The sequence below is a fragment of the Pseudophryne corroboree genome, chromosome 1 (genome assembly GCF_028390025.1).
Source record: "Pseudophryne corroboree isolate aPseCor3 chromosome 1, aPseCor3.hap2, whole genome shotgun sequence".
NCBI classification, from domain to species: Eukaryota; Metazoa; Chordata; class Amphibia; order Anura; family Myobatrachidae; genus Pseudophryne; species Pseudophryne corroboree.
Genome location: NC_086444.1, coordinates 932,646,545 through 932,718,633, shown reverse-complemented (window position 1 = coordinate 932,718,633; position 72,089 = coordinate 932,646,545).

Genomic DNA, 72,089 nt, shown 5'->3' with positions numbered 1-72,089 from the left:
CACTGTGTCCTGGTTACATAAAAAACTCTTATTGAAATATAAGTCACAGGTTTAACAAGTTATCCCCATTCCCCACCCAGAGACCATTTTGAGCAATGTCAGTTGAATGACCCAGTGCAGAAACCAGGGTGGGGCACCACTGCCTGAGGGCCCTGCCCCTTACCTTAGGTAAGCAGTGCTGACCTTGTGCGTGCCAGCTGATAGAGAAGTCCTGCCACTGATGATCATAGCCACATACTGCCTCTAAATAACAGATAGCTGTAATTTTTTTCTTCTTCTCTGCTGCCTGTGAATTAAAGGCAGTTCACAAACTGTAACTGGCACTTTCAGAGTCTACCTGACCGAGTGCCAAACTGAGGAAAGCACAAGGGTCAGTGGGCCCCTGTCACAGACAGAACAGAGGTCGATGTATTCCTGCCTCCATTAATCTACATACCCCCTGTTCTCCGCACCATGCAGGACATTGTGCTTGTACCCCTGTCACCTATTGTCTCTCCCTATCACCCTCTCCCTGTCACCCACAGCCTTCCACTGCCACCCTCTGCCTCTCCCTGCCTTCCTCTACCACCATCTGCCTTATGCTATCACCCTCTGCCTCTCCCTGTCACCTACTGCGGTGTGGTATATTGATAACTTGGATTAGGGTGGAGGAGGAGGGCCAAATTATATTTTTGCAACTGGGCCCATCACTCACACGTTCCACCCCAGCATCACAGATTTAGCGAAAAACACAAAGAGTATACTAGGGATGCTAGGTTTGCGATAGGAACTGGTTTTACACACATACAAAGTGATAGGTTAAGCACAATGGCCCTCATTCCGAGTTGTTCGCTCGCTAGCTGCTTTTAGCAGCATTGCACACGCTAAGCCGCCGCCCTCTGGGAGTGTATCTTAGCTTAGCAGAATTGCGAATAGAAATTTCTTAGCAATTTCTGAGTAGCTCCAGACTTACTCAGCCATTGCGATCAGTTCAGTCAGTTTCGTTCCTGGTTTGACGTCACAAACACACCCAGCGTTCGCCCAGACACTCCCCCGTTTCTTCAGACACTCCCGCGTTTTTCCCAGAAACGCCAGCGTTTTTTTGCACACGCCCAGAAAACAGCCAGTTTCCGCCCAGAAACACCCACTTCCTGTCAATCACACTACGATCACCAGAACGATGAAAAATCCTCGTTATGCCGTGAGTAAAATACCTAGCTTTTGTGTAAAATAACTAAGTGCATGCGCTCTGCGAACCTTGCGCATGCGCAGTAAGCGACTAATCGCAATATAGCGAAAATCGGCAACGAGCGAACAACTCAGAATGACCCCCAAGGGAACATGATATGAGGAAAGCTGTGGCTGTTCATTTCTTTAGCACAGATTCAGATTCAATCTCACACAGATGTACTAATGTTGCATATCCTAGTGGTCTGTGTGTGCAAGAAATATTACTTTCACATTTGCAGTGGTTTTATTTCGGTGAATATGACATATAATTTGAGCAAAACGACACAGCATGCGAGTTGCCCATGACCTGGCTATTTGGTGCAATTGAAGTCACAGTATAAAAGGACACATCTGTAAGTGCACCTGATTGGTGACAAAACTGCCCTATTGAAAGTGTTGGCTGATGCTCATTGTCCCCCACTTATGAGTAACTGAAAAATCAAGGTGAGGAATCTCTGCTACACAGGCGTATCTATAATATGTGCAGTGCACACGGGTCCCTGATTTCAGAGGGGGCCCCCACCACACACGCTTTTTGAATACTTATACGTCCGGAGCCTCGTGCCGATGTCAGCAGCGCTGTGGAAACACCGTGAAAATGGCACAGCAGCCATTTTGACAATGTTCTGCGCATGAGCAGTAGAGAAATCATTGGGAAAACAGTCACAGCACCATTTTCACGGTGATCTGCACATGCGCAGTAGAGTCTGAGCGCTCTAGTGCTCAGACTGTCCAGCACTGCCAGGAGAGGGGAGGGGGCCCGAACGGAGGAAGCAGCTCACAGGCCTCCTCCTCTCTTAAAGCGCCCCTGTTCTTCTACCACTTGCTAGAGTCAGTATTGCTGCCTTAAATGTACTATATAAACTCAATAAAACGCCTTTAAAAATATAGTTGTGGAAAATGAACTCTTGTATTTACAAGTGGGCATATAATGAGGCGCTTTCCTGACCCTTGCCTCATTCGTCAAGGAACACGCAATTCAGCCAGATCCAGAAATCATTAGAATGCAGCACCATTCATGAACCCAAATAACAGCAAAAGACGGAAAAAGATATTACCCAAATGAGATCTCAGAATATTTGTGAACTTGTTCTCTTAGGTTATTCTTTAATTATATGAATTTGGCAGTTGCAAAGTTACTTTAAGCAGAGATTATTAGTGTGTTTATCTCAGTACATATCTCTTATCAGCAGGGATCCCTGATCTGGTAGTCAATATTTACTCAGTTGATGTTTATTGAGTATCATATAATCTGCTAACTGTGGTGTCCTCTGTCCCATCTATTTTACAGACATAAACACTGAGAGAGTTTCTGTAGGTATGTATCCCTCAGAATAAGTCTGCTGACAGTGGCAAGAGCTATACTATTAGGAGTACCTTGCTGATCTATTACTGTGATAATAAATCCTCATCTTTTATTTTAAATATCTTATATGCAGCTTTCTGTGGCACTCGGTTCCACGTTTAGAACACAGACAAACTGACCCCAAATAACCAAGCTTATAGCTCAAAAATAATAGTATGGTATTATAACTGGCATCTATACTGCAATTAAACATTTTTGCAGCTTTGTAAATTAAAAATAGCTACTCTTTGGCACCAGTGGAAAGCTCTGAGCTTGTATACTGCTTCTCTAACACTGACAAGGAAACAGTTAGTTTTTCCGGCTGGCGGGATCCCAGCGGTCAGGATACCAACACCGGAATCCCAACAGCCAAGGGAATCCAAGTGGTTGGAATCCCGACTGGGAGCCGGAATCCCCACTCGTATGTGTGTGTGTGTGTGGGGTGGGGGGGTAAATGAACGCCACCCAACGTGGGGGATAAATTAGTGCATCGGGATCCCATAATGAAACCCACTGACTGCATTACTAAGGAGTGTACTTGTGGGTCCTGACCATTGCCCCCTTTTTATGATTATCTTAAGTATAAGCAACTATAAAGTATATGCCTGCAACGGGATGCAGTTAAAATACCGACTGTCGGGACTCGCTGCCGGATTCCGACAGACAGGATGCCAATGTTGTAGTGACAGCCGGCATTCCCGTCTGCCGGTAATCATATTTATTCCCCTGCAACTTATACAAAAATATACTGCAGTACTTGGTAATTTTGCATATCTTATGAATTTGGTTACCCATAGATGTACTGTATAGTACAGTTCAACCTATTCTACAGTCAGCTAACAAAATATTGTGATATTTTATACATGTATCGACCTGCTAGCAGGAAAAGTGCTCTGCTTGTGTTTGATGTGGCAAGTCACAATATTACCTCTGCTATGCCTAAATGAATGTAGAAATGTATATAATGAACACTGTGCCTGTTTGATTTGATTCTCTCTTGAGGTTTTATCTGAAGCAGAAAATCTGCATGAGCTTTTCAAAGATCTATTTCATAAATCAACATCAGTGTTTGAGTTTCTGCTTGGTGAATCTGAAAACAAATCTAAAGTGACAAAAGTATGAAGAACAGCATAAATGTGAAAATAAATCTGCTAGGTGGAAGCCAGCCGTGTTTTGGGATTAGCCTACGGAGAAAACGAAAAAATAAATAGATCAAACATTGCAGAGCCTAAAAATAAAATTGCATTTTAATGTATTGAACATCATCTTACCAAAATGGCCCTGTATGAGTGAAAGTTTTTGTATGATAAGGTATATATGGCCCACAAGATACTTTAGGTTGCTGTGATCTCTATTATTTCAGTGACGCTTTTCAAAAATGAAATCGAACACTGGTCAGAATTTCAAATAAATCAACTTTATATATACAGTATAACAAGCATGAATACCTTCAAGCACATTACTATTTCAGCGTATGATGTTATAAACAACAGAACCGCAATAAACATTTACAATATGTCTGCCATGCCACACACTTGAGGCATGTAACAGCTGATAGATGTAAATACGGAAGTTAAGGACCCCAGCTCTTGAATATATTTTTGCAGTGTATCTGAGACAATTGTCTGAGATTTCTTTGGTATAATAATTGCACAACCACATCCTATGACATACAGCATATGTGCTACCTAGAAGGAACGTGCGGTGAGGTAAATGACTAAGGAGGCACTGGCTCGCACCAGAGTCAGATTTACACATGCTATACAGTATATGAGCCAAAGGGTACATGTGGGCATTATACACAGGTGCAGCAGTATAAACTGATCAGAGATGTGCGGAAAAGGTAGCGGAGGGGCACTGCCTCACCTGCCATAGGCTTTTTCACCAGAGTTTTGAATATAAAAATGGTTGAATAATACAAAGAAGATATTTCTAATACTGTATATTCTTTCTATTTTGCATATACTTTATATGGTCAAAACTCTGGCACAAACGTTAGTATGTTAGGAAAGGCTCTGCCTCACATGCCTCACCCCACCGCACATCACTGCTACCTAGGGATGTGTAACTACACAGCTGTGGGGCCGCATATTCAATAACCATGGCACAGAGATTAATATGTATGGAGGTAGGATAGATATGTTGAGATATACTCGGGGCTATATATATAGCTCATCAACAAAGTGCAAACCTGTATTGTACTTTTGTGCCAATATAGATTTAAGTTGTGCCGGCTTCTGTGTCTGTTTCCTGCTATGCCAGTTTTATCTCCTGCTCACCAGCAAACCATGCATGCCTGTTGAGCTTTGATCCAGAGGGGATATTGTTAAGCCTTTACAGTTTTGCAAGTCCCTAATAGGCAACAGAGGTGGGACGGTGCGGGATGGGGGGAGGGGGTGTGTGTTTCTATCAGGGCTATCTTCCATTATAAGACACAACACTTTTCCTGGTGGAGTAGTCTGGATGTGCCGCTTTTACCCTGGCGGCGTTATCACTCCTCTGGGGGTCTGCAGCATGGGCCACATTACTCTGCCAGTACAAGTGGTGTGTGTTATGGGGGGTTAAATTGCGTTATGCTTCCGTACCCATTTAAAGAGGTAAATAGTAGAGCACCTGAGTAATCTCTCCCTTATTAACCATTTGGTAAATTGAGAAAAGTTGATAAAAGCCCTTTCCAGTGAAAACACCAGAGAAAGAGCTTTTTTCAACTTAATAAAAAGACATCGTGGCTCTTTACGTGTCTGGCCAGGGGTCTGCATCATGTCTTGTCACCTCCCGGCTCCATTTTCTCCCAGTAATTGATGACTGATGTCACTGGGAGGCGGAGCTTAGGCCAGGGGCTTAAGTGCTGAGACGAGGCTTATGTCTGACACTGCTAGCAAACAGGCTGGCTTCTAGGTACTGCAACCCATTGAAGCCAGATTTGGCTGCTGTAATAGTAGGGGAGTGGCTTCTATCTGCGGTCTATCTATGCGGTCTATTTGCTGTCACAGTGCAGACTAGTAGTCCCAGGGGTATAAGACTTGCAGTCCCTGCAAGTGGCAGATTTTACTGGGGGTAAAATACTGTATTCCCTAGGAAAATGCTGCCACATCCACCTTTATAGTGAATGATGTTGCAGCATATTGGTAGTCGTTATCTATGATTTAATAGTTCTCCCATTGATGTTACAGGGATCTGATCCCTTATTCCTTTAGTCAACAAACATTGCTAATGTTTGCAAATGTGGAAGAAATGTTTTCTCTATATACTCCTTCGAACACCAGGGAGGATAAATGTTTGTCTACTACAGTATAATATATAATATACTTGATGCATTGTTTTAAATGCCTGCACATTAAACATTTATGAAAAAATTGTTTTTGCATTATAAAAAAAAAAGGTTTAGGTCCCACTCCTCCACAGTCAGGATCTGTTTCTGTTGAGCAAGTGTGAAAGTGTATTCAGCATGTGGCAAATATACACCACAACATAAAAAGCATACCTTCAATAATTAATGAAATCACAAAGCATTTATGTCGATTCTGGTTACCCAATGCTACCCAGTAATATTTGTGCACTGTTGTGGTTACAACCTTAACAGGGTTATAAATCATCACCATCTATTCAATAACCCATACCCATTTTAGCGACAACAACCTTAATAGACTTGTGTACCAACACCATGCATTCCAAACAATGAGAACATTTCCAAAAGCTGCAGCTGAGACTGTGGATGTGAGATCTGGATGGATAATATTCTGTTTTTTTCAATTAGCTGATATTACTAGTTAACTGTCACTGCTTAATGATAGTATAGCACAAAGAAGTAATATGCTGAATATAAATTGAATTACTAAACACTATTAAATATTATTTCTATAAAGCAAATTTAAAAATTATAATTATTATGCACAAACCCAACATGAGTCAGAATTGCAGATTTATATCTTAAAACTGAGCACAACTATGTATCTAAGGTAAGGTCAAAGGGCATCTTGACAGCTATTGGTGGAATTTTATAGGCGTACAGTGTACAACCCAATCACAGGCATGTACAGTTATGCAAATCATGTATGCAAACATGACATTTGTATATGAATGTAGTTGCACAGCACATTAATGTGCCTGAGAAAAGAGGTGCAAAGTAGCTTATTAGAAAATATGGTACTACATTGTTGACATTTATACAGTTGTTTTGCTAATATTAATAGAGTTGAAGAGAACGTTAGTTTATTTAAAGTACAAAGAAATGTTCCAATGAATATGAGTTTGTCAGTGTCACTGTACAGTACAGGTACTATTTCTTTCAAATTGCTGCAATGAAATAAACATCTGACCTGTGACTTTCCACAGTGAAAAAAGGGCCACTGTGTTTGTTAATGTTAGGTAGACTTTTATTTTCCTGGCATGGTAAGAAGCCTTGCTGTGTCCCAATTATAGTGTCTAGGAAGCATTGTGGTTCTTCTGGCTCACTTATTAAATGTGATATCCTAGAATACAGAGGAAGGTTACTTTTCTTCTTTCTGCCACCATGGCTCAATCACACAGGCCATGATAGTACAGATGAAAATGAACCTCCCCTACAAAGAACAGCAGGTTGCTGAACAGACGTGTTTATTCTCAGCAATTTCAGGCTTTTATGTGCAACGAGTATTGATGCAACCATTTCTTTCTCTATGTCTAGATAGATGGTGCCCCTTATAATTGGTTTAAGAGTTGTACGTTGCACCATATAACACACCCTACCTTAGTATACTGTCTTTGAAATGATAACTCCTGAAATGCATGTTTGCAGTTATCATTGTATATTGTATAGTCATCTATTTATTGCCACCAATGTGACCAATACTGACCTAAGCAACAACTTAAAATTTCAATGAACATACACTACCATCAAATTATACTGAGGCCTTATATAGTCCATCATATCAGATCTACATTACCACTTTCACATGAACCCTTACTTCTCCACTCCATAAATACACCAACACACACAATAGTTTGTGGGTGGTTTAACACAAGGGGGTCTATTTACTAAGATTCGTTTTTTTGCTAAATTGGTCGGAGTTCTGTACAGAGCTACAGAATATGTGCGTCCTATATAAATAATGTTATAATTATATGTTAATAAATAAGGATGTTACTTTAAATCTTGTGTCAATTTGTAACTTTAGTTGACTGCCTGTACATTTCTTTAAAAGAAAAAATTGCCGTGTGATGGAGAGGGGCAGCACATACAACCAGATAACCTATTGATGTGTATATTCCATTAAAAAAAAACTGAACCAGATAAAAAAGTTTGTTTAATTAGGTAGGGTAAGAGACGACTGAACTTCGGTATTTAACACTGAAGCAGTGCCTAGAGTACCTGGGGGATGGGGGGTTATGTACAGTGGGATGATATGAAGTCTTCCCTGGCACCCCAAGAGGAACTATAAATAACTCTGAGGAAAGGAGTTGACTGTTGGTCTGGAGTAACTGAAGAAAGTAATGTAGCTAGTCAGCCGCTCTGTAGAGAGTTGGCACTCGTGTGAGGACAGGTAAGGAATCAGTGGCAACCCCCACGGGCTTGAGAGGAGATTCAGGAGATGAGCGGAGTTTAGTGCTGCTTACCGACAGAGGAACTGCATACTGTGGAGTAGATGTAAAAAGCGTTGATATGGGGGAAAAGTAGTATCAGCACATGTTAAGCTGATGCGCTGTCCTCTCTAGCAGGGGTCACCAGAGAAGGGAGTTTTACACCCCCTGCTTTATCAAACAAGGTGTTCTTACTGTACATCTCGTCGATGTTCCTTCCTACTACACCTACGTAATGAGGCGAGCAGGCAGAGCTATTGTGGCACCTACTGTACCTGCAATAATGGTATCAGCAACCCTTCAGCAGGACCATAACTAGGTGTGTGCGGAGAGGGCACTGCACAGAGCACTGCAGGGTAGAGGGCGCTGTTGGCAGCACTTGTCAATTATCTATTTTTTTACTTTCACTTGCAGCTTCCCCCCTTTTTGAAGCCCAGCATCTCCTGACCGGTCCTGTCTCCTAAAATGACCCCTTCTGTCTCTAATACCTATATGGCATTCATGAACTCAACTTGAGATTTATTTTTTATTCAGTCACACTGTCCTTTAGTACATTTCAAGATACTGACATACCTGGGATTCGAACCGATTGCCTGTGGCATTGCAGTCAGACAATCTATTTATTGAGCTATCTGCCCTTGCATAGAAAGGTAGATAATTCTAAGCTAGAGAATTCTAACTTTTTGAAGTTTATCTTGTACTTTGTGAAAAAATGATCAGCATTGCAGCTGAGCAGATCTATGTAGTGTGTGGCTGCAAGGGATTGGATGTGTGGCTGCACACTACATAGATCTGCTCAATTGCAATGCCGATTATTTATTTTACAAATTACTAGTAGCTTCATATAGTGTTCATATTTTTTATGCAGGATCAAATAGCTCAATGACTATGGTGTTTGATTAGAATTCAACAGGTTATAGGTTTGAATCCTGGGTATGGCTGTATATTGAAATGTGTTATTTAATACAGGGTATTGTAACTAAATAACAATAAGCTCTCAAGTTAAGTGCATGAATGTGGTATAAAGAGGATTTGTGTCCAAATCTATTTTCTTGCAGTGTTCTATAAATGTGCGTGTTTATATATAAAATGTTCCCCACAAGGCACGCACCTTATGTCCCTATTAGAAAAATGAGGGGGGTGCGCCAATTCTCTCTCTCTGGCAAAGAGCACCAAAAAGTCTAGTTACGGCTCTGCCCTTCAGTAAACCAACATTCACTTATGAGAGTTAGATTTTTGTCACCAACTCCACTTGATAAATAAGCATCTGCAGTAAGTCAGCCCAAAAGGAAATCCTGAAATACAGGTAAGCCTCGCAATAGTGTCTCAGTTCTTTCAAGACAAATTACTTTAACCACAGACTAGTGATACATTTTATTAACCCTTTGGACACCAGGATTAACCACTATATTGTGTGAACCAGAAAGTCTCCAATAGTCTAACAAGCAACAATATATTCTATTTTCACCAATGGTTATTGTGGTTGCAAAGACTTAAGGTGGGTACACATTAATAGATATATCTGCAGATCAATTGATCTGCAGATATATCTATGGACGGATCGGGCAGTGTGTTCAGCATACACACTGCCCGATCCGTCGGGGACTGACGTCATGAACTGGGCGGGCGTGTACACACGCCCGCCCAGTTCAGCTGTCAATCACCGCCGGCCGCCGCAGCATGTGTACGGGCGGTCGGCCGACCGCCCCGTACACACACAGCGACGTGCCAATATATCGGTAGATATATTGACCGTCGGCTGTGCTGCGCGACCGACGTGATACGTCTGTGAACACACTGGCCGACGGTCCCGCGATATATCGGCCGTTCAAGAGAATGGCCGATATATCGACCAGTGTGTACGGGCCTTTAGATTGGCTGAAAGGTCATTGTTATAGATATATACTCAAGGATGGACTGAGGGTCGAAATCGGCCTTTGGTGTGATTAAATGACAGGGGCGTGCACGCCATGAAAGGGGGTGCACAGACACTACCAAAAAGGCACTACTAGCTGGGAACCGTATTAGGATAATCTAGGATGTTTGTAGGGAAAGGCTAAGGGGAGGTAAGGTAGGCTATGTGATAAAGGGTCTAATTCAGCATGGATCGTTAATATGAGAAATTGCAGTTGTATGCGAGTAGAAAGGCGCCACCCTGACAGAAAGAAAAAACGCAGATTGCTATACACTCGCAGATGCATACATGAATCCTGGAACAATGAAGAGTCTTTGCCATCGGAGCACATGTGAGTAGGTCTGAGGCTGCTACTAATATGTGATGGGCTGGAAGTGGTCTGTGCTGACGTCAGAGACCCACCCCAAAAATACCTGGGCACGCTTGTGTTTTTCTGACACGCCCAGAAAGTCAAACAGAGGCTGCATTGCATTTATGATATGTATGCATTTTCTGTCACTATTACCCCATGCATGTGCACAATGCGAACGCTACGCATACACAGTCTTTCGATAATCGCTTCATTTGCGAATTCTCTAATTAGCGTTCCATGCTGAATTAGACCCTAAATACGGGGGTACTTCTTTATTCTGGACATAGTTTTGTTAGAATGCAGTTAAAATGCTGGCTGTCGGGATCCCGTTATTCAGGAGACAAATGCCTTAATCCTGTCAGAGAAATCCCGGCGGATGAAATCCCAGCAGTTGCCATGTATCCCCACTCGGTTGGTGGGTCAACAGTCCACACCACCAACCAAGTGGGAATAGAACGTACAATCAAACCTGCAAGCGAAGCGAGCCACCGGGCTTTAAGCATGGCATTTTAGCCTTGTTTGCACACAGGTAGGTAGCATTAACATACTGTTTGTTGAACTACGACATGTATTCAATTTTTTCCATATGAAAAAAGAAAACAAAACAAAACAAAAGTGATCATAATAACCAGGTAGAAATAAATGCATAATGCATACTTACCATTTAAAGAAAAAACTAATATTATTCAGTTTAAATATGATAAACCAATTCAAAGCACGATTCTCCTGTATGAGTATATGAGATACACTATATTACAAGTACATATAAGGGGTTATCCAGAGTTGGTTGCAGATTATTTTAGCAAAATCCGCAACCACTAAAATCACATGTTGGGGGCCACACAGCATATGGTATGGCCGCCCAGCAAGTGTGGCACCAATCGCGATGGCGCCACCATGTTACCGAACGCAGGAAACACAGGTGACATCATCAGCCATTGCATAATGACGGCACAAGTCTGGTAAGTGCCCATTTGTGCGATCGCAGCAGCTACGATCAGGTCTGAATAAGGCCCATAGTTAGGTTAAAAGATTTTGTTATCCGCAACAATATGAATTATTAATGTGAAATATAGTTCAAGTAAAAAGATTACTCTTTCCTGATAATGTAAACTAATAGGGGTCGGCACCGCACTGGATTTGAGATCGCAAGGAGTTGTATATATACCCTTGCGAGTGGACCAACAGTGTGGTGCTTGATGTAAAAGTTGGTGGTGCTCCCAGAGTCAGTGGTATAAATTATAGTGTAGAAAGAAAAAAGAAAGACTCTATGTTGGGGCACACTTGATGGATATAAAATATGTTAAAACTTAACTTTTATTATGGTTAATCATAAAAGAAGAATGGACACAGACTTGCATACAAAAAACAGTCACCTTAGGTGGAGTTGAATGGTATTAGTATAAGGGGTTGACATGCCCCATGTTGACACCAAGCAAATTGCTAAGTGTACATAACCAATTTCAATACGCCTCTGGTGAAAAATATTAAAATCAAAGATATGTATAATATCTTAGTATATCAGGAGTGTAATATCGTTATGGAGGAAAATGATTTTCAATAATGGTAGATATACTCCTTGATAATGGCTCCCTTTGTATTTGTAATGGTTGTGCTATTGAAGCTTCTTTCTCTGGTAGGTGGTCTTGATAATCAACAAACAGCAGAAGTGGTGGAGAAAACATTGGCCTTACCTCTATACCTATTCTACTAATTAGAACTACAATTTTTGCAAGACCGCCTACCAGAGAAAGAAGCTTCAATAGCATAACCTGGCTCTACAGTGCTTAAAAGTACATCTTTTTACCTTTTTTGTATTTTCTGGATATCTTTGGCTGTTTCTCCTGATGTTCAAGTAAGACTGTCCAATGTTTTTCATTTTAATTACACTGCCTGTACAACAGGTATGGAAAAGAGTTTAGCTGACGAGCTACACACACTGACATTGAGTGGAAGATTAAGCAACTGCAAAGTTCTTGGCCCAGTCCTGCCGAACTTAGGGGATGGATAGGGACCTAAACCCTCCACAGACTCCAGCTGAATTACATTATTCCTATTATGCCACACAATCACCTGTTACAATCATGTCTACACTGTCCTTACTCTACATCAAGCCTGGCCAACCTATGGCTCTCCAGCTGTTGAGAAAGTCCCAGCATGCCTTGACACAGTTTTGCAGTTAGGGAATGCTAAAACTGTGGCAGTGCATGCTGAGATGTGTAGTTTTGCAACAGCTGGAGAGCCACTGGTTGGCCAGGCCTGCTCTATTGTACATCCACTTCATGGTGACAGCCAATATTCTGCAAGCTGTGGATATATAGATAGGAAGTCAAGTCACTGAGTGCTGGTGATATTGCTTGCTTCACAGAAAACCTGCTTGTACCGCATTCTTGGATTGATTTCTATTTGCTGACGCAGATTACATTGACCTTGCCTGAATGTCTGCTCTCCAGACCTCGGCATGTTTCGTCGATTACCCTAAGCTGCTGCCATTCTTGAATTTGGACTGTTGTTAGTAACTCTGCCGCCTGCCCCAACTACTAGCCTGGCCACAGATTTTGCCTCAGACTGACCATGATCTGCCTAGTTAAATCTATTACCATTTGCACTCATATTCATGTCCTGCTCATTCCAACTAACCATGGGCCTAATTGAGATCTGATTGCAGCTGCAAATTTGTTAGCAAATGAGCAAAACCATGTGCACTGCAGGGGGGGCAGATATAACAAGTGCAGAGAGAGTTAGATTTGGGTGGGGTGTGTTCAAACTGAAATCTAAATTGCAGGGTAAAAATAAAGCAGCCAGTGTTTACCCTGCACAGAAACAATATAACCCACCCATATCTAACTCATTCTGGACATGTTATATCTGCCCCCCCCCCCCGCATTGCACATGGTTATGCCCATTAGCTAACAAATGTGCTGCTGCGATCGGATCTCAATTAGGCCTCATGTTTGGTACTTCCCTGAGAACTTTCACTCTGTAGGGTGTCAGCAGTGAAGACCAAAACTCATTGTGATGTTCCCTGGGGAGAACCTGAGCCCTGTTAGACTCTGTGCCCTTGGGTTAAGTAGTGTTAAACCAGACTAGTCACTTCAAAAGCTCACAAGCCAGTGAGTTCCATAACATTATTCCTCCTAACATGCATGTGGTAGGAGTCAATAATGTGTCACTAACATTGACTAGTAATAACTTTCCCTTGCCTTTTCATTGACAAAGACATACAATACATATAAGCATCTAATAGTCGTTGTATGTAACCCAAACATCTCAAATATTTCTTTTTTTATCTAAATAAATTTTATTAGAGAAGGTTTTCAATACAGAGCATACATAACAGATTAAAGACAAACAAAGCCAATATAGTAGTAGTACGTCTGTAAACTGTGACACAGGGTAACAATACTAGAAAGCATAAAAAGCAGGAACAAAAGGAGAATAGAGGACAGGAGGAAGAGAGAAGATAAAGGAAGAAAGAAACATAAAATAGGGGAGATGCTGGCTGTCAATATTCCAGGGAAAATGTAGAGAGCTTACGCATATATATAACCTGTACTAAACAGTGGGCAGATACTTAGAAAAACAGAAAAGGCTCATGTATATGATCTATCCTATGATATTCAGTACTACCAGGGCTATGTCAAAAGGGCTCGACCTCAGCGTTACAAAGGCTCATAAAAACGGAAAAGTAAAACAGTCACACAATAAAAGACAGAGCATTTCGGGGAGTAATAAAGGAGGAATAATAATCAGACAAAGGCAACCATTTGAGCAAAGGGTATTGAGGAGCTAAGGAATATTTAACACTCATAGTTTCCATTTCAAAACTGCGCTGGATTGACGCTATTATTTTGGACAAATGCAGTGGATCTGTTCTTTTCCAATATTGAGCAATGGCGGCTCTAGTGGCAATGAGAATATGTCCTATAACATAAGAGTGTTCAGAGGGTACAGAGGGGGGGTGGAAATAATGCAAAAAAACAATCTCAGGACGAGGAGGGAGGAGCACCTTTGTAACCTTTTCAATCAGTCCAAAAACGTCCGTCCAAAGCGGCCTAATAATCGGGCATGTCCAGAATATATGTATTACGGTACCATCGAACCCACAATGTCTCCAACAGAATTTAGAGGAATCAGGCCAGATCCTATGGAGTTTATCTGGTGTGTGATAAAGGCCATGGATCAGCTTAAACATCATTTCAGTATGATTAATGCACCGAGACATTTTAAAAATATTCATAAAAATGTTGTTCCATTCATGATCTGCCAGAGGGATATTAAATTCCGTCTCCCAACGTACTTGAATATGTAGTTTCACATCATTGTGCGGAGAAAGGAGAGTAACATACCACTGAGATATACCGCCTTTGTGGTTTATGGTGGAAAACTTAGCCAAGATATATGGAGGGGGAGTAGGGGAGGAGAAAGGATCAGGTATGTTCGTCATTATCCAATGTCGAATGCGTAGATATTTATGAAAGTCCTTTGACGGTATCGAGTGTTGGGATTCTAACTGTTGAAAAGTTTTAAGACCCGAATTATCGTATAAGTCCTTGATCAGTCGAATGCCAAGCTCCCGCCAGTTCCGCAAATAGAGATTTGGGAGCAATTTAGAAACCGCTAAAAGGGATAAATGTGAGGAGGGTAAAGGGCAGTCACACAAATTAGTGACCAATCTGTCCCAGACTTTAAGAGAATTAGTTACACTCCTCATAATTTTAGCAGAAGGGGGTCTATGTGTAGGTTTGACCCAAATTAAATCTGGGAGAGGAAAGTCAGAGCATACATGCCTTTCAATATCTACCCAGGGTTTTACAGAATCTGTCCGAAGCCAGTCCTTCAACTGATCAAGGAGACACGCATGTTGATAAAGTTCAAGATTAGGGAAAGTAAGACCGCTGCTATCTTTGGATCTAAACAAGCGAGTTCTAGCTATCCTGGGTTTTTTACCCTTCCAAATATAAATAGACATAACAGAGTAACATTTGTTAAGTAGAGCAAGCGGGACTAAATAAGGTATGGCTCTGAACTAAAAAAGAATTTTTGGCAGGAGCATCATTTTAATCGAGGAAAGTCATCCTAACCAAGAAATTTCATAATTCGTCCACTGTTTAGTGAGGGCTTTGAACTGGTCTAAGAGAAGGAGGTAGTTACAATCAACCACGGAATGAGATCTGGAGGGGATCCTGATCCCAAGATATTGAAGGAAAAGTCTTGCCAGGCATAATTATATATAGGTTGTAGGGATTGAAGTGGGATTGAATCAATATCGAAGGCTAGCTCCTCTGTTTTAGTTGTGTTTAGTTTGTAGTAGGAGACTTTAGAGTAAGCCTGAAGAATATCGTGAATAGCTGGGAGAGAGGACTCAGGTTTAGTTATAAACAACAAGATGTCATCTGCAAACAGGCAAATCTTATGTTGTATAGGACCTATATGAACCCCACTAACAAGGGTAGAAGACCTCATTTTGTCTGCCAGAGGTTCTATTGCTAGGATAAAAATTAGTGGCGACAGTGGACATCCCTGGCGAGTGCCGTTGGTGATAGGGAAAAGATCGGATAGAAACCCATTACTAAAAACATGCGCTGAGGGTTGTGTGTATAGATGCAGAATATTTTGTAAGAATTGTCCCAAGAACCCAAACCTGGCAAGAACTTCGGACATGTATATCCAATGAATCCTGTCGAAAGATTTCTCCGCATCAAGAGGGAGCAGTAGTAGGGGCTCTCGAAGTGTGGAGTGAGCTTCTAGAAGAGAGAATACTCTCCTAGTATTATCAGGGGCTTGGCGACCGATAGTGAAACCCACCTGATCTTGATGTATCAAAGTGGGGATCAACGGATTCAGTCTATTTGCAAGCAGTTTGGCATACAGCTTAATATCTGTGTTTAAAAGTGCTATGGGTCTATCATTTGCGCAGATAGACGGGTTCTTGCCAGGCTTGAGAATCGTGATCACATGTGCCTCCAACATTTCTCCAGGGAAAGGGTTAGAGGAGGCATCATTGTACAAATTAAGAAGAAGTGGGTAAAGTGAATCTTGGAAGGTAATATAAAAAAGATTAATAAACCCATCTGGGCCAGGGGCTTTGTTCTTTTAGAGGGCTTTCAAAGAGGCATGGATTTCATTCTCAGTCCAGGGTGTGCAAAGTGTGGAGGCGTCATCCGAGGAAATGGTAGGTAAATTAATGGAATCCAGGAAAGATCGTATAAGTTGTAAGGAAGGTTGAGGGGTGAGAGGGTCATGTTTAAGGTTATATAGTTTCCTATAGTATGAAGCAAATTGGTTTGCAATATCTTTAGGGTTCAAGGTCAGTGATCCATCCGGGTTAGTCAAATTTTTAATTCTATTTTTTTTTTTTTATAATAATTTTTATTCATGGGATCACAAAAACAAACCGATACCAACAGACAGTGGTTACAGCATATTACGTTGCAAATACAGTATAATAGTTGGTAATTATAAAGATAACCAAAAAAAAACAGTGATCCATTTTTGACCCAGAGAGCGGGTAGTATAAAACAGAAAAGGTGGCAGTCAGTAGCGCAGCTAACCGACTAACGTTGAAAAGTAAAAATAGAAAGAATTTGAGAAGAAAGAAAGACAGAGAAGAAGAGAGAAAAAGAGAGAAGTAAACAAAATAGGATAGAGTAGAGTCCCCGGGAGGGTCCCATCAAATATATTACGGGGCATCACAAGTTAAAAGGTGAAGGGGCGTGCTGGAAGGCCAGCCATGGGCTCCATATTTTATCGAATGACTTAGAGGAGCGGTTTATGATGCTAATCATGTAGTCCATGCGGTAAACGTACCAGATACGGGCAATTATAGACTGCATGGAAGGCGGGATAGGGTTTTTCCAATCTGCAGCTAGTTGACATGTCGTTGCAGAGACTATATGACGCAGCAGTTTATTTTGAAATTTTGTTAGCGTTGGCAGGCTTAAGGGGAGGAGAATGTATTTAGGGTCGGAAGGAATAGGAATCTGCAATAAGCTAGAGATAAAGTTAATCACTTCCCTCCACATATGCACTATTTTAGGACATGACCACCATATGTGTAGGAAAGAGCCCTCTGCGCCACATCCTCTCCAACACCTATCCGACGTGTCTGGGTATATTTTGCTCAGACGAGATGGTACATAATACCATCTGTATAGTAATTTATAAACATTCTATTTGATTCTAACGCAGATGGAACTAGACGCCGCGTTATCCCAGGCTTCAGACCATTCCTCGTCAGCTAAAGCCGAGCCTAGGTCTGTTTCCCATGCTCTCTCATGAGGACCACGCTGAGAGGGAGTGTCTCCAGTGAGAGTAGTATATAAGAGGGAAATAAGGCCCTTGGTTGAGTGACGTCTGAAACACATAGTCTCAAACGTGGTCAGGGGTCTGCTAGAGAGGACGCGGCCCAGTGAGGAATGAAAGTGTCTGAGTTGTAAAAACTGATAAAAATATCTAGAGGGAATATCAATGTTTTCTTGAATCTGAGTAAATTGAGGAAAACTAGTATCCCTGGTGATATCATTCAGATATAAGATACCTCTATCCTGCCAAGGAGCAAACAATGATCTATTTATACCAGGAGGGAATGCAGGGTTGTGTAATATTGGAATGATAGGGGATGGGGCTGGGGCCAAGCCATATTTCCTATTGGCAAAGTCCCAAACCATTAGTGAACGGTAAACTATGGGATGGGATGCCACATTTCTAGGGTGGGAGGGTTTTGAAAGCCAGAGAAGAGAAGAGAGAGTAGAGAGACCTAGTTCGGCGGCTTCTATAGATACCCAGACTCTGCGAGATTCGGGGTTGCACCATTGTACACAGTGCGAGAGCTGTGTGGCTAAATAGTATCTTCTAAAGTCTGGGATGCCTAGGCCACCACTATATGTGGAGCGCTGTAAAAGTTTCAATCGTACTCGGGGACGCTTATTAGTCCATATGAATTGTGACGTGTGAAATTGTAAGAATTTAAAAACAGATGGAGGAATAAATATCGGAAGGGTCTGGAATAGGTATAGTATCTGAGGGAGCACGTTCATTTTCACCGAGTTTACCCTACCTATCCAGGAGATAAAGAGGCTAGACCAAGAAGACAAGTCTGACTTAATTCGATCTAAAAGCCTAGGGAAATTAGCTTGGTAAAGTTGATGATGGCTTTGCGTTAGAAAAATACCTAAGTATTTAATCTTTTGCATGTGCCATTGAAATGGAAAGGTATTCTCTAAAGAGAGCTTAGTCGGTCCGGGGATATAAAAATTCAATACTTCAGTTTTACCTGTATTAAGTTTATAACCTGAATGTTGAGAGTAGAGGTCTATCTCAGAAAGTAGCGGCTGTATCGACTGAGATGGAGATCCCAAAGATATTAGGACATCGTCAGCGTATAGCGCAATTTTATGTGCAGAAGGGCCTACCCGCACTCCAGCTATATCTGTATTAGCTCGGATCCTTGCTGCCAGCGGTTCCATGACCAAGGCAAATAGCAATGGGGAGAGCGGGCATCCCTGTCTGGTGCCGTTAGTGATACCGAACGTGGAAGAGGTGAGGCGATTAACAGAAACCGTGGCAGTAGGGGATCTGTAAAGCGCCGAAACACCTTCTAGGAATTTGCCAGAAAAGCCCATCCTCCGGAACACTGAAAAAGCGAAGGGCCAGGAAATTCTGTCAAAAGCCTTCTCGGCATCCAGTGCTAGCAACAACGAGGGTAGCTTTTGTTTATGGATAGAGTAAATCAAATCTATGGCTCTCCTGGTATTATCGGAGGCCTGGCGGCCAGAGATAAAGCCCACTTGGTCCGGATGTATTAATTGTGTGAGTAGTGGAGCCAAGCGGTTGGCTAAGATTTTAGCGTAAATCTTAAGATCCACGTTCAGCAATGAGATCGGTCGATAGTTAGAACATTGCGTTGGATCCCTTTCCGGCTTCGGAATCACAATAATGTCGGCTTGCACAGTCGCTGGCGCAAATGAAGCTCCCTCTAAAACACTATTAAAGAGCAAGGTAAGGAGCCAATTCCGTATGGAATGTTTTATAATACTGAGCGGTAAAGCCATCTGGGCCAGGTGCAGCCGAAGACTGCATAGATTTGATAGCGGCAACCGTTTCTTCCAGCGAGATATCCGCATTAAGAAGAGAAATCTGCTGCTCTGTCAGACATGGTAAGGGGGTATCAGATAAGTATGAACATGCTCCCCCTGGACCATCGGAGGGAAGAGGGGGGGCAGGGAGATTATATAGGGAGCTATAATAGTTCAGTAATTCCTCCACCATCAATTTAGAATCATAAGTAAGTGCGTTTAACATAGTAGAGTGTAGTTTTTCTATCGTTCCCATAGCTCGCTTACCTCTTAACTTATTGGCTAAGAGACTATCTATTTTATCTGCTTTGTCGTAAAATTTTTGGCGGAGCTTCTGTAGTATAGCTGCCGCTCTTTGCGATAAAAGGGTATTTAACTGACCCTTGAGGGTATTTATCTGGGAGAGTAGGGAGTCGCATGGCGCAGTTTTATGTTGAGTTAAAAGTGCAGAAATTTGAGATTCCAATGAGGAAATTTCCTGTGCTGCTTTCTTACGTATGGCTGAGGCCTTGGACATAAAATGACCGCGAATAGTGGCTTTATGTGCCTCCCAAACTAGACTAGGAGAGACTTCTGGGGAGGCATTTTCCTCAAAAAAAAAATCAGGTTCAGTTTAGAGTCTGAGAGAGTGGAGGGGTGCGAAAGAAGGGTATCATCAAGACGCCATTTACGGGTCTTATTTGGAGTTCTATAGAAATTTACCAGGATATAAACCCCCGCATGGTCCGTCCATGAACAGGGAGTGATGCCTGTGTCAGAAATCAACGTAGAGAGTGAGTGAAACACATGTATCATATCTATTCGAGACTAATGTTGATGAGGCGCAGAAAAGTGGGTATAATCTCTAGCATTGGAGTGCTTAAGACGCCAGGTGTCTCGTAAATCAAGCTGTGTGAGGGAGGATATTAATGTGAGGGCGGCTTCAGTCGGAGATGCTTCCTTCTTATTTTTAGGAGGAGTAGATTTATCTAAGGAAGGATCAATCACAGTATTAAAGTACCCGCCTAAGATAATATGGCCCTGCGCTACTCTAGTGAGACGCAAAAAGAATGTGTGTTAAAATTTCAGTGCGGAGTGTACCAATCACTATGAGGTATCGGCTGTCAGGATCAGCTATGGTCGTAGTATGTACGAATGGAATGTTATGGTGGATCAGTATAGCTACCCCCCTTTTCTTACAGTCAGCAGAGGCAAAAAAGGTTTGGGGGAATTGCTTACCATGAAGTTGAGAGTGTGTACCGGTGAAATGGGTCTCTTGAAGGAAAACTATATCCGCCTTCTCTCTCCGACAGGCGGATAACATCACTGTACGTTTCTTGGGAGAATTAAGCCCATTAACATTTACAGAAAACAATTTAAGTGCCATGTGATACCAAGGAATAAAAGAGGAACAATGAAAACCCGTCCCGGGGAAGAAGGAAAGGGAAAGAAGAAAACAGCAAGAAACAAGAATCAGAGATGTAGAAAAGGAGAAAGTGATAGAGAACCTATACGGGAGAAAACCCTGAATTATAAGGTACCAATCAAGGACCGCTACACAAATGTGAAACATTATATTTTGAAGTAACAAATAAAGGGAGCACGGGGGTAGTGGGAACAGCAAACCAATGGAGAAGAAACTGGTCCCTCTGGACCGCAACAGTTGAGTCGGCTGGAGCCGAAAATTCAATTACATAACCCAGTATATGAAAAACAAAAAAACAAAAGCGTACTGTGTCATAACCGAAAAAAGAAAAAAAAAGGGGGGGGGGACAGGGGGAGAAAGGGTAAACAAGATAAGCTCAGCGCAGTAGTACAAAACTAAGCGGAACATTTAACAAACGTTAATGCTTGGTGAACAATATGAGAACCTATGACATGCACTTTAAGAGAGGTGAGGTGATAGTAAGAGTCTCCTCCTATCAGGAGACACAGCCCTGAAGTGTTGGGGACTATTCAATTATAGCTAAACACAAAAAAACAACAGCAACAACAACAAAAAACGCCCAAATCAAGGAGGGTCGTTGGTGTCATTGCGATGACGAGTTACCCTCGTCCATTCAGGTGGTGGGATCTGGGAGCGTCGCGGCCCAGAAGAAGAGGCAGTCCCACCATCAGAGGGCGGTATAGGGAGGTCAGGTAAGACGTGTTGGAAAAAGTCTTTCAGAAAGGACGGTAGAGCAGAGCCAAGGACTGATTCCGCCACATTGCGGATGCGCAGATTGTTACGTCGGGAGCGATTCTCTTGATCTTCTTGACGTTCTTTGAGGTCCTCCAGCTCATCATGGAGTCTGGAAAGTTCCAAATCAAGACGTTGTTGAGAGCGTCAAAGGTCGTCCGACTTAGTTTTAAGAGCGTCTGTACGATTACCAAGGGCCGTGAGATCAGACTTGAACTCAGCAATAGCCGTGGAGAGTTCTTGCTTAAAGGCGGATTGTACCCCTTCAAGTAAACTGGTCATGACTGCTTGGATCTGTGGGTCAATACCAGTCTCCGAAGAACAGGGAGAGGAAGGAGAGTCCGTGAGCAATGCAGGAGTCCAAAAAAATTAGTAGGGGCCTGCATGTTTTTCTTGTTTCTTTGTGCCATTATAGAAGAATGAAGAGGGTAGGCGGGATATCACAAATGTAAAAAGAGACACAGATGCTGTTTGTTGGATGTACGTTAAGTAGAAAAGGGAAAAGTATACATTAAAAAAACTATCACGGTCCAGGTAGGACAAATGGTATTGCTAGGCCAGCATCCTAGATAATGCAGAGGGGGAGATGAGGTCCAGTGACCCTATCGTAACCTCCCCAAGGCTGTTAACATATAACCAGCGGCAACTGAAGCAAATGACGGCAGCATGTCTCCAGGGGTGGGGAGAGCAAGGACCGAGCAGCCTCGGAGGAGGGACAAGGATAGGTGGCCCCACTATTGTACCTGGTCATCCGTGAGTGTCCCCAGGAGCCGGCTGCCGTAGTGCGGCACCGGAACCCGTCTCTAGTCAGTTCTGCCGGCAAGCAGTGTGTGGCGCCGGGAGCCGGCGTTTATAATTCGGCTCCAGAGGCTTCCCTTCCCCAGGACGGCCAGCAGGTAGCGTGTGGCGGCAGGGGCCGGTGGCCGCAACGCGGCTCCAGGGAGAGCAGGGACTATACAGCGCAGGTATGGTGCACAAAGCAATCACTCCCCCCCGAAAGTGCAGCACAGAATTTACCCCCAGCCCTGCCGCCAGGACCCCGTGGAGTGCTTCTGCAAGGTGACCCCCACACTCCGAGAGCAGACAGGGGAAGCTCTTCTAAAATGGCCGCCGGGCGTCCCACGGCTCCGTCCGGCCACCGAGGGCCTCAGTAACTCTGGGTATAGGAGATAGGCAGGGGCAGCAGGAGGTGTCCCCCCGCAAGCGGGTGGTAGCCGCGGCAATATCAGGCGCCGCCAGTGGGGTCCGGAGTCCGGAGCCGCGTCAGCAACAGTACCCGGCAGTGCAGATCGCAGGAGGAGACGCCGGCAGACGGCAGGAGCAGAGCATGGGGACAGTCTCTGTGAGCCCTGTGGCAGAGGTGAGCTGTGGAGAGGGGATCGTGCGGCGGGTCAGGAGCAGGAAAAGCGCCCGGCAGCACCAGGGGTATCACCGGCGGGGTGGGGGGGGAGAAATGGAGTCCCCGGCTTCAGTAGAAGGGACAGGCCGCAACCCGCAGAGGGGTAGGAGACCCCTCCCGGCTCCACGAACCCGAGTCCCGCAGCAAGGAAGGTGTCCAGGCGCTGAGGAGACACACAGGGGACCAGTGTAGCAGGATAAAGCCCCAGTATAGATGTTTTTTAGGGCTTTACAGCAGGAGCTCTCACAAATGCTGTCTCACCTCAATGGCTGCCAAGCCACGCCCCCCCAAATTTTTAATTCTATTGATAAGATTTTTCCCTCTAAGTTTCCGCGCCAATAGTTTACCAGCTCTATTGCCTAACGTGTAATATTTTTGTTTAAGTTGGAGACCGCTCTTTGGACGTGTGAAAGGTACAGACTATTCAGTTTCCATCTAATAGTCGTTGTATGTAACCCAAACATCTCAAATATTTCTTTTTTTATCTAAATAAATTTTATTAGAGAAGGTTTTCAATACAGAGCATACATAACAGATTAAAGACAAACAAAGCCAATATAGTAGTAGTACGTCTGTAAACTGTGACACAGGGTAACAATACTAGAAAGCATAAAAAGCAGGAACAAAAGGAGAATAGAGGACAGGAGGAAGAGAGAAGATAAAGGAAGAAAGAAACATAAAATAGGGGAGATGCTGGCTGTCAATATTCCAGGGAAAATGTAGAGAGCTTACGCATATATATAACCTGTACTAAACAGTGGGCAGATACTTAGAAAAACAGAAAAGGCTCATGTATATGATCTATCCTATGATATTCAGTACTACCAGGGCTATGTCAAAAGGGCTCGACCTCAGCGTTACAAAGGCTCATAAAAACGGAAAAGTAAAACAGTCACACAATAAAAGACAGAGCATTTCGGGGAGTAATAAAGGAGGAATAATAATCAGACAAAGGCAACCATTTGAGCAAAGGGTATTGAGGAGCTAAGGAATATTTAACACTCATAGTTTCCATTTCAAAACTGCGCTGGATTGACGCTATTATTTTGGACAAATGCAGTGGATCTGTTCTTTTCCAATATTGAGCAATGGCGGCTCTAGTGGCAATGAGAATATGTCCTATAACATAAGAGTGTTCAGAGGGTACAGAGGGGGGGTGGAAATAATGCAAAAAAACAATCTCAGGACGAGGAGGGAGGAGCACCTTTGTAACCTTTTCAATCAGTCCAAAAACGTCCGTCCAAAGCGGCCTAATAATCGGGCATGTCCAGAATATATGTATTACGGTACCATCAAACCCACAATGTCTCCAACAGAATTTAGAGGAATCAGGCCAGATCCTATGGAGTTTATCTGGTGTGTGATAAAGGCCATGGATCAGCTTAAACATCATTTCAGTATGATTAATGCACCGAGACATTTTAAAAATATTCATAAAAATGTTGTTCCATTCATGATCTGCCAGAGGGATATTAAATTCCGTCTCCCAACGTACTTGAATATGTAGTTTCACATCATTGTGCGGAGAAAGGAGAGTAACATACCACTGAGATATACCGCCTTTGTGGTTTATGGTGGAAAACTTAGCCAAGATATATGGAGGGGGAGTAGGGGAGGAGAAAGGATCAGGTATGTTCGTCATTATCCAATGTCGAATGCGTAGATATTTATGAAAGTCCTTTGACGGTATCGAGTGTTGGGATTCTAACTGTTGAAAAGTTTTAAGACCCGAATTATCGTATAAGTCCTTGATCAGTCGAATGCCAAGCTCCCGCCAGTTCCGCAAATAGAGATTTGGGAGCAATTTAGAAACCGCTAAAAGGGATAAATGTGAGGAGGGTAAAGGGCAGTCACACAAATTAGTGACCAATCTGTCCCAGACTTTAAGAGAATTAGTTACACTCCTCATAATTTTAGCAGAAGGGGGTCTATGTGTAGGTTTGACCCAAATTAAATCTGGGAGAGGAAAGTCAGAGCATACATGCCTTTCAATATCTACCCAGGGTTTTACAGAATCTGTCCGAAGCCAGTCCTTCAACTGATCAAGGAGACACGCATGTTGATAAAGTTCAAGATTAGGGAAAGTAAGACCGCTGCTATCTTTGGATCTAAACAAGCGAGTTCTAGCTATCCTGGGTTTTTTACCCTTCCAAATATAAATAGACATAACAGAGTAACATTTGTTAAGTAGAGCAAGCGGGACTAAATAAGGTATGGCTCTGAACTAAAAAAGAATTTTTGGCAGGAGCATCATTTTAATCGAGGAAAGTCATCCTAACCAAGAAATTTCATAATTCGTCCACTGTTTAGTGAGGGCTTTGAACTGGTCTAAGAGAAGGAGGTAGTTACAATCAACCGCGGAATGAGATCTGGAGGGGATCCTGATCCCAAGATATTGAAGGAAAAGTCTTGCCAGGCATAATTATATATAGGTTGTAGGGATTGAAGTGGGATTGAATCAATATCGAAGGCTAGCTCCTCTGTTTTAGTTGTGTTTAGTTTGTAGTAGGAGACTTTAGAGTAAGCCTGAAGAATATCGTGAATAGCTGGGAGAGAGGACTCAGGTTTAGTTATAAACAACAAGATGTCATCTGCAAACAGGCAAATCTTATGTTGTATAGGACCTATATGAACCCCACTAACAAGGGTAGAAGACCTCATTTTGTCTGCCAGAGGTTCTATTGCTAGGATAAAAATTAGTGGCGACAGTGGACATCCCTGGCGAGTGCCGTTGGTGATAGGGAAAAGATCGGATAGAAACCCATTACTAAAAACATGCGCTGAGGGTTGTGTGTATAGATGCAGAATATTTTGTAAGAATTGTCCCAAGAACCCAAACCTGGCAAGAACTTCGGACATGTATATCCAATGAATCCTGTCGAAAGATTTCTCCGCATCAAGAGGGAGCAGTAGTAGGGGCTCTCGAAGTGTGGAGTGAGCTTCTAGAAGAGAGAATACTCTCCTAGTATTATCAGGGGCTTGGCGACCGATAGTGAAACCCACCTGATCTTGATGTATCAAAGTGGGGATCAACGGATTCAGTCTATTTGCAAGCAGTTTGGCATACAGCTTAATATCTGTGTTTAAAAGTGCTATGGGTCTATCATTTGCGCAGATAGACGGGTTCTTGCCAGGCTTGAGAATCGTGATCACATGTGCCTCCAACATTTCTCCAGGGAAAGGGTTAGAGGAGGCATCATTGTACAAATTAAGAAGAAGTGGGTAAAGTGAATCTTGGAAGGTAATATAAAAAAGATTAATAAACCCATCTGGGCCAGGGGCTTTGTTCTTTTAGAGGGCTTTCAAAGAGGCATGGATTTCATTCTCAGTCCAGGGTGTGCAAAGTGTGGAGGCGTCATCCGAGGAAATGGTAGGTAAATTAATGGAATCCAGGAAAGATCGTATAAGTTGTAAGGAAGGTTGAGGGGTGAGAGGGTCATGTTTAAGGTTATATAGTTTCCTATAGTATGAAGCAAATTGGTTTGCAATATCTTTAGGGTTCAAGGTCAGTGATCCATCCGGGTTAGTCAAATTTTTAATTCTATTTTTTTTTTTTTATAATAATTTGTATTCATGGGATCACAAAAACAAACCGATACCAACAGACAGTGGTTACAGCATATTACGTTGCAAATACAGTATAATAGTTGGTAATTATAAAGATAACCAAAAAAAAACAGTGATCCATTTTTGACCCAGAGAGCGGGTAGTATAAAACAGAAAAGGTGGCAGTCAGTAGCGCAGCTAACCGACTAACGTTGAAAAGTAAAAATAGAAAGAATTTGAGAAGAAAGAAAGACAGAGAAGAAGAGAGAAAAAGAGAGAAGTAAACAAAATAGGATAGAGTAGAGTCCCCGGGAGGGTCCCATCAAATATATTACGGGGCATCACAAGTTAAAAGGTGAAGGGGCGTGCTGGAAGGCCAGCCATGGGCTCCATATTTTATCGAATGACTTAGAGGAGCGGTTTATGATGCTAGTCATGTAGTCCATGCGGTAAACGTACCAGATACGGGCAATTATAGACTGCATGGAAGGCGGGATAGGGTTTTTCCAATCTGCAGCTAGTTGACATGTCGTTGCAGAGACTATATGACGCAGCAGTTTATTTTGAAATTTTGTTAGCGTTGGCAGGCTTAAGGGGAGGAGAATGTATTTAGGGTCGGAAGGAATAGGAATCTGCAATAAGCTAGAGATAAAGTTAATCACTTCCCTCCACATATGCACTATTTTAGGACATGACCACCATATGTGTAGGAAAGAGCCCTCTGCGCCACATCCTCTCCAACACCTATCCGACGTGTCTGGGTATATTTTGCTCAGACGAGATGGTACATAATACCATCTGTATAGTAATTTATAAACATTCTATTTGATTCTAACGCAGATGGAACTAGACGCCGCGTTATCCCAGGCTTCAGACCATTCCTCGTCAGCTAAAGCCGAGCCTAGGTCTGTTTCCCATGCTCTCTCATGAGGACCACGCTGAGAGGGAGTGTCTCCAGTGAGAGTAGTATATAAGAGGGAAATAAGGCCCTTGGTTGAGTGACGTCTGAAACACATAGTCTCAAACGTGGTCAGGGGTCTGCTAGAGAGGACGCGGCCCAGTGAGGAATGAAAGTGTCTGAGTTGTAAAAACTGATAAAAATATCTGGAGGGAATATCAATGTTTTCTTGAATCTGAGTAAATTGAGGAAAACTAGTATCCCTGGTGATATCATTCAGATATAAGATACCTCTATCCTGCCAAGGAGCAAACAATGATCTATTTATACCAGGAGGGAATGCAGGGTTGTGTAATATTGGAATGATAGGGGATGGGGCTGGGGCCAAGCCATATTTCCTATTGGTAAAGTCCCAAACCATTAGTGAACGGTAAACTATGGGATGGGATGCCACATTTCTAGGGTGGGAGGGTTTTGAAAGCCAGAGAAGAGAAGAGAGAGTAGAGAGACCTAGTTCGGCGGCTTCTATAGATACCCAGACTCTGCGAGATTCGGGGTTGCACCATTGTACACAGTGCGAGAGCTGTGTGGCTAGATAGTATCTTCTAAAGTCTGGGATGCCTAGGCCACCACTATATGTGGAGCGCTGTAAAAGTTTCAATCGTACTCGGGGACGCTTATTAGTCCATATGAATTGTGACGTGTGAAATTGTAAGAATTTAAAAACAGATGGAGGAATAAATATCGGAAGGGTCTGGAATAGGTATAGTATCTGAGGGAGCACGTTCATTTTCACCGAGTTTACCCTACCTATCCAGGAGATAAAGAGGCTAGACCAAGAAGACAAGTCTGACTTAATTCGATCTAAAAGCCTAGGGAAATTAGCTTGGTAAAGTTGATGATGGCTTTGCGTTAGAAAAATACCTAAGTATTTAATCTTTTGCATGTGCCATTGAAATGGAAAGGTATTCTCTAAAGAGAGCTTAGTCGGTCCGGGGATATAAAAATTCAATACTTCAGTTTTACCTGTATTAAGTTTATAACCTGAATGTTGAGAGTAGAGGTCTATCTCAGAAAGTAGCGGCTGTATCGACTGAGATGGAGATCCCAAAGATATTAGAACATCGTCAGCGTATAGCGCAATTTTATGTGCAGAAGGGCCTACCCGCACTCCAGCTATATCTGTATTAGCTCGGATCCTTGCTGCCAGCGGTTCCATGACCAAGGCAAATAGCAATGGGGAGAGCGGGCATCCCTGTCTGGTGCCGTTAGTGATACCGAACGTGGAAGAGGTGAGGCGATTAACAGAAACCGTGGCAGTAGGGGATCTGTAAAGCGCCGAAACACCTTCTAGGAATTTGCCAGAAAAGCCCATCCTCCGGAACACTGAAAAAGCGAAGGGCCAGGAAATTCTGTCAAAAGCCTTCTCGGCATCCAGTGCTAGCAACAACGAGGGTAGCTTTTGTTTATGGATAGAGTAAATCAAATCTATGGCTCTCCTGGTATTATCGGAGGCCTGGCGGCCAGAGATAAAGCCTACTTGGTCCGGATGTATTAATTGTGTGAGTAGGGGAGCCAAGCGGTTGGCTAAGATTTTAGCGTAAATCTTAAGATCCACGTTCAGCAATGAGATCGGTCGATAGTTAGAACATTGCGTTGGATCCCTTTCCGGCTTCGGAATCACAATAATGTCGGCTTGCACAGTCGCTGGCGCAAATGAAGCTCCCTCTAAAACACTATTAAAGAGCAAGGTAAGGAGCCAATTCCGTATGGAATGTTTTATAATACTGAGCGGTAAAGCCATCTGGGCCAGGTGCAGCCGAAGACTGCATAGATTTGATAGCGGCAACCGTTTCTTCCAGCGAGATATCCGCATTAAGAAGAGAAATCTGCTGCTCTGTCAGACATGGTAAGGGGGTATCAGATAAGTATGAACATGCTCCCCCTGGACCATCGGAGGGAAGAGGGGGGGCAGGGAGATTATATAGGGAGCTATAATAGTTCAGTAATTCCTCCACCATCAATTTAGAATCATAAGTAAGTACGTTTAACATAGTAGAGTGTAGTTTTTCTATTGTTCCCATAGCTCGCTTACCTCTTAACTTATTGGCTAAGAGACTATCTATTTTATCTGCTTTGTCGTAAAATTTTTGGCGGAGCTTCTGTAGTATAGCTGCCGCTCTTTGCGATAAAAGGGTATTTAACTGACCCTTGAGGGTATTTATCTGGGAGAGTAGGGAGTCGCATGGCGCAGTTTTATGTTGAGTTAAAAGTGCAGAAATTTGAGATTCCAATGAGGAAATTTCCTGTGCTGCTTTCTTACGTATGGCTGAGGCCTTGGACATAAAATGACCGCGAATAGTGGCTTTATGTGCCTCCCAAACTAGACTAGGAGAGACTTCTGGGGAGGCATTTTCCTCAAAAAAAAAATCAGGTTCAGTTTAGAGTCTGAGAGAGTGGAGGGGTGCGAAAGAAGGGTATCATCAAGACGCCATTTACGGGTCTTATTTGGAGTTCTATAGAAATTTACCAGGATATAAACCCCCGCATGGTCCGTCCATGAACAGGGAGTGATGCCTGTGTCAGAAATCAACGTAGAGAGTGAGTGAAACACATGTATCATATCTATTCGAGACTAATGTTGATGAGGCGCAGAAAAGTGGGTATAATCTCTAGCATTGGAGTGCTTAAGACGCCAGGTGTCTCGTAAATCAAGCTGTGTGAGGGAGGATATTAATGTGAGGGCGGCTTCAGTCGGAGATGCTTCCTTCTTATTTTTAGGAGGAGTAGATTTATCTAAGGAAGGATCAATCACAGTATTAAAGTACCCGCCTAAGATAATATGGCCCTGCGCTACTCTAGTGAGACGCAAAAAGAATGTGTGTTAAAATTTCAGTGCGGAGTGTACCAATCACTATGAGGTATCGGCTGTCAGGATCAGCTATGGTCGTAGTATGTACGAATGGAATGTTATGGTGGATCAGTATAGCTACCCCCCTTTTCTTACAGTCAGCAGAGGCAAAAAAGGTTTGGGGGAATTGCTTACCATGAAGTTGAGAGTGTGTACCGGTGAAATGGGTCTCTTGAAGGAAAACTATATCCGCCTTCTCTCTCCGACAGGCGGATAACATCACTGTACGTTTCTTGGGAGAATTAAGCCCATTAACATTTACAGAAAACAATTTAAGTGCCATGTGATACCAAGGAATAAAAGAGGAACAATGAAAACCCGTCCCGGGGAAGAAGGAAAGGGAAAGAAGAAAACAGCAAGAAACAAGAATCAGAGATGTAGAAAAGGAGAAAGTGATAGAGAACCTATACGGGAGAAAACCCTGAATTATAAGGTACCAATCAAGGACCGCTACACAAATGTGAAACATTATATTTTGAAGTAACAAATAAAGGGAGCACGGGGGTAGTGGGAACAGCAAACCAATGGAGAAGAAACTGGTCCCTCTGGACCGCAACAGTTGAGTCGGCTGGAGCCGAAAATTCAATTACATAACCCAGTATATGAAAAACAAAAAAACAAAAGCGTACTGTGTCATAACCGAAAAAAGAAAAAAAAAGGGGGGGGGGGACAGGGGGAGAAAGGGTAAACAAGATAAGCTCAGCGCAGTAGTACAAAACTAAGCGGAACATTTAACAAACGTTAATGCTTGGTGAACAATATGAGAACCTATGACATGCACTTTAAGAGAGGTGAGGTGATAGTAAGAGTCTCCTCCTATCAGGAGACACAGCCCTGAAGTGTTGGGGACTATTCAATTATAGCTAAACACAAAAAAACAACAGCAACAACAACAAAAAACGCCAAAATCAAGGAGGGTCGTTGGTGTCATTGCGATGACGAGTTACCCTCGTCCATTCAGGTGGTGGGATCTGGGAGCGTCGCGGCCCAGAAGAAGAGGCAGTCCCACCATCAGAGGGCGGTATAGGGAGGTCAGGTAAGACGTGTTGGAAAAAGTCTTTCAGAAAGGACGGTAGAGCAGAGCCAAGGACTGATTCCGCCACATTGCGGATGCGCAGATTGTTACGTCGGGAGCGATTCTCTTGATCTTCTTGACGTTCTTTGAGGTCCTCCAGCTCATCATGGAGTCTGGAAAGTTCCAAATCAAGACGTTGTTGAGAGCGTCAAAGGTCGTCCGTCTTAGTTTTAAGAGCATCTGTACGATTACCAAGGGCCGTGAGATCAGACTTGAACTCAGCAATAGCCGTGGAGAGTTCTTGCTTAAAGGCGGATTGTACCCCTTCAAGTAAACTGGTCATGACTGCTTGGATCTGTGGGTCAATACCAGTCTCCGAAGAACAGGGAGAGGAAGGAGAGTCCGTGAGCAATGCAGGAGTCCAAAAAAATTAGTAGGGGCCTGCATGTTTTTCTTGTTTCTTTGTGCCATTATAGAAGAATGAAGAGGGTAGGCGGGATATCACAAATGTAAAAAGAGACACAGATGCTGTTTGTTGGATGTACGTTAAGTAGAAAAGGGAAAAGTATACATTAAAAAAACTATCACGGTCCAGGTAGGACAAATGGTATTGCTAGGCCAGCATCCTAGATAATGCAGAGGGGGAGATGAGGTCCAGTGACCCTATCGTAACCTCCCCGAGGCTGTTAACATATAACCAGCGGCAACTGAAGCAAATGACGGCAGCATGTCTCCAGGGGTGGGGAGAGCAAGGACCGAGCAGCCTCGGAGGAGGGACAAGGGTAGGTGGCCCCACTATTGTACCTGGTCATCCGTGAGTGTCCCCAGGAGCCGGCTGCCGTAGTGCGGCACCGGAACCCGTCTCTAGTCAGTTCTGCCGGCAAGCAGTGTGTGGCGCCGGGAGCCGGCGTTTATAATTCGGCTCCAGAGGCTTCCCTTCCCCAGGACGGCCAGCAGGTAGCGTGTGGCGGCAGGGGCCGGTGGCCGCAACGCGGCTCCAGGGAGAGCAGGGACTATACAGCGCAGGTATGGTGCACAAAGCAATCACTCCCCCCCGAAAGTGCAGCACAGAATTTACCCCCAGCCCTGCCGCCAGGACCCCGTGGAGTGCTTCTGCAAGGTGACCCCCACACTCCGGGAGCAGACAGGGGAAGCTCTTCTAAAATGGCCGCCGGGCGTCCCACGGCTCCGTCCGGCCACCGAGGGCCTCAGTAACTCTGGGTATAGGAGATAGGCAGGGGCAGCAGGAGGTGTCCCCCCGCAAGCGGGTGGTAGCCGCGGCAATATCAGGCGCCGCCAGTGGGGTCCGGAGTCCGGAGCCGCGTCAGCAACAGTACCCGGCAGTGCAGATCGCAGGAGGAGACGCCGGCAGACGGCAGGAGCAGAGCATGGGGACAGTCTCTGTGAGCCCTGTGGCAGAGGTGAGCTGTGGAGAGGGGATCGTGCGGCGGGTCAGGAGCAGGGAAAGCGCCTGGCAGCACCAGGGGTATCACCGGCGGGGTGGGGGGGGAGAAATGGAGTCCCCGGCTTCAGTAGAAGGGACAGGCCGCAACCCGCAGAGGGGCAGGAGACCCCTCCCGGCTCCACGAACCCGAGTCCCGCAGCAAGGAAGGTGTCCAGGCGCTGAGGAGACACACAGGGGACCAGTGTAGCAGGATAAAGCCCCAGTATAGATGTTTTTTAGGGCTTTACAGCAGGAGCTCTCACAAATGCTGTCTCACCTCAATGGCTGCCAAGCCACGCCCCCCCCAAATTTTTAATTCTATTGATAAGATTTTTCCCTCTAAGTTTCCGCGCCAATAGTTTACCAGCTCTATTGCCTAACGTGTAATATTTTTTGTTTAAGTTGGAGACCGCTCTTTGGACGTGTGAAAGGTACAGACTATTCAGTTTCCTCTTCGCTTCAGTCAGGGACGTAAGAATGAGATTGTCTCTAGGGGACTGTTTATGTTTAGTTTCTAAAGTTGTCACCGCCAACTCATAGGCCAATTGGACCTTCCGATCACGGCGCGCTATATGAGCCGAAGCATGGATAGCTGCTCCTCTCAGGACTGCCTTAAGGGAACACCAATGATTGGAAATAGAAGTATCAGCAGGGCTATTGGTGTCCAGATAAGACGACAAGGCCTCTCGTAATATAGAGACTCCGTCCTCATCTTTCAAAATGTAATCCCGCAACCTCCAAGGGCAAGGAGGGGAGGTAGACGGTTTGTATGACCAGGACCAAATTAAAGGTGCATGGTCGGACTACGAGATCGGCAATATTTAACGGTGGGGATCGATTGCAAAGTCCATTTATCAGTCAGGAGCAAATCGATCCTATAATAGGATCTGTGCACTGCCGAATAAAACATGTAGTCTCTGGCACCAATGTTCCTGACTCTCCACGCGTCATATAAATTGAATTCAGTCAGTAAGTGTGAGAAGGAGGAGGCTAGAGATTTGGCCGCGTTGGCAGACTGTTTATCAAGTTTCGAAGATTTATCTAAATGAGGGTCAGGAGCTAAGTTAAAGTCACCCATAAGAAAAGTCGCACCTTTCCTAACACTATATAACTTTTGGAAAAAGGATTTTAGGAACCGGGGTTGATTGGAATTAGGGGCATAAAGGAAAACCAAAGTAACATACCTAGTTCGCAACTTCCCTACTAGAATCAGATATCTGCCATTGCCGTCCACCCACTTACCCTCCAATTGAAAAGAGCACGATTTTTTAAATAGAATAGCAACTCCATTTCTTTTAAACGGTCCACAAGAGACATAATGAACTGGGTAATTGGTATTGGAGAATTGTGGGGGAGAGTGTAACGGAAAGTGGGATTCCTGTATAGCCACTACATCCGCCTTTTGGTCAGCAAAATATTTCAGAACCAAACGCCTCTTGCGGGGTGAGTTGAGCCCTTTGAAATTAAGACTTAAAAAGGTGGCCATGGGGGAGGGTATGACAGAGTGGTACATAGCACAGCGGAAAGCATCAGTAGCAATTGTGTCAAAATACAATACATATCGACATAGCTCTCCAAAAAAAAAGAAACAAAGTCAGCATCAGTAAAGAAAAGGGCATAAGAAAAGGAAACATAACAAAAAATAAAACGGGAAAAAAACAGAAATAGCATCCATAGAGGAGCTAGAGATACCGTCACACGTGTATCGTGACGGGCAAATACGAGTGGGTGGCGTGTTGGCCAAAACTACCCACCGCCGCTTCCAAACCAGAGCATAATTAGCAGTTGATAATCAACCAAAAAAAAAAAAAAGTAAGGGCATCCCGAAATGAGAAGAAATGGACATTTTCTATGCAATTAAAACAAGAAACAAGAACAATTCTACCTTGGCCTAAGAATAACAAGAACATTGGAATATCAGGCAAATAACAAAGCCTATAAGACAATAAACATGTAAACACAGATAAACCTGTAAAGAAAAAAAGCTAAACAATAGCTGTCTTATGAGTAGCACAAGGCAAGCTTCAGCCCGGAACTAATGTCCATTCTTGGGCAATTCGTTTCGGTGATGTAGCGGAGGGAGTGGGTTGTATATCAAGAAGGATGTCCCATTTTTTCAGGATTTTAGGCCCATCCTCAGGGGTGTTGATAATAGTGGTAGTACCATTACGTAGTACTATCAGCTTAGTAGGGAATCCCCACTTATATTGGACCGTAGCTTTCCGTAAGGCTGACGTAATAGCGGAAAATTAACGTCTTTTGGCCAGGGTCGCTGGGGACAGGTGTGGCAAAAGTTGAAGAGAGTCCAGGCAAGTCGCCGTAGGTGAGGAGGGCATTGCTGCATGCAAGATCTTCTCTTTCATGTGAAAAAAGTGAACTCTGAGAAGGGTATCACGGGAGGCATGAGCAGGTGCTTGTCTTGACTTTGGAAGTCTATGAATCCTGTCGATCAGGAGATCAGGTAGCGGAGCATCTGGTAACAATTTATGAAAAAGACCAGTGGCATAGTCAGCATTAGAAACAGCATCAGGGATTGACAAAAGAGTGATTTACTCGAAACGCGTTGGTGAGGACCATTGCCTGCTGGACACTGCCCCACCCATGTTGTGGGAAAGGTACGACCACTTTTGTGTGTTACTATTCAGTCAGATAGGATACCGGTCCCTAATGCCTGGATGAAGTTGGTCTGACCAATCCCCATCACAGATGGTAGTCCCCTGCAGCCAAATATTTTTATTCTTGTTTGTAATCTATTAAAGAATTGTTATACTTTTATACAAGAGTCTTCATCTGATTGAAGGAAGATAAAGATACCTTGATGGGCTTAGAACACCGCTATCAAGCGTGAGTACCGGTACGAACCTTTGTCACATAAAAGATACCTTTATGAGAGGACAACACACTATATTAGTGTAAGTGAGGTACGCACAATAGAGATTCACCCTTACCATTCCATCACATACATCTTTTAAATTGTAATGGTAATACGAGGAATAAGATCTCGGCGTAAAAAGATACCCTGATAGGACTGCTACTATCCTTGTTGTGTGTAAGTGAAGGTATGCACTTGTTCTAGGAGCACCATCAGATAAGATATATCATAATAAAGAAACCTTGATGGGCCTTAAGAACACATTTGTTTATGTAAGCAAGGTACATCTATCCATATAGTTAGTTGGGAGGATTTTTACCTTATCGTTCAAAAAGCATCTCCCGAATACTCCATACATCAGTGGTTAACCTCAATTAACCTTTTTTTCCCATTGGTGAACCCATTGGACGAATACCGGAATAAGGGAAAATAAAACCAAAGGAGATTAAGAAGAAAGATATCTGCTTCACCCAATTCAACACAACATTCAAGATAAGTATTGATTTCAAAAATTCCCTCAGCGCCAATTCGCCTCACCACCTTCCGTCACTTTATCTTTAGTTCTTTGGATCATCTGGGATTGATCCAGGGTGTAGGGGGAGGGCAGCAGAGATTTGAACTGGAGCGCCATCAGACTTCTCAATAAATCTTGTTCCTTAGCATCAGGGATGCCTCTTATTTTGATATTATTTCTACGTGAGCGGTCCTCTAAATCCGTAGTTTTCTCGCAGATGTAGGAGACTTCCTCTAGGAGAGAGTCGTGTGCGGTGATTAGATCAAGATTGGATGTTAGATTTAAGCTCGGCCGAAATATCAGAATTGAAAGAGGCTAACAGGGAGTGGATAGAACGTAGCGTGACCGGACCATCCAGGGAATCCATATCAACTTGTGCGGCGTTAGCCGGGCTGTATAGTGTTGATGAAGTTGTTTGAGACGGTTGAGCCGGAGTTGACGAGGGAAGGGATGAATGGGGCTTGGCACCGGATTAGAAGGGCCCAAAGAAATTCACTTGCGGAGCAGATTTAGACCCCTTCGTCTTCTTCAGAGGCATGTCGAGAAGCCCCAATGGGGATTAGTAGATCATACTGGTGAATGGAGGATGACCTTAGCAAATAGTTCCTCAGGCAGGAAGCGACGGTGAGGTAGACATGATGTTAGAAGGACATATCCTCACGGTGAAGTCGCACCATAGGCACTGTATTTGTTAACAATGGTCGCAAAACGGCGCCATCTTGGAAGATCAGATTATATGTATGAGAACAAAGTGGAGGCACGGGTGCTATGAGCCTTCCCCAGCTCGTCACCTCAAAACTCCCAGCTTGGACCAGCCAGCAGCCAGGGTCTGCAGTGTAGAGGCTCACAAATCTCCAGGGAGGCATTGAGGAGTGTGTTATCTGAAGGGTAGCTAACGTACAAGAGCTGGTGTTTCTTACCCTGGTGTAATACAGGAGGTGTAACAAGCAGCAGCTCTATCCAGCCAGATCTTCCTTTCCACCTCCAAAATGGCCACCATCAATGAGCCCCTGTAATAGCAGATGGCAGCCCAGGGGTCCCCGCTCCTGGGGGATGTTGCTGACCCCCCAGGCCACTCTGAGGTATCCACAGCGGGGGATCCAGAAGTCGGACGAGCCGCTTGAACAAGAACAGCGTCTGCGCGTCTTCCACTTCCCCCACCAAGATGGCTGCCGCCACCGTATACTCGCGGGTGCCTCCGCGGCTTCACCCGGCACCAGGGAGACAACCACTGCCTCTCGGCTCCCGGCAGCGACCCAGGAGGGGTGAGTGGTGGCAGCGAGGGACATTCGCGCCCACACGGCTCTTGGAGGATTCAGGTGCCCGGCCGGAGGACGTCCAAATTTAGGTCCCGGCTTTAGTGCAGGGGAAGGCCGCAACCTGCAAGAGCAGGAAAAACCTGCTCCGCAGCACTCCCTCTTCAAGTGGTTAGGCTCTGGGAAGGGTTAATAAATCGCTGGGAGATTATAAATCCTGGATGGGCTGCCAATAAGAGGTTTAATGTGCAAGTAACAGCACGAGCTCCCCATGGACCCGTCCAGTCAGTCAGGCAGCAAGCCACGCCCCCCAATATTTCTTAATATAATACGTAATCTCCTTTATTTATGTTTTTAAATATACATTTATTGTCAATTTACACTGCAACACACTAATCTATGAATTCTACTAATAACACATTCCCTTCAGCCCTCATAAATCTCATTTGCATCAGTACTAATATACAGTACCCACCTGTACCAAAGCAGGGTCACTCACTGTAGTTTGTTAAATATAGTATAGCCCTCCAAGTAGGACATGAAGGGAATCTAGATGGAGATATCAATAAGTAATGAAATTCACATACAGTATGGCCTTGACTAGTATGACGTATCACACTTGGTGGATGCTCTCCACTATATTACCTGTGTAACATCCCATCACTGTAGAGGAGCATGCCTTTACTCAGTCACACTTGTTCCTTTATTAGGGAGGCATATACAGTACTTCACTGGGTAAGAGGCAGACTTCTGGCAGTTTATGACTCACTTCCAGCTCTACTATTTTCTGGTTTATTGAGCTGTATCCCAAGCTTGCTGTATGGCCTGACTAAATTGTCTGGACCTGGACTCAAATTATAGCAGTTTGACTGAAAGGTTTATTATAAAGATACTCTTCTACAGTTTCTTCAAGAGTACATATTCCCTGCAAAAATATTATAAAGTCTGGTTGCTTTGGTCCCTCTTAAGACTAGCAATGTGTCCTCCTAGTGATGACACTGATGCCTTGTTCCTATTGGCCTGGGAAATGGTCATGTGCAGACCTTGCTTATACAGCATCTTGCAAAAAGCGTAATATGCATTACTTAGATATACAGTACCATGTCTTCTATTATTCCCTTCTCAAGTCTTTATGGACAAACCTTTCCTAATTTATATGTGATCATGTGTGGAGTACACGTTTCATTAATACTGATTCAAATTGTATTTATGTCAATTTTATTCACTTGGTGATACTTCTCAGAACCCTATGTTCTTGGTTTTGATTGTTGTCACAACAATTTTAATTATAAAGACGGAAAAAAAAAAAATATATATATATATATATATATATATATATATATAGTGCAGATTTATCCCTTAGGCTGCAACATTTTGTTTGTGTAATCAAATTGAGATGCTTTTCTTGTTAATATTAGCAATCTGTATTCACCTCTTTTTATCATTGATGTTCTGAAACATTTTACAGTCTTTATGGCTTATCTCATAGACTCATCTGTAGTCTGCATAGGTGAGTTTAATAATGTGATGGTTGTGTGATTGAGTGAACTTCTTTTACCTCCTCAACTATGGTATGGTGACAATTTGTTACCAGTTTAATTTCAGCCCAACACTTGCACAATTCATTCATGAAATGGGTTTAGTGGATGTTTGACATGTTAGAATTCTCACTGCTAAACAATTTTTAAGTTCTTATTCAACACTCCATTCTTTATCTCATATAGATATTGCACATGTATCTAGAAAGCTGGCCCATTGCTTACTGCAGTGAAGTATAGATCAAAAGGTATCTAAGATCATTTCCCCAGAGATTCATTTTTCTTTGTCATAGATTGAAAGGTTGTGGAGTCTTCACTCAATTTGATTCACTATTATGGTAGTGGGTTCTAATATGTTAGGTCACAGCGAAGGCTACTTCTTGTTGAATGTGAGAACATCCAAATTACCTGTGTTATAGGATACACTTACATCTAGAGTGTCAATTATTAAGACATTTTCAAAACAATAAAAGTTGGAATTCTTGAGATCTGATGTTAGATTTAGCTCCCATAAACAATAGGCATATACACAAATGTTAAAAGGACACAAATCTTGGACACATTATGGGACAAATCTAGAAGTGCATAATTGCCCATCATATGCCCAATCTGATGGGTGATTAAGATCTTTGTCCTGTCTAGGAAATCAACTCCAGATATTACTTCAGTTTTATGTGATTAATGAAAAGATTTTTATAAATGAAAATCTGTATTTGCTATCCTTCCTTTCCATATATGTGTTCTGTCTGTTCCTCAAAGGCAATTTTACAATGCTGGAAAGAGATTGAGGTTTATATACTAAGCATCGGGTTCTGAAACTCTAAGATACCCATTGTGTTTTATGCCCAAAATGTAAAAAGTTAAAAGGGCAATGATTTTATTAGCAAAATAGTAAAAGCATTGCCCTTTAAAATTTGGGCATAAACATGGTCAGAAGCGCTGCATGTTAGAACCTGACGATTAGTAAATGGGTATGGGTCTTTGGGTAGACACAACTTAGGTCGACAGTCATTAGGTCGACCATGGAAGGTCAACATGCATTCGGTTGACAGGGACAAAAGGTCGACATGTACTAGGTCGACACGTCAAAAGGTTCAACATGGTTTTTTTTACTTTTTTTGGTGTTTTGACAGGAACCCCAATTAGTGCACCGTGTCTCCTCGCATGGCTCGCTTCGCTCACCATGCTTCGGGCTCCTCACTCTGCTACCGCTTTGCTTGGCACAGGTTACCATTCCAATCGTAGTCCGCGTGGATCGTTAAGTATGGAAAAAATCCAAAAAATAAAAAAAATGTGAAAAACTCATGTCGACCCTTTGACCTGTTGACCTAATGACCATGTCGACCTAATGCATGTTGACCTTCGGTGGTCGACCTAATGACTGTCGACCTAAGCTGTGTTGACCTAACAACCGTATCCTTTAGTAAATAACCCCTTTGGTGATAACTTTTTCCATTGCTAAGGTTTAGCTTTGAATGTTCTCCAAATTCTCTAAATTGAGTTATATAAAAAACTAAATCATTTTTTCTAACTTTAATTGTTTTCATTTGAAGGCAGTCTGTCATCCTCAATGTCTGAACTTCTTACCAAAAGCTTAAAGCTTGTAAGGTTGATATGTTTATACAGATGTGAAGATTATGGGTGTGGTATGCAATGTCGACCACACTTAGGTCGACCACTATTGGTCGACAGTAAGTAGGTCAACATGGTTTCTAGGTCAACAGGGACTGTAGGTCGACATGACATAAGGTCGACATGAGTTTTTGCATTTTTTTGGTGTCGTTTTCTCTGTACAGTGACCAGGATCCCCAATGAGTGCACCGTGACCCCTTCAAGGCTCACTTCGCTCGCTGGTTATCGTTCCCAATTGTAGTCCATGTGGATCGTAAAGTATGAAAAAGTAAAAAAAACTTTTGTCATGTCGACTTAGAACATGTTGACCTAGAGTCCATGTTGACCTAGAAACCATGTCGACCTACTTACTGTCGACCAATGGTGGTCGACCTAGACAGTGTCGAGTATTGTCAACCTATAGACCTGATACCGAGGATTGTACCTTTGAGATTAAGCAATGTTATCAAAATTATTTGTCCCAGATTGAAAAGGATTTATTCTATGGAAATCTGCCTGTATGAAAATTAGACATCATTTTACACAATTATTATTATAACATGGGGCATATTCAGAAGTGGTGACCGTGGTGACTGTGTCCTTGAATGACATAAAAGCTTTTATTTATGTGATGTGTTATTCTTCTTTTGGATAGGTTTTGTTTTTATAACTAGGAAATATTATATTTTGTACATTTTAGCAATAGAGCATTGTCACAACTGAGGGTTGGAGACCCTGACTGGGAGCCTCAGTTGTAGGGGCTGACGGGTACTTGAACTTAGGAGGAGCCATGGGACTCCTGGACATGCGTAAAGACAGTAGCAAGGATGCCCAAAGGCGTGACCACGACAACTGGAAATATCTTTCAGTGATTTTATTAAATGAAAAGTCATAAAACTTGCAAAAACAATAGAAAGTCACAAGTGGAAATTTAGGCGTGCAACTGGTTAATACCAGTAACCTGGAATGTAGAGAAAAGTTCTGTAAACTGTAAATGAACTAGGGTTCGCTGAAAAACTGTAGTTGTTGAAGAGTGGCTGCTGGAAAGCCGGAATACAGACACAGGTGAGTAAGGTGATGTTGTAGAGGGATAATCACAGAGGTGTCATGTTACACCACAGAGTGTAACACAGAGGAGTCAGGCTTGAATGCAGGAGAGTTCACTGGAGAATCTGTAGAAGACTGCACACAGGAACCACTGGAGACAAATGAAGCACTGCAGAGAAAGTCCATGGAAGAACTGCTCACTGGAAACACTGAAGACCATTGAAGCACTGACATCCTTCAATGCTGGGACAGGCTATTTAAACCCACAGGTTAGCAGGGATTGGTGGGCAATTAACCAGAGACCAGAGTGCAGCTGCTGTGTAATCAGGCTGGGAGCAGAGTGCAGCTGATTGGCTGAAAAGTAACATGTGATGAAAACAAACATGGCTGCGCCCATGTTTGAACTTGGAGGGAAAGACTGTTTGTAACTTGCATGTGAGTTTTAACCATGAAGCTGCCAGAATCACAGTAAAGAGATTTGAGACAATGAGATGCAGCATGCTGCACACAGACAGCGCAGATGGAATCCAGGCTTGGGACACTGGGACAGTCTCAGGAGGCATTTGGAAGGTAAATACTAATAAGGAATTACCTGGATCGTGATAGTACCCTCCCCTTTAGGAGTGGCCCCAGGACACTTCTTAGGCTTGAGGAGGAAATCTGGCGTGGAAAGCCTGAAGCAACTGGATTGCTAGAAGTCCTCCCAATCTTCTTCATCTGAAAGGACTGAGGAATAACATGTAGAAGGCCCCTTTCCTGGATTAGAAGTACGAGAAAATCGTGCTTTTGAAGCTAGCACTCCACTAAGTCTTAAATTAAATCTTGTTCTAGAACGGGGACTTTTCATACAGAGACCTGTAGAGCTTTTTGGTAATTCTGGAACCTCTTCATGCGTGAAAGCGTAACAGGAAAGAGCAGGACCTCCCATAATGTAGCTTGAGTCATCAACAAATTCACCTTCGGAACCTGAATTGAATCCTGATGAACTTGAACTGGCGGGAACCAGAGAAGTCTTTGGACTGACGGATAGGACTTGATTAGATTCGAAGGTGCTGGAATCGGCTGGAACTGAAGGAGGCTTACTGGAATCGGCTGGAACCGAAGGAGTGTGAATCCGGTTGGAACCGGAATGAGTGGTATCCAAGTGTTCAGTTAGACCATCCTGGACCAGGTCCATGCTGGATGCCAACAGGGTGGTGCTCTCTGAAAACGGCAAAAAGGAGTTCATAACTGCATCTGTAGCACAAAAATTTCCATCTGGGAACTCGGCTCTGGATACTTCCCTTGGGGCTGAAATTTCGGTGACCCCTCCTGGGATTGACGAATCAGACACCTCTCTCAGGGTTGTTTTCTCCAGCACCCCTCCTGGGGTTGACAGATCAGAAACTCCTTTTTGAGAAGACTCATATGCCCCTAGTAGAGCTTGAACATTGGATACCTTTCCTGGAGCTGTAGAAACAGACGCCCCGTCTTGGGTTGCAGAATTAGATTTTCCTTTGGTGAAGAAAGTCTCATTAAATCTCTTTTGTTTCCCGGAATTGGAAATGGGGCTCCTGGACACAGGACCCCAACTGTAGAATTGGGTTTTTCTTTGATCAACTTTTATATTTTTCTTGACCGGCTCAGAAGGAGCTGAAGATTCCACATAGGAAGGTTTGTAACTATGAATGCTGTGATGTGGAGATCTATCCCACTTCCTCGGCTTACGGAGAGAACAGTCTTTAATAAAGTGATCAGAACCCCCACAGTAGAAGCAGAGTTGAAACTGCATGCGACGCTTGCGTTCCTCTTCAGAAAGTCTAGACCGTGGCTTACTCCGGAACTTATCTTTACTTGGAGCAAGGGGAAACGACTTGGACATAGAGAGATTGGCAGCTGTTGCATCTGTGTTCTCAGCAGACTGTGGGAAGGCTTTCGTGGAGACGGGAGCAGAGATAATAGGAGTATCACAGAGACACTTTGAAATAACTGGAACGATGCTAGAAAGAAGGTCTTGTAACTGAACCAACAGTTGACTGAGAGTCAGGACACTGGATGCCCCTGAACCATTAAGGGTTACTTGGATTCCATCCAGCCGGGTGGAAAGGCCCTGGAGACAGCGAAAAACTTGACCCTGTGCAGCCTCCAGAAGTTCTAAGCGTGCTGCAAGTCGTTGCATCGGGTTAAACGCTTGGGCCTGGTCTCCGGCCAGATCCATTTGGTCAGTGCTTACTGTCACAACTGAGGGTTGGAGACCCTGACTGGGAGCCTCAGTTGTAGGGGCTGACGGGTACTTGAACTTAGGAGGAGCCATGGGACTCCTGGACATGCGTAAAGACAGTAGCAAGGATGCCCGAAGGCGTGACCACGACAACTGGAAATATCTTTCAGTGATTTTATTAAATGAAAAGTCATAAAACTTGCAAAAACAATAGAAAGTCACAAGTGGAAATTTAGGCGTGCAACTGGTTAATACCAGTAACCTGGAATGTAGAGAAAAGTTCTGTAAACTGTAAATGAACTAGGGTTCGCTGAAAAACTGTAGTTGTTGAAGAGTGGCTGCTGGAAAGCCGGAATACAGACACAGGTGAGTAAGGTGATGTTGTAGAGGGATAATCACAGAGGTGTCGTGTTACACCACAGAGTGTAACACAGAGGAGTCAGGCTTGAATGCAGGAGAGTTCACTGGAGAATCTGTAGAAGACTGCACACAGGAACCACTGGAGACAAATGAAGCACTGCAGAGAAAGTCCATGGAAGAACTGCTCACTGGAAACACTGAAGACCATTGAAGCACTGACATCCTTCAATGCTGGGACAGGCTATTTAAACCCACAGGTTAGCAGGGATTGGTGGGCAATTAACCAGAGACCAGAGTGCAGCTGCTGTGTAATCAGGCTGGGAGCAGAGTGCAGCTGATTGGCTGAAAAGTAACATGTGATGAAAACAAACATGGCTGCGCCCATGTTTGAACTTGGAGGGAAAGACTGTTTGTAACTTGCATGTGAGTTTTAACTAGAGATGAGCGGGTTCGGTTTCTTTGAATCCGAACCCGCACGAACTTCACTTTTTTTTTCACGGGTCCGAGCGACTCGGATCTTCCCGCCTTGCTCGGTTAACCCGAGCGCGCCCGAACGTCATCATGACGCTGTCGGATTCTCGCGAGACTCGGATTCTATATAAGGAGCCGCGCGTCGCCGCCATTTTCACACGTGCATTGAGATTGATAGGGAGAGGACGTGGCTGGCGTCCTCTCCATTTAGATTAGATTTAGAAGAGAGAGAGAGAGAGAGATTGCTGTGATACTGTAGATTAGAAGAGAGTGCAGACAGAGTTTAGTGACTGACGACCACAGTGACCAGTGACCACCAGAGACAGTGCAGTTGTTTGTTTTATTTAATATATCCGTTCTCTGCCTGAAAAAAACGATACACAGTCACACAGTGACTCAGTCTGTGTGCACTGCTCAGCCCAGTGTGCTGCACATCAATGTATTGTATATAAAGCTTATAATTGTGGGGGAGACTGGGGAGCACTGCAGGTTGTTATAGCAGGAGCCAGGAGTACATGATAAATAATATTATATTAAAATTAAACAGTGCACACTTTTGCTGCAGGAGTGCCACTGCCAGTGTGACTAGTGGTGACCAGTGCCTGACCACCAGTATATTAGTAGTATTGTATACTATCTCTTTATCAACCAGTCTATATTAGCAGCAGACACAGTACAGTGCGGTAGTTCACGGCTGTGGCTACCTCTGTGTCGGCACTCGGCAGGCAGTCCGTCCATCCATAATTGTATTATAATATATACCACCTAACCGTGGTTTTTTTTTCATTCTTTATACCGTCGTCATACTAGTTGTTACGGGTATACTACTATCTCTTTATCAACCAGTGTACAGTGCGGTAGTTCACGGCTGTGGCTACCTCTGTGTCGGCACTCGGCAGGCAGTCCGTCCAACCATAATTGTATTATATACCACCTAACCGTGGTTTTTTTTTCATTCTTTATACCGTCGTCATACTAGTTGTTACGAGTATACTACTATCTCTTTATCAACCAGTGTACAGTGCGGTAGTTCACGGCTGTGGCTACCTCTGTGTCGGCACTCGGCAGGCAGTCCGTCCATCCATAATTGTATTATAATATATACCACCTAACCGTGGTTTTTTTTTCATTCTTTATACCGTCGTCATACTAGTTGTTACGAGTATACTACTATCTCTTTATCAACCAGTGTACAGTGCGGTAGTTCACGGCTGTGGCTACCTCTGTGTCGGCACTCGGCAGGCAGTCCGTCCAACCATAATTGTATTATAATATATACCACCTAACCGTGGTTTTTTTTTCATTCTTTATACCGTCGTCATACTAGTTGTTACGAGTATACTACTATCTCTTTATCAACCAGTGTACAGTGCGGTAGTTCACGGCTGTGGCTACCTCTGTGTCGGCACTCGGCAGGCAGTCCGTCCATCCATAATTGTATTATAATATATACCACCTAACCGTGTTTTTTTTTTCATTCTTTATACCGTCGTCATACTAGTTGTTACGAGTATACTACTATCTCTTTATCAACCAGTGTACAGTGCGGTAGTTCACGGCTGTGGCTACCTCTGTGTCGGCACTCGGCAGGCAGTCCGTCCAACCATAATTGTATTATAATATATACCACCTAACCGTGGTTTTTTTTTCATTCTTTATACCGTCGTCATACTAGTTGTTACGAGTATACTACTATCTCTTTATCAACCAGTGTACAGTGCGGTAGTTCACGGCTGTGGCTACCTCTGTGTCGGCACTCGGCAGGCAGTCCGTCCAACCATAATTGTATTATATACCACCTAACCGTGGTTTTTTTTTCATTCTTTATACCGTCGTCATACTAGTTGTTACGAGTATACTACTATCTCTTTATCAACCAGTGTACAGTGCGGTAGTTCACGGCTGTGGCTACCTCTGTGTCGGCACTCGGCAGGCAGTCCGTCCAACCATAATTGTATTATAATATATACCACCTAACAGTGGGTTTTTTTTCATTCTTTATACCGTCGTCATACTAGTTGTTACGAGTATACTACTATCTCTTTATCAACCAGTGTACAGTGCGGTAGTTCACGGCTGTGGCTACCTCTGTGTCGGCACTCGGCAGGCAGTCCGTCCATCCATAATTGTATTATAATATATACCACCTAACCGTGGTTTTTTTTTCATTCTTTATACCGTCGTCATACTAGTTGTTACGAGTATACTACTATCTCTTTATCAACCAGTGTACAGTGCGGTAGTTCACGGCTGTGGCTACCTCTGTGTCGGCACTCGGCAGGCAGTCCGTCCAACCATAATTGTATTATAATATATACCACCTAACCGTGGTTTTTTTTTCATTCTTTATACCGTCGTCATACTAGTTGTTACGAGTATACTACTATCTCTTTATCAACCAGTGTACAGTGCGGTAGTTCACGGCTGTGGCTACCTCTGTGTCGGCACTCGGCAGGCAGTCCGTCCATCCATAATTGTATTATAATATATACCACCTAACCGTGGTTTTTTTTTCATTCTTTATACCGTCGTCATACTAGTTGTTACGAGTATACTACTATCTCTTTATCAACCAGTGTACAGTGCGGTAGTTCACGGCTGTGGCTACCTCTGTGTCGGCACTCGGCAGGCAGTCCGTCCAACCATAATTGTATTATAATATATACCACCTAACCGTGTTTTTTTTTTCATTCTTTATACCGTCGTCATACTAGTTGTTACGAGTATACTACTATCTCTTTATCAACCAGTGTACAGTGCGGTAGTTCACGGCTGTGGCTACCTCTGTGTCGGCACTCGGCAGGCAGTCCGTCCAACCATAATTGTATTATAATATATACCACCTAACCGTGGTTTTTTTTTCATTCTTTATACCGTCGTCATACTAGTTGTTACGAGTATACTACTATCTCTTTATCAACCAGTGTACAGTGCGGTAGTTCACGGCTGTGGCTACCTCTGTGTCGGCACTCGGCAGGCAGTCCGTCCATCCATAATTGTATTATATACCACCTAACCGTGGTTTTTTTATACCACCTAACCGTGGCAGTCCGTCCATAATTGTATACTAGTATCCAATCCATCCATCTCCATTGTTTACCTGAGGTGCCTTTTAGTTCTGCCTATAAAATATGGAGAACAAAAAAGTTGAGGTTCCAAAATTATGGAAAGATCAAGATCCACTTCCACCTCGTGCTGAAGCTGCTGCCACTAGTCATGGCCGAGACGATGAAATGCCAGCAACGTCGTCTGCCAAGGCCGATGCCCAATGTCATAGTACAGAGCATGTCAAATCCAAAACACCAAATATCAGAAAAAAAAGGACTCCAAAACCTAAAATAAAATTGTCGGAGGAGAAGCGTAAACTTGCCAATATGCCATTTACCACACGGAGTGGCAAGGAACGGCTGAGGCCCTGGCCTATGTTCATGGCTAGTGGTTCAGCTTCACATGAGGATGGAAGCACTCAGCCTCTCGCTAGAAAACTGAAAAGACTCAAGCTGGCAAAAGCACCGCAAAGAACTGTGCGTTCTTTGAAATCCCAAATCCACAAGGAGAGTCCAATTGTGTCGTTTGCGATGCCTGACCTTCCCAACACTGGACGTGAAGAGCATGCGCCTTCCACTATTTGCATGCCCCCTGCAAGTGCTGGAAGGAGCACCCGCAGTCCAGTTCCTGATAGTCAGATTGAAGATGTCAGTGTTGAAGTACACCAGGATGAGGAGGATATGGGTGTTGCTGGCGCTGGGGAGGAAATTGACCAGGAGGATTCTGATGGTGAGGTGGTTTGTTTAAGTCAGGCACCCGGGGAGACACCTGTTGTCCGTGGGAGGAATATGGCCGTTGACATGCCAGGTGAAAATACCAAAAAAATCAGCTCTTCGGTGTGGAGGTATTTCACCAGAAATGCGGACAACAGGTGTCAAGCCGTGTGTTCCCTTTGTCAAGCTGTAATAAGTAGGGGTAAGGATGTTAACCACCTCGGAACATCCTCCCTTATACGTCACCTGCAGCGCATTCATAATAAGTCAGTGACAAGTTCAAAAACTTTGGGTGACAGCGGAAGCAGTCCACTGACCAGTAAATCCCTTCCTCTTGTAACCAAGCTCACGCAAACCACCCCACCAACTCCCTCAGTGTCAATTTCCTCCTTCCCCAGGAATGCCAATAGTCCTGCAGGCCATGTCACTTGCAAGTCTGACGAGTCCTCTCCTGCCTGGGATTCCTCCGATGCATCCTTGCGTGTAACGCCTACTGCTGCTGGCGCTGCTGTTGTTGCCGCTGGGAGTCGATGGTCATCCCAGAGGGGAAGTCGTAAGCCCACTTGTACTACTTCCAGTAAGCAATTGACTGTTCAACAGTCCTTTGCGAGGAAGATGAAATATCACAGCAGTCATCCTACTGCAAAGCGGATAACTGAGTCCTTGACAACTATGTTGGTGTTAGACGTGCGTCCGGTATCCGCCGTTAGTTCACAGGGAACTAGACAATTTATTGAGGCAGTGTGCCCCCGTTACCAAATACCATCTAGGTTCCACTTCTCTAGGCAGGCGATACCGAGAATGTACACGGACGTCAGAAAAAGACTCACCAGTGTCCTAAAAAATGCAGTTGTACCCAATGTCCACTTAACCACGGACATGTGGACAAGTGGAGCAGGGCAGGGTCAGGACTATATGACTGTGACAGCCCACTGGGTAGATGTATGGACTCCCGCCGCAAGAACAGCAGCGGCGGCACCAGTAGCAGCATCTCGCAAACGCCAACTCTTTCCTAGGCAGGCTACGCTTTGTATCACCGCTTTCCAGAATACGCACACAGCTGAAAACCTCTTACGGCAACTGAGGAAGATCATCGCGGAATGGCTTACCCCAATTGGACTCTCCTGTGGATTTGTGGCATCGGACAACGCCAGCAATATTGTGTGTGCATTAAATATGGGCAAATTCCAGCACGTCCCATGTTTTGCACATACCTTGAATTTGGTGGTGCAGAATTTTTTAAAAAACGACAGGGGCGTGCAAGAGATGCTGTCGGTGGCCAGAAAAATTGCGGGACACTTTCGGCGTACAGGCACCACGTACAGAAGACTGGAGCACCACCAAAAACTACTGAACCTGCCCTGCCATCATCTGAAGCAAGAAGTGGTAACGAGGTGGAATTCAACCCTCTATATGCTTCAGAGGTTGGAGGAGCAGCAAAAGGCCATTCAAGCCTATACAATTGAGCACGATATAGGAGATGGAATGCACCTGTCTCAAGTGCAGTGGAGAATGATTTCAACGTTGTGCAAGGTTCTGATGCCCTTTGAACTTGCCACACGTGAAGTCAGTTCAGACACTGCCAGCCTGAGTCAGGTCATTCCCCTCATCAGGCTTTTGCAGAAGAAGCTGGAGGCATTGAAGAAGGAACTAACACGGAGCGATTCCGCTAGGCATGTGGGACTTGTGGATGCAGCCCTTAATTCGCTTAACAAGGATTCACGGGTGGTCAATCTGTTGAAATCAGAGCACTACATTTTGGCCACCGTGCTCGATCCTAGATTTAAAGCCTACCTTGGATCTCTCTTTCCGGCAGACACAGGTCTGCTGGGGTTGAAAGACCTGCTGGTGACAAAATTGTCAAGTGAAGCGGAACGCGACCTGTCAACATCTCCTCCTTCACATTCTCCCGCAACTGGGGGTGCGAGGAAAAGGCTCAGAATTCCGAGCCCACCCGCTGGCGGTGATGCAGGGCAGTCTGGAGCGACTGCTGATGCTGACATCTGGTCCGGACTGAAGGACCTGACAACGATTACGGACATGTCGTCTACTGTCACTGCATATGATTCTCTCAACATTGATAGAATGGTGGAGGATTATATGAGTGACCGCATCCAAGTAGGCACGTCACACAGTCCGTACTTATACTGGCAGGAAAAAGAGGCAATTTGGAGGCCCTTGCACAAACTGGCTTTATTCTACCTAAGTTGCCCTCCCACAAGTGTGTACTCCGAAAGAGTGTTTAGTGCCGCCGCTCACCTTGTCAGCAATCGGCGTACGAGGTTACATCCAGAAAATGTGGAGAAGATGATGTTCATTAAAATGAATTATAATCAATTCCTCCGCGGAGACATTGACCAGCAGCAATTGCCTCCACAAAGTACACAGGGAGCTGAGATGGTGGATTCCAGTGGGGACGAATTGATAATCTGTGAGGAGGGGGATGTACACGGTGATATATCGGAGGGTGAAGATGAGGTGGACATCTTGCCTCTGTAGAGCCAGTTTGTGCAAGGAGAGATTAATTGCTTCTTTTTTGGGGGGGGTCCAAACCAACCCGTCATATCAGTCACAGTCGTGTGGCAGACCCTGTCACTGAAATGATGGGTTGGTTAAAGTGTGCATGTCCTGTTTTGTTTATACAACATAAGGGTGGGTGGGAGGGCCCAAGGATAATTCCATCTTGCACCTCTTTTTTCTTTTCTTTTTCTTTGCATCATGTGCTGATTGGGGAGGGTTTTTTGGAAGGGACATCCTGCGTGACACTGCAGTGCCACTCCTAGATGGGCCCGGTGTTTGTGTCGGCCACTAGGGTCGCTAATCTTACTCACACAGCTACCTCATTGCGCCTCTTTTTTTCTTTGCGTCATGTGCTGTTTGGGGAGGGTTTTTTGGAAGGGACATCCTGCGTGACACTGCAGTGCCACTCCTAGATGTGCCCGGTGTTTGTGTCGGCCACTAGGGTCGCTAATCTTACTCACACAGCTACCTCATTGCGCCTCTTTTTTTCTTTGCGTCATGTGCTGTTTGGGGAGGGTTTTTTGGAAGGGACATCCTGCGTGACACTGCAGTGCCACTCCTAGATGTGCCCGGTGTTTGTGTCGGCCACTAGGGTCGCTAATCTTACTCACACAGTCAGCTACCTCATTGCGCCTCTTTTTTTCTTTGCGTCATGTGCTGTTTGGGGAGGGTTTTTTGGAAGGGCCATCCTGCGTGACACTGCAGTGCCACTCCTAGATGGGCCCGGTGTTTGTGTCGGCCACTAGGGTCGCTAATCTTACTCACACAGCTACCTCATTGCGCCTCTTTTTTTCTTTGCGTCATGTGCTGTTTGGGGAGGGTTTTTTGGAAGGGACATCCTGCGTGACACTGCAGTGCCACTCCTAGATGGGCCCGGTGTTTGTGTCGGCCACTAGGGTCGCTTATCTTACTCACACAGCGACCTCGGTGCAAATTTTAGGACTAAAAATAATATTGTGAGGTGTGAGGTATTCAGAATAGACTGAAAATGAGTGTAAATTATGGTTTTTGAGGTTAATAATACTTTGGGATCAAAATGACCCCCAAATTCTATGATTTAAGCTGTTTTTTAGTGTTTTTGGAAAAAAACACCCGAATCCAAAACACACCCGAATCCGACAAAAATAATTCGGTGAGGTTTTGCCAAAACGCGTTCGAACCCAAAACACGGCCGCGGAACTGAACCCAAAACCAAAACACAAAACCCGAAAAATTTCAGGCGCTCATCTCTAGTTTTAACCATGAAGCTGCCAGAATCACAGTAAAGAGATTTGAGACAATGAGATGCAGCATGCTGCACACAGACAGCGCAGATGGAATCCAGGCTTGGGACACTGGGACAGTCTCAGGAGGCATTTGGAAGGTAAATACTAATAAGGAATTACCTGGATCGTGACAAGCATTTGGTATTCTAGTTACAATCAACCCTGCTATTAAGGGTAATGAGAAGGGAGAGTGGAGAGAAGTCATTGCTCTCTGTTGTGATTATATGTTTTTATTTCTGTCAGATTCAGATCATTAATGATGTAAGTTATTGCATATAGTTGAAAGATTTGGACTTTTTCTGTGCTAAAAATCAATTGGAGCAAATCCATAATTTCTCCTTTAAATGCTCCATGGAGGCACTCTCTCCAATGGACCACTACATTTAAATATTTAGATATATGGTTTTAACCAAATATTCACCTCAAATTGAACTCTTACAGATTAAAATTCTCATTTAGAGTATATTGCTCCTACAATGATAGACAGGGTTAAATTGATTACTACTGTATGTTTGTACAACCTAAACTAATGTGTGTACTTGCACATTTCTCATTTATTCCCCGATGCATTTTTAAGATTAGTGACTAGAATTTATCATTTCTGGTTCGGGCAGAAAAAGAGCCAAATTAAATATTAAATGTTTTGTACAGACCTGGGAAATGAGGTGGATTGGTGCCATCTAATTTTAAACTTTATTATTATGTCTTATAAATGAATCCCATTCCACTGTACAGTCCCAGTGATCACAGTCTGCAGAAGAAAATTATTACTGGGCTTACCATGATAATTATTTTCTTGTGGGTTAAATTAAGATGTAAGGGCACTCCACTCATAATACAGGTGGTTTGAGCAGAACTCTTTGGTGTAGTGGTAAATTCTGTAAGCTTTCAAATTGTGAGGGAAGAAATTTTTAGACAAGCTACAGTATGGATTTAATACTATGAGGGAACTCTATGCCAAGTATTATATGAAAACATTTAAGAAACCTACTGTAGTTATGAATTTGGCATTTCTAACTATTTATGCAGTAAGTATCTGCTGCTTTGAAATGCTCTGTATACAATTTAGAGGAAATATAGGCACCTTTGCGTCTTTTGATCCTTGTGAGTTAGGAGTAAATGGATCAAACCTTCTAAAAAGTGTATGGACAAGTGAAATGGACAAGTGAAAAAGTTGCTCATAGAAACCAATCATCTTTTCGCTAGCATTTCTCAAGTACATTCTAAAATCTCATATCCCTCATGTGCTTATCCTTTTTCTCACTTTAATAATCCTCAACTGCCCAAATCCTGCAGTTTTTGGCCACCTTGATACTTATCTCAGTGTCATCTACTGATGTAGTTAAGCTTAATTACTCTGTACTTGTCCTATATTGTCTTCAGCTGTAAGTCACTGTTTTCCTGTTTTGATTATGTGCATATGTACTCTGTACTTTGGCGCTGCGGAACCCTTGTGGAGCCATATAAAGAATAATAATAGATAGAAGCTGATTGGTAGCAATAGCCAACTTATCCACTGTTTAGATAGTATGATATATTTCCCTCTTTTTTTTATTCTTTACCATTTATGTTCTTATAATACACAAGCTAGATAGGAATACAGACAGAAATCTATTAACAATGGGGAGTGGATCTAGTCACTTTAACAGATCAGGAATGAATTTACTGTTTGTGCCAAGCTCAGAAATCTACTCCCAGATATATTCAAGCATACTGTTACAGAGTAATTTCCTTATATCTATTTCAGAGACATATATTATATTTTACTATGATACAAAGAATTAAACTGTTAACATTGGTTTCTTCAGCCAGGCCTAATTAACATAATTATACAAGTGACCTTGGCCTAGTTAGCATTTGAACAGACAATCCCAGCTCACGTGGCCTGCTCATTACTATACAATAGCTTTCACACACTTCCTGTAGAAGACACACCCACAAGTTGAATGTATTAAATGAACACCTGAGAAAACAGCCCTTTCTCTCTCCAGACCCTCACCCTGGCACACACGCAGCTACAGAGCTCTCTCAGAACCATGGATCTTGATATGCCAGGGATGCTTGGAGGCCTTTCCTCATAATGGCTAAGTATCTTTCTCTCTAAATCACATTGACAAATGACATAGCATAGCTAAATACTGTATATGTTTGTGGTAGTTGTGAAACATTTGGCATAGAATAGTTAATTTGAATTACATATGGCTTAAAGGTTAATGGTGCTTGTGCGATTATGTGATCTGTAATGGTAATTGGAACATTAGACAACCTGTAGCATAGCATTTCTGGTATACATTTGTGGATGGTGATTTATAACAGATTGTAGTGGTTTTATATAGTGTATCTTGCGGAAATATAGAAGTCGACACATACTTTTTGTTACTGTGGTCATGTGCTTGTAGCAATGGCATGCTGGTATTTGTGGTTACTTGGTGATCTGGTCTTGTGATGATTCCTATAACATGGACAGCATGCTATATGCTGTGCTGGTCTTGGAAGGCTGGAATAAATTGGTTTTAATAAAGTTAGCACAACGGAGGTTGTGTTTGTTTCAAAAGTACAGACCGAGATTGGTATATAATTACTGGCTATATTACATAGCATAGCCAGCATACAATATTATTTTATTTATTTATTTTATTAACAGTTTCTTATATAGCGCAGCAAATTCCGTTGCGCTTTACAATTTGAAATAACAATTACAAACTGGGTGATAACAGTCATAGAGGTAGGAAGGCCCTGCTCGCAAGCTTACAATCTATAGGCATATGTACATAAGGAAAGGTGCTATCTATTGCATAGAATGAGAAGACATGTGAGGATATGTGTGGACTGTACAGAGTGGATGTAATTTGATAGCAAGGTTTATGAAAGTTATGTGGGCGGTTCAGGAATTTGATACGCTTGCCTAAAGAGGTGAGTTTTGAGGGAACGCTTGAAGGTTTGGAGACTAGAGGAGAGTCTTATTGTGTGTGGTAGGGCATTCCACAGAGTGGGTGCAGCCCGATGAAAGTCCTGCAGTCGTGAGTGGGAGCGAGTAATGAGTGTGGATGAGAGACGCAGGTCTTGTGAAGAGCGCAGAGGTCGGGTTGGGAGATATTTTGTGATAAGCGAAGTGATGTACGTTGGTGTAGTTTGGTTGATGGCCTTGTGTGTGAGTAAAAGTATTTTATATTGAATGCGGTAGAATACAGGTAACCAATGGAGGGACTGACAGAGTGGATCTGCAGACGATGAACGTCTAGCGAGGAAGATAAGCCTCGCCGCTGCATTCAGAATGGATTGTAGTGGTGAGAGTCTTGTTTTGGGAAGACCAGTTAGGAGACTATTGCAATAATCAATGCGGGAGATAATGAGAGCGTGGATTAGAGTTTTAGCAGTGTCTTGTGTAAGGTATGGTCGTATTTTGGATATGTTTTTTAGATGCATGTAACATGATCTTGAGACAGATTGAATGTGGGGAACAAAGGACAGATCAGAGTCAAGGATGACACCAAGGCAGCGAGCTTGTGGGGTAGGGTAGATAGTCGAGTTTTCAACAGTGATAGAGATATCAGGTTGGTGCCTACTATTGGCCGGTGGAAATATAATTAACTCTGTCTTTGAAATATTAAGTTTGAGGTGGCGAGATGTCATCCAGGATGAGATAGCAGAAAGGCATTCAGTGACACGGTCCAGTACAGATAGGGACAAGTCAGGGGAGGATAGGTAGATTTGAGTATCATCTGCGTACAGATGATACTGAAAACCAAAAGAGCTGATTAGTTTACCAAGAGATGAGGTATAGATAGAGAAAAGCAGAGGACCCAAGACTGAACCTTGCGGTACTCCAACTGAAAGAGGTAGCGAAGAGGAGGTAGATTCAGAGAAGCGAACACTGAAGGAGCGATTAGATAGGTACGAGAGGAACCAAGAAAGGGCTGTGTCTTTAAGACCTAGGGATTGTAGTGTCTGTATGAGAAGAGAGTGGTCTACAGTGTCAAATGCAGCAGATAGATCTAGAAGAATAAGTAGTGAGTAGTGGCCTTTAGACTTCGTAGTGACCAAATCATTAACCACTTTAGTCAGTGCCGTCTCTGTGGAATGTTGGGAACGGAAGCCTGACTGAAGTGGGTCCAACAGAGTGTATGAGTTAAGAAAGTGTGTGAGTCGAGTGTAGGCAAGTCTCTCAAGTAGCTTCGAGAGACAAGGGAGCTGAGAGATAGGGCGGTAGTTTGAGAGAGCATTAGGGTCAGAATTTTGTTTTTTTAAAATGGGAGTAATAACTGCATGCTTGAAGAGTGAAGGAAAAATACCAGTAGAGAGAGAGAGATTACAGATGTTAGTTAAGGTAGGGATGAGCACCAGAGACAGAGCTTTACTTATTTGTGAGGGTAAAGGATCAAGAGGAGAGGTAGTAGAGAAGCAGGATGAGAAGAGTGATGATACTTCATCTTCATTTGTGGGATCAAATGAAGAAAGAGTGCCAGAGGGTTCAGGTAAAGAACGGAGCAGGTCACTGGCTGCCGAAGAGCATACCATTTCATCTCGGATCTTATCAATCTTCTCCTTGAAGTAGGAAGCAAGATCCTGTGCCTTGATAGTGGCTGGTGGGGTAGGTGCGGGAGGATTCAGAAGTGATTTAAATGTATTAAAGAGTCGTTTGGGGTTAGAGGCTTGAGCAGAGATAAGAGTTTGGAAATATGTTTGTTTGGCAATGTCCAGGGCATTTTTATAAGAATGGTAGACTGTCTTATATGTGAGGAAGTCACTTGAAATACGAGATTTACGCCACTGACGTTCAAGTTTTCGTGTGAGTTTTTGTAGTTGTCTTGTTAATTTGGAGTGCCATGGTTGACATCTAGGCCTACGTGGAGTGTGATGGGTAGCTGGAGCCACTTCATCAAGGGCTAGTTCTAGAGTCTTATTAAGGTGTGATACAGCCATCTCAGGAGAGGTGAATGCAGAAATAGGTGAAAGCAGTTGTTGGAGTGAAGTGGAAAGTTCTTGAAGATTAATTGTGCTAATATTTCTGCGAGTTTGAGGAAGATTGGAGAACTTCCGCAACACAGGGTTTGAATTAACAGAGGAAAGCATGCAGGTGATAAGGTTGTGATCTGATAGGGGGAAAGGAGTGTTAGTGAGTTCAGAGATGGAGCATAGTCTGGTGAATATTAGATCAAGGCAGTGGCCCGCCTGATGAGTAGAGGAGTCAGTCCATTGGGAGAGGCCAAGAGAGGAGGTTAGAGAGAGTAGTTTGGAGGCATGCGCAGCAGATTTTGGACAATCAATAGCAATATTGAAATCACCCATGATAATGGTGGAGATGTCAGAGGATAGAAAGTGAGGGAGCCAGGCAGAAAAATCTTCCAAAAATTGTTTTGGATGCCCAGGTGGGCGGTAGATAGCTGCAACACGCAGAGAGAAAGGAGAGTAAACCCTAATGGAATGTACTTCAAATGATGTAAATGTGAGTGATGGAACCTGTGGTAGAACAGTATATGCAAAAGATTGTGAAAGTAAAAGTCCAACTCCTCCTCCTTTATGGTTATCGGGTCTGGAGGTGTGTGTAAAGTGGAGACCACCATGTGCCAGTGCTGCAGGGGAGGCTGTGTCAGATTGTGTGAGCCAGGTTTCTGTTATAGTCAGCAGATTGATGTTGTTAGATATGAAGAGGTCATGGATAGATGTTAATTTGTTACAAACAGAGCGTGCATTCCATAAGGCACATTTTAGTGATCTGGAGGGTGATGGAAGACATGTGATGTTTATGAGGTTAGCTGGATTTCTAATATGCTCTGGTTATTGAGATACTGTGTTGGCTTGGAATTGTAAAATCAGCACATATGCATTATGTTGTAGCTTATACATTCTGGTATATAGTGGAGGAGTCTTTCAGAGATATGTAGGTTATAAAATGGCTGCTAACATGTGACTTTTCATGGCCTAACAAAGAATGCCATGTGCTTGAACCTTGAAACATAAAATGGCTGCTGGCATTACAATAGACCATGCAGTTACATGCTGCCCCCCCCCCCCCCCACATACGCACACACTACTAAAATTAGTGTGCTGTGGGGATACCAGGAGGGGAAAAAGAACCCCCCCTCTCTGTCTGCTGTTTGTCTGTGACCCCTCCCCTTTCTAGCACCTGATATATAATTATCTCCAGGAATGATAGAGCAACTGCCAGTGTTTGTCTGCAAATATATACATTTACCAATCGGCCACTCGATGTGTTGTCCTGATGTCACAGGTGAGCGGGCATTTGAATTTGCTCATCCAGCTGTGATGTCACTCCCTGCAGACCCCCTGTACACACAACCCGATGCGCAGTTATAATTTTAGATATATCAGCAATCTGCTGTTCTACACAGCAGGCGCAATATGCCTGTGAGCGACATTGTTCCCAGACATATCAGAATCAGAATCAGCTTTATTGGCCAGGTGTACTCACATACACTAGGAATTCTTTGTGGTACAATGCATTGCCAAGCAGCAACATGAAGGGGGAATACATAGCATAAGAAGGGGGAAAAACGTAGCATACATTACAAACATTAAACGTATGAGTTGAGACTGCACATTGCAACTGTACAATAGACTCGACATATTAGACATATTATACATGCAAGACTAAAAACGAAGGCTGCTTGGCAGAGCAGCACCGAGGCAGCCATCCGCGGCGCCGAATAGAACTCAAACAATGCCCATGACACAGAAGATTTAAGTATTACATCAAAAGATAAACCACACAGACAATAAAAAAAAAAAAAGCACACAGAAACAATAATGCATGATTGATGTAGGCATTTTGGGTAATATCCTCCAGGGGCTGTGTATTCCACCCTCACAAGGTACCAGGTGCGGCAGCCATCTTAGGCGCACTGCGTAGGATTACCCAGGGTGGAATAGACCACCCCTAGAAGACAACACAAAATGGGGAGATTGCAGAGTCCTTAAGTTCAGAGTAGGGTTCCAATAAAACCATTAGGTCCATGTATTTTTCATCCCATCCACAAGCGCACCAGATAAGGCAGCCATGTTGGGTGCACTACGAAGGTTACATAGTGGTAGATGAGCCATACAAGGGCCAAATGCATGTATGGGAAAACTGACATGTGTGTAGGAGTATGCTATACCCTGCATGTAAAGATCCAAATGCAAACCCTGCCCATGGAGGAACCATCCGAGGCAGCCATGTGGGGCGCACTGTGTTGGTTACTGCTGGCAAGGTGTGCAACCAATGGAGGTAGACATTACAGGAATAGCACACAGTGGGGGAAAGTACCCTGTAAGAAGAAAGAGAAGAGAAAAACACATTTGCAGGAAAACTGTACTAACATTATTTTGTGAAAATAATGAATGTCCTGGTCTCATGAGAGCTGTGCGGGTGTACATATCAGGCGTACATATCCGCCGAACAGCTCGCAATATATTACAGTAGCTGTTCGTTCTAATGATATTTTGCCAGTATGTACCCAGCTTTAAATTGTGACTGGATGCATCTTCTTGCTGCAAGTCCTGACCTTTTAGCCTTGCATGACCCTGTGTCCCCTACCGCTATTATACCCGGTTACTGCACTTTATCTATTCCATTCTACTGCCCTCTATCACTACATTCAAAATCTTCTTATGTAGTGTCCCATTCATTTAAACTTCAGAAATAATAATATGGTTTTTATGTGGACAGCAACTAAAGGTAAGCACCATTCACCTTCCTGTAGTTATTGCTATAGTAAGCCCATCCTACAATATAGTACAACTCCCATCAAAATCAACATTACTAGGTCTTTCACAGTACCTTACTTCGAAACTTCATAGCAAATCAATCTCTCTCTCTCTCTCTATATATATATATATATATATATATATATATATTCCTTCAAATCTCAAGGCTACTAATATTGTAGCTTACTGGCACTCGCTGAACAGAATGTTCTATTCTAGACATTGACGTACAGTACATGCCAAAATATTCTTGTCAAATTGCCAATTCTTTTTCCTTGACCTGAACATGTGACCTCTAAGTAATGTTATTATATCCTGTGCATCTTTCATGTAATGAGATTTTGACCTCTCTAAGCAATATCATATTTCTCTGTACAAGTGAGAGGAGAGTATTCTTAAAGGTATATTGGTTTATCAATTTATTGCCAACAAAATGAAATACTCTTCACAATAAAACTGTTCAAGTGTGCTATTCCACGGACCTCATAAATTGCTCTTCCATAGTTACAACTTTACAGGATTAACGACTGAATCCACTGTGGCTATGTTTGTATTCAGATTTTATTTATGACACACCTGTAACTGTATAAATGGTTCTCCAACTAAAATTAAAAAAAAACTATGGACCTGATGCAGAGCTGTACGCAGTACCGATGTTTGCACAGCTGAGCAATTTTTTAATTATTGCACATGTTAGGAAAAACTAGGAAAATCTGTCTGTGTACGCACAAACCTGCATTACTTGAAAAGGCACTTGTGATCCCTGGGTGTTTAAGGGTGGAGACTGAGAAGTGGCCTAAAGTCATTGCAAAAGAAGACGTGTTATGGAAGTGCCATGGGTGTGTTATAAGAGTGCCATGGGCATGTTATAGGAGTACCATGGGCGTGTTATTGGAGTGCCATGGGAGTGCCTTGAGCGTGTATGGGAGTGCAATGGGCGAGTATGGGAATGTAATGGGTGAGTCCGGGAGTGCCATGGGCATGTTATGGGAGTGCCATGGGCATGTATGGGAGTGCAATGGGCGTGTTTCGGCATGTGGTTGCATTCTCTTTTGCAGACACATAACTTTTAAAGCAAGGGACAATGGAGACTCTGCACCACCTGCATGAGGAGTCAATGTTCGTCTAATGGTGTGGCGACGTTGGAGTGATCTGATCTTCCAGTGCTCTTGAGCATTTCTCAGATAAGAACAGTGCATGCCACCAAACAGTCAAAGCTTTCGGCCTCCCAACATGCAACGGGCCCGTCCATATATTTCTGCCTCCTGGCTCAGGCAAATCAGTTTTTTTCCAAAAGCTCAAATCAGGTGTGTCAGGGTGGAATCCCTGTGGATTTAGGAGAAATAGCATTATCAACGGTAAGTTTTACCATAACGATTATTCCGCCGGCAGGGTCCACAGGTTATCCACAGGATAACATTGGTATGTACCAAAGCAATTTAGTGGTGGGGACGCTCCTGATTGGACAGGAGAATCCTTTGTTTGAAATTCAGTACTCTTGAGCATTTCTCAGATAAGAACAGTGCATGCCACCAAACAGTCAAAGCTTTCAGCCTCTCCGCATGCAACGGGCTCGTCCATATATCTCCACCTCCTGGCTCAGGCTAATCAGCTGTGTTCCAAAAGGTCAAGGCAGGAGCATCATAGATAGCCCTAATCAGGGGAGAAGAACACACATGCACACACTTAGTGAGCAAAAAGGATCCTCAAATCAGGTGCGTTAGGGTAGAATCCTGGTGGATCCTGTGGACTTAGGAGAAATAGCATTATCAACGGTAAGTTTTACCATAACGATTATTTCTCCGGCAGGGTCCACAGGTTATCCACAAGATAACATTGGTATGTCCCAAAGCAATTTAGTGGTGGGGACGCTCCTGATTGGACAGGAGAATCCTTTGCTCGAATTCAGCATCCTGAGAGGCAAAAGGTATCAAAGGCATAATGTCTAATGAATGTGTTAATGGAAGACTATGTGGCTGCCTTACATATCTGTTCTGCAGAAGCACCATGTTGTGCTGCAAATGACAGACCTACCTTACAAGTAGAGTGAGCAGAGACATTAGCCAGAACAGGAGATCAGCTTGATTATGCTTCTGAAATTGTCATCCGAAGCCACCTCGCCAGTGTCTGCTTATCAGCAGGCCATCCTCTCTCATGAAATCCATAGACAGGACCGGTGCAAGGTAATTTTGTACCCTAGGTAAAACTTATTTCCACCCCCCACCAACACACACATACCCTTAGGTGAAAAAGTGTGGAGATGATAGATCTGTGTCAGGGTTCAGCTCCACCTTACTATGCTGGCACTGCGTGGTGGCCTGTGATTGTCCAGCCAGTTGGCTTGTCCCTGTGTATGGTGCGGGACCTCCCACAGCTGCTGTCACTGTGATTGGTTAGTAGATGTGGGCGCATGTGGTGGAGTAGTAGTGTATCTGCAGGATGCAGTGTGTACAGAGGGTGCTGCTGCTGACTCGGCTTCCAGACGCTGTGCAGGGGACCAATGTGGACAGTTTATACCAGACCCACTCCATGGGAATGGCGGTTGAGGGGCTCCCGGATCACTATGGGGATGGCCTAGTAGCTCTGGTCTGGCATTACTACATCGGTGACAAGTAAAGTCACATCGATGAGTATGGCTCATGGAGCTTGTTCCTGCTGCAGAAGCATAGCTGCCAGACAATGCTGGACGTGCACAGGATGAGCTCAGTGGGGAATTGTGACTTGTACCCAGGGCGAGGATGGCTTCCCCATCACTGCTACAGACTGATAGTCTGGATCATCTGTACACATTAGTGATAGCCCAATCCTAGAACACACAGAGCTGTCACTAATATCAATGATCGTTCAATCACACTTATAGCATGGTCCATCCTATAACATATTGAGCGGTCACACATTTCTTTTCACTGCCACTAAGATATTGCTTTACTGCTAATCTACTGTTACCAGTGGTGGAACTAGAGAGCGGTGGGCCCAGGTGCATAATTATGCTTCGGGCCCCCCCCCTTCATCAGCCTCCCAAGTGACAGTACTGCACCTTCCACACACACATATATATATATATATATATATATATATATATATACTGCTCAAAAAATAAAGGGAACACTGAAACAACACAATGTAACTCCAAGTCAATCACACTTCTGTGAAATCAAACTGTCCACTTAGGAAGCAACACTGATTAACAATCAATTTCACATGCTGTTGTGCAAATGGAATAGACAACAGGTGGAAATTATAGGCAATTAGCAAGACACCCCCAATAAAGGAGTTGTTCTGCAGATGGTGACCACAGACCACTTCTCAGCTCCTATGCTTTCTGGCTGATGTTTTGGTCACTTTTGAAAGCTGGCGGTGCTTTCACTCTAGTGGTAGCATAAGACGGAGTCTACAACCCACACAAGTGGCTCAGGTAGTGCAGCTCATCCAGGATGGCACATCAATACGAGCTGTGGCAAGAAGGTTTGCTGTGTCTGTCAGCGTAGTGTCTAGAGCATGGAGGCGCTACCAGGAGACAGGCCAGTACATCAGGAGATCTGGAGGAGGCCGTAGGAGGGCAACAACCCAGCAGCAGGACCGCTACCTCCGCCTTTGTGCAAGGAGGAACAGGAGGAGCACTGCCAGAGGCCTGCAAAATGACCTCCAGCAAGCCACAAATGTGCATGTGTCTACTCAAACGATCAGACTCCATGAGGGTGGAATGAGGGCCCAACGTCCACAGGTGGGGGTTGTGCTTACAGCCCAACACTGTGCAGGACGTTTGGCATTTGCCAGAGAACACCCAGATTGGCAAATTTGCCACTGGCTGGAGGATGTTGCAGGCAGCAGAACGTTTTCCTTGGCGTCTCCAGACTCTGTCTCGTCTGTCACATGTGCTCAGTAAGAACCTGCTTTCATCTGTGAAGAGCACAGGGCGCCAGTGGTGTATTTGCCAATCTTGGTGCTCTCTGGCAAATGCCAAACATCCTGCACGGTGTTGGGCTGTAAGCACAACCCCCACCTGTGGACGTCGGGCCCTCATACCACCCTCATGGAGTCTGTTTCTGATCATTTCAGTAGACACATGCACATTTGTGGCATGCTGGAGGTCATTTTGCAGGGCTCTGGCAGTGCTCCTCCTGTTCCTACTTGTACAAAGGCGGAGGTAGCGGTCCTGCTGTTGGGTTGTTGCCCTCCTACGGCCTCCTCCATGTCTCCTGATGTACTGGCCTGTCTCCTGGTAGCGCCTCCATGCTCTGGACACTACGCTGACAGACACAGCAAACCTTCTTGCCACAGCTCGCATTGATGTGCCATCCTGGATGAGCTGCACTACCTGAGCCACTTGTGTGGGTTGTAGGGAGGTCATAAAGGCACGTGGAGGCCACACACACTACTGAGCCTCATTTTGACGTGTTTTAAGGACATTACATCAAAGTTGGATCAGCCTGTAGTGTGTTTTTCCACTTTAATTTTGAGGGTGACTCCAAATCCAGACCTCCATGGGTTAATAAATTTGATTTCCATTGATAATTTTTGTGTGATTTTGTTGTCAGCACATTCAACTATGTAAAGAACAAAGTATTTAATAAGAATATTTAATTCATTCAGATCTAGGATGTGTTACTTTAGTGTTCCCTTTATTTTTTTGAGCAGTGTATAATATGAAAAAAGGTGGGTAGGGGTAATGGCGACTAGTGTTAATTTAGAAATATATGAAAAAATACACTATGGTAATATTTCTAAAAAGTGCGGAACGTTAACAGCCAATAATGGTATATAAATCAATTTTTATACACAAGAGAGTAAAAAGTATAACAATAAAAATATGTAAAAAATTAGTAAAATTATTACGAAATCAGCATGGTATATTGCAGGAGGTCAGATGGATGACGGGCGACCCGGCGGCGAGGGGGGGGGGGGAAGTGACGTTTCTTCACTCCCCCCGTCACCCGGCTCCATAGCAGTGCAGGCAAATATGGACGAGATCGTCCATGTTGGCCTGCACGTACAAGCGACGGGGCACCAGCGATGAACGAGCGTGGGGCCGCGCATCTTTCATCGCTGGTGCCTCCTTACTGAAAGATATGAACGGTATCTCGTTCATTAATGAACAAGATCGTTCATATCTTTCAGTATTATCGCCCAGTGCGTAGGGCCCATAAGTGATGTTTAGCTGCATCGCCGATGCGGCTCACTCGTGCCTGGCATTTCACATCACGGTAGAATACATTAGTGTCTACTTATAGAATATACTAGTGAAATTATAAGGAGGACACACGCAATGCAAAGTTTTCCACATAGTTTTATGCAGAATAGCACTGCACAAAGTTTTTTAATGTACTGTTATCACCATAGTTTTCCTTTCATGTGGGTTAAATAAATGCACACGGCTGTTATAGATACCAATATCTGATCTTGCTTACCTGCGGGGTATAACAATCTCCTTATGCCTTGAATAGAAACATGGGCCAACTCCCTCAGTGCACAATGCTTTAGTCACCCACGCTCTGCAATAAGATTGCAGGGAGCTGTGGCAAAGTACAGGAGTTAAGTAACAAGCAGTGAGATGCAAATTAAAAAATCTATATTATGGGGAAAGCAAAAGTAAAATTAAGGAAATTGTGATATTAAACTTTAAGTTATATTTGTAGTAAGACTTCTTTAAGTAATTTAGTAGCAGATCATATCCAAAAGTAAATGAGTCTATAGAAGTATTTGCTGAACTAAGTGTGCATTACATTAGTTGTATCTAAGGCAGTGCAGAGAACTTAGCAGGAACATGTTCTTATGGAAATATCAACCTTGTATCAGCTGGCATTCAGCAAGACTACATTATTTGTCATGTTTTATTAAAAAGACCATCTGGCCATGTGATAGATTGGTAACCAGATAGCACTTCTACATTCTGCAGTCAGGGATTTTCAAGTGTGTTTCTATCACATTTATTAGATTTAGAATTAACCACTTGCGTGCAGTCAAAATGTCAAAGACTGTTGAATGTATGATCTACTAGCAGAGTGTTCACAAGAAAATCCATGTACTTTAATTGGGTGCCTTAAATGGACATTACTATGAAATGTCACTTACTACACAGACCCCATAAGAAATAAATAAATAAAAAATTTTCAGCAAAAACTCCTTTTATTTGTGACGACAATCTGGCCAAGGGCAACGTATTCTTAGAATATGTATGTAATATTTCCAGTTATCACATACTGTACCTCCCAACATGACCCTCTCCAAGAGGGACAAATGCTCTGCTTCTGGACTTTTCTCTTAATTTATGATTGCCGACACCTGTGTTGAACGGATTAATGGATAAGAAAGGTGTTTCAGCACAGGTGATGGCAATCATAAATTAAGAAAGAAGTCCAGAAGCAGAGCATTTTGTCTCTCCTGGAGAGGGTCATGTTGGGAGGTATGATATCATATTATACTACTGTACATATTTGACAGAGAAAAATGATTCTTTATAACAAATATAATATGTACCAACTACCAATGTGTCTCACTGTACATATAATAAAAACAAAAAAGGAAAGCTGCATAATTCATTTGGCTGCAGAATTAAGGGGTCAATACTATTAGGTGTAAGTCGAGCTGTTCTCATAGCAAACTCGCACAGCAAATTAAATTTGCAATTCAATTCCAAAGTAGCACTTCTCTTTTTGTGGGCAGGTGCAAAGGTATGGAAAATCTTTATCATATGGTAAAAATGCTGAAATATAGGGTAGAACCTCTTGTATGCCCCTCCCATTGAATAATTAAGCGCTTGGAGAGGTTTAAATCAGGGCCGTAACTAGGTGTGTGCCAGCGGTGCCACACAGTGCACACTGGGGCGCCGGTAGCGGATTTACCGCGGAGCGATTTAAGCAGATGCTGCCATTGACAGGGCTGTTTGCTGCTGACTGTGACTAAGTGCTGCATCCCTCTGCTCTCCCTAGTCTCAGGAGTCAGACACGTGGCCCAACACCTGTGCATATACATATATACTAGTGATGAGCGGATTCGGTTTTACTCGGTTTTACTCGGTTTTACTCGGTTCTCAAAACGGCATCTTATTGGCTCAGGGATGTCACGTGTTTTGGATAGCCAATAAGATGCCGTTTTGAGAACCGAGTAAAACCGAGTAAAACCGAGTAAAACCGAACCTCGCTCATCACTAATATATACCTGACCATACATATACTCCCTGCAGCTCAGCACTATCTTACAGCCAGGGACAGATTTACCGCTGAGCTGGCCCTGCTCAGGAGATTACCAGGCTGCTAGCGGCTGGAGAGGATCAGGGGACTTCTGGACTACTAGTTGCAGAGGAGATTCGAGTGGTCCCGGGCTTCTGCAGTGACATGATGGTCAGCCCTGGTGGAGGAGAAGTCTGCGGAGGATCGCTTAGCTGGGGGTGAAGTGAACTGTGGACCGCTGGAACTCTCGGCCACATATCCTTTCTGCCCGGGGCCAGAAGTGTGATGTGGGAACTCCCAGCCACAGTAAAATACACTACACTACATCGCTGCAGAGTATATAGAGGAGGGAGCAGGAATGCTAAAAAAACCCCATGATCAGTCAGTAGTGGCCAGGAATTAGGAGATGTAGTCCAGTAAGTGCTGTGGCCAGCCAGGCCACAATCCAGTCAGTGCAGGAAGTGGGGGGAGCTGCAACAAAGAGCACACAGCCTGGTAAATATGAGGCTGCCATGTCTCTCTCTCAACATTCCCCCCTCCTCTCTCTCTTTCTAACATGCCTCTCTCCGCAATGCCTCTCTCCTTCCGTCCCCATGCCTCTCCTCTCTCTCTCAACATGCGTCTCTCTCTCAACATGCCTCCCGGTAAGTATGAGGCTGCCATGTGTGAGGGGCATGACGGTGTGGGATGCAATGTGTAATAGGCATTACGGTGCAGTGCAGAATGTGTAATGAGCAGTACAGTGTGTGGTGTAATGGGTATTACAATGTGTGGCATAAAGTGTAAAAGGCATTACGGTGTGTGTCCTAAGGTGTAAGGGGCATTGCAATGTGTGGCATAATGTATAATGGGCATTACACCATGTTTGTCATAATGTGTAAAGGGCATTACGGTGTGAAACATAATGTGTAAGGAGCATTACTGTGTGTTGTGTAATGTATAACGGGTATTGCTGTGTGTGGCGTAATGTGTAAGGAGCATTACTGTGTGTGGCCTTATGTGTAAGGGAAAGTTAAAGTCTCTAGGCAGCACCACATACATCCATATATCTATACTTCTAGGGTGGGAGTGCACATCACAATCCAATACTGTAGCTGCTCTTGTACATGGTCCACGGCCCTGCGGCTGGGTGCTGGCAATCTCTCCCTGGCATCGTCCCGTGTACACACCGCTGCCTCCCTCTCCCCTCCCCCATCTCAGAGTCAGAGTTGCTGCTGCTGGAGCCTGCCGTAATGTGTAAAAGGGAGCTCTGCCTGCTGTAATGTGTAAAAGGGCTGTACCTGGTGTACAGTAAGTGGCGCTACTGTGTGGGGTAATTTCAATATTGGAGACTACTGTGCAGTGTAATATGAATTGGTATTAGTTTGTAGCCATGCCCCTTCCCCATGAAGCTACGCCCCTATATTTTTGGCACACGCATAAGGCATGCACTGGCCCTATTTTACATACTGTATGGGGGGCACCAATGCTGTTTCTTGCACACAGTGCTCAAATGTCTAGTTACGGCACTGGTTTAAATTGTATAATTTTGCCAATAATGACATGTCAGTTTTCAGGTGAATTTCTCGAAAAAGCTCAAAAATGAGTTAAATGTTGTGGGGCAGGTACTTGGAGGTGTTATTGATGGGAGAGGGTTTCTTAAACTTGCCGATGTGGGGTAAAAGTGTTAAAAGGGTTAAAAAAAAAAATACTATACATACATTTTACTGCATACCAAAATGCTGGAAAGACTTTGATCAAAAACACTTGCTTGCAATTATTTTTCCACCATTAATAATAAGGCAAAAATCATCCATTTAATACCTTTTAAAAATTTCCAGTACCTTCCATGAAGCAAACTCGCTTTCAACCTTTCACAAACTCACTCCTAACTGACCCCCTAGGTTGTAGCTTTCCTTTCCCAGCCTTATAACACAGATGGCAATCTAACAATAGAAAAGTCTTTAAAAGCAAATGAACTCTGGTAACCTGCCGAGCACCTCCAAAAAGCTCATTTCTATGTAAGGACCACCACCACCTCGCCTCTCAGCGCCTATGATTATTATTACATTAAGCATCATTTTAAAGATTTTTTGTAGTTGTTCATTTCAGTTAGTTAGACCTAAAGCTCTAGCATATGGCATACCTCCCAACATGGCCCTCTCCAGGAGGGACACAATGCTCTATTCCAGGACTTCCCTCTTAATTTAAGATTGCCCTCATCTGTGCTGAAACACCTTTCTTATCAATTAACCTGTTCAAAATAGATGAGGGCAATCTTAAATTAAGAGGGAAGTCCTGGAACAGAGCATTTTGTCCATCCAGTAGAGGGTCATGTTGGGAGGTATGATATGGCGGGGGACAGCCTCATTATTAATATGCTTCCCATTGGCTGGCTACTCCTCAGGGATCATAAACCATACTTTACAGATCATACCTCCCAACTGTCCCCTCTTTCTGGGACTGTCCCACCCGCCACCGCAGTGTCCCTACATTTGGGAGGCGCCTGCCACTCGCTGCTCTGCATGCACACTTGCTGTGCCTGGATTGCTATGAATACGGCAAGCTGCAGGGTAGATGAGCGTGGCTACATCTGTATGTTGCCGCTAATAACCCCGATCCATTCCAATGTTTCTCTTCCCGTCTGTCACCTCTGCAGGTACCCATCCTTCTTATTGCCTGGATATTTCTTTCTCTGGGGTAAATTTACTAAGATTCGTATTTTCCCGTTTGAGGTCAAAGTTCAATCACGAATGAAATCGAAAGTGTAAATATGCAACTTTTTGAATTGATTACGACTAATTTACTAAGCTGCCGTATTCTGCATTTTCGGGTTTTCCGATGTCGATGTCATTCGGTTTTTTTGGCAGTGTTTTACGTGAGTGACTTGTAAAATACTGCCGACTTTAATACAATGAATCTCGGCCGGATCTGAGAGATCCGTGCTGGGCTTCATTGTGCACCTTGTAAAAAAAAAAAAAAAAAAAGTTTAAATGTAAAAAAAAAATTGCGTGGGGTCCCCCCTCCTAAGCCAAACCAGCCTCAGGCTCTTTGAGACGATCCTGGTTGCAGAAATATGGGGAAAAAATGGACAGGGGTTCCCCCATATTTAAACAACCAGCATCGGGCTCTGCGCCTGGTCCTGGTTCCAAAAATACGGGGGACAAAAAGCGTAGGGGTCCCCCGTATTTTTGAAATCAGCACCGGGCTCCACTAGCTGGACAGATAATGCCACAGCCAGGGGTCACTTTTATACAGTGCCTTGCGGCCGTTGCATCAAATATCCAACTAGTCACCCCTGGCCGGGGTACCCTAGGGGAGTGGGGACCCCTTCAATCAAGGGGTCTCCCCCCCAGCCACCCAAGGGCCAGGGGTGAAGCCCGAGGCTGTCCCCCCCATCCAATGGGCTGCGGATGGGGGGCTGAGAGCCTTTGTTCAAAGTAATGAATATTGTTTTTAGTAGCAGTACTACAAGTCCCAGCAAGCCTCCCCCGCAAGCTGGTACTTGGAGAACCACAAGTACCAGCATGCGGCGGAAAAATGGGCCCGCTGGTACCTGTAGTACTACTACTAAAAAAATACCCCAATAAAGACAACACACACACACCTTGAAAGTATAACTTTAATACATCCATCCACACCTCCATATACACATACTTACCTTATGTTCCCACGCAGGTCGGTCCTCTTCTCCATGGTGTACCTGTTGAAAAAATTATACTCACATAATCCAGTGTAGAAGGCTCCTCGGTAAATCCTTTTGTAATCCACGTACTTGTAAAAATAAAAAAACGGATACCCGACCTCGCACTGAAAGGGGACCCATGTTTTCACATGGGTCCCCTTTCCCCGAATGCCTGGAACCCCCTCTGACTTAAGTCCAAGAAGGTTCCATCAGCCAATCAGGGAGCGCCACGTTTGGCACCCTCCTGATCGGCTGTGTGCTCTTGTACTGACTGACAGGCGGCACACGGCAGTGTTACAATGTAGCGCCTATGCGCTCCATTGTAACCAATGGTGGGAACTTTCAGGTCAGCGGTGAGGTCACTTTCGGTCAACCGCTGACCTGAAAGTTCCCACCATTGGTGGCATTATCTGTCCAGCTAGTGGAGCCCGGTGCTGGTTTCAAAAATACGGGGGACCCCTACGCTTTTTGTCCCCCGTATTTTTGGAACCAGGACCAGGCGCAGAGCCCGGTGCTGGTTGTTTAAATATGGGGGAACCCCTGTCAATTTTTTTCCCATATTTTTGCAACCAGGGCCGGCTCAAAGAGCTCGAGGCTGGTTTGGTTTAGGAGGGGGGACCCCACGCAATTTTTTTTTGAAAAATTATAACATTTCCCACCCCTTCCCACTGATAAACATGCACGGATCTCATGGATCCGTGCATGCCTATACAAACACGGGATAAAAAAGCAGGTCTGTTTTTTTTTTTAGCACTTTTTCACGATTTGTACTTTAGCACGGCAGTGTTTGGCTATTGTCGGCAGTGTTTGTGTTTTGCACCTTTTAGTAAATGACCGATTTCTACCAAATTGCAGGCGTATTTGACGGATGGTGTATTGATTCGTGATTTTTTCCAAGGACTTCCAAAATATTACGAATGCCCTCATCACTGCCGTGATTTTTGCTTAGTAAATTACCGAGATGACACTTTGAAGAAAAAACGGCATCTCGGTCAAAATCGGGACCTTAGTAAATATACCCCTCTGTTGTTTAGTGGTCACTACTAGCATACTGTTTGCATTGTGCAAGAGTCACTGGCATGATCTCTATATTTTACAGGAGTCAATATAAATCTCTCTGTATTGTACAATGGTCAGTATAATTCTGTCTGTATTGTATAGATTCCCAGTGTCGCAATGAGGAATAATGGGCCCACTAGGAAAATGAAACGGTATATACAAGCTGAATGGGTGTGACAAGTCACCGATGGGTGTGGTCATCCATTTGAGGGGAGCGTGTATCCCACAAAGAACCAAACATAATACT